This window comes from Haemorhous mexicanus, chromosome 5, assembly GCF_027477595.1.
Source record: "Haemorhous mexicanus isolate bHaeMex1 chromosome 5, bHaeMex1.pri, whole genome shotgun sequence".
Lineage (NCBI taxonomy): Eukaryota > Metazoa > Chordata > Aves > Passeriformes > Fringillidae > Haemorhous > Haemorhous mexicanus.
Genome location: NC_082345.1, coordinates 12,736,488 through 12,808,576, shown reverse-complemented (window position 1 = coordinate 12,808,576; position 72,089 = coordinate 12,736,488). Strand labels below are relative to the sequence as shown.

Genomic DNA, 72,089 nt, shown 5'->3' with positions numbered 1-72,089 from the left:
GCACCTGCATAAACATTAAATCTGTCCCATGAGAATCAGTGCAGAAAATAGGTAAACAATTTAAGAATAGAGAGATTTCATGGACAAGAAAAATACCTTTTACTAACCAATAGAATTGGCAAGAAAGCTACTAACCAATTAGAGTCACACAGGAGGTCAGTAAAACTGTATAAAAAAAGGAGAACATGAAGCACAAAACCAAATTTTTGCTACATTGTTCAGTGTGTCATTTCTGTCCAACTCTGCTACAACAACCTGTTAGATCTGATGGATTTTCAGCACAGGCTGAGACAACTTACAGGACATCTTCTATGCTTCTGGGGTTTTTCAATGTGCTGCTACAAAAGTCTCTGCTGCTGAAATGGAGCCAAATACAACTAAAGAAGCCCTGTGTTTTAATCATCAAACATTTACAAGTTGCACAGGCTCAGGGAGCCTGGAGAAGTCATCACTCTGGCTTTAAAGTGTTAACCAGTGACTGGTGCAAAAACGAGCCATTCAAAACCACAAAAAATTTCTTGGGTCCAGTTTGTGAGTTACATTCCCAGTATCCTCAGACCCCAAAGTCACTATGTCACTAAATGTGAATGATATTTACTGCAAACAGAGACTCCAGGAAAGCATTCTCAGCCTTCCAAAGCAATTTTCCAGCCTCTGATTTCTGGTATAAAATCGTTACATGTTTCTTCTTCTCAGCTATGCAGTAATTTGAATGGAGTGTGGATGCTGCAGGGAATTAATCAGAGGAGGTGGCTGAACTTCACTTCCAAGTCATCAGTCAGGACAGATAGAATCAGTGGCAGGGGTCAGTGGATTAAGACACAGCTGTGAGCCACTAGGACAGGAATCCACCTTCAAAGATTTATATTTACTTTTTAAAGGGCCAGAAAGAGATTTGGAAGATCTCAAAATCTTGGCTTGAAGCCTGATGCCTACAGGCTCATCTGTGCTTGACTACATTGCAAATGATCTCAGGAGCAGAGACCTTTTCATCCCCTGTCTGGAGCAGCCTGGTGGCCTGAAATCGATTTTCTTTGACTTTTAATATTCAGAGAAAATATTAAGGTATTTAAGCACTTTATCATATTGCACTTTATCACAGTATACATGAATACATGCAGACCTACATTATGGAAGAGAATAAGAAAAAATTATATGTACTGGAAAAGCTTCTCTTTTGAGGAATTATACAAAAAAATTCATATAATTATTTAGCTGCAGCCAAAAGAGCTAAATGGAAATTTCAAGAGTACACATGAAATGGTCATTGCCTAAAAGTTATCTAGTTCCCCTGTCAAACCAAAGTCACCAATAGGCCACACTGCCTTTCCCAGGGGTTGTGCCACATAACAAATCAAAGAGGATTAAGTTTGTTGAAAATTTTCACCAGTGGGTTTAAAGTTTCTCTATTGAAATCAGTACAGGCTGGGCAATGACATCAGTGGGACTGTCAGACCAACATTAAGGCTTTGGAAAACCTTGCTGATGAGATGCACTTTAGCTAATTTAACTTCCTCATTTATAAATGCAATAAAAGATTCTATATTTGTACTTTCACTGTAGAGAATTGTTTTTACCACACTAAAAAGAATTTTACAACCTCTCTCTCTGTTGAACCACAAATTTATTTTCCTTACAAAACATGTCAGATAGACACAGACTGCCTTTTCTTTCTGAAGTCTCCCATATCCTGGTTGCTTAGTTTTAGATACATTTTCAAGATTACTAAACTGAATTTCCACGTCCATGGCCTTTAAACTAAAAGAAACACATAACAGCCTTCATCTCTTCTCTAATATACGGGTGTCTTCAGATGTTAACCACCAGTACATTTAATTCCTAGACTAAATGACCCATTTCAAATACTATCTATCTGACTTTTCCTTTTTTCTTTTCTGCTGCAACATAATCTATGAAGAGGTGATAATACTGGCAAAATGTGTGAAATTGTTCCTTTGCAAATAACATATATTTAAACATCAAAAGGATTTGTATTTCTGCTTAGCTAAACTATATTAAATTGCCATACAGTATATCAAAACTATGCTCATGTGCTGATTTCCTGTACATATTAGAAAGAATAACTTTTTCCTCTTTGTGTTTTATTTTTGGGGAGAACAGGGCAAGAATTTCTGTTATTTTCATATTATGGCCCAGAAAAGTCACTGCCAGTGGAGTTTAGTATAATCTTCCTGCCATCTGAGCATTTTTTTTAATCACTATGGGACACTGAAGTTCTCGTATTGCTAGTAAAACCAATGATAACATTTTCAGGGCACTGCACAGTGACTGATTCAGCCTCACATCCAATCTGGCTTGTTCTTCCAGACCAACCTCTTGAAAACAGACATTATGTATACTAGAATTGTGTAATCATAGCTTGATCCAGAACATTTAGTTGGGGCAAAGAAAGAGGGGAAACAAAATCATAAAACAACCTGCATGGTGTTCAGCAGATAGTTTTGATTTAAAAAGGTGGAAAAAATTGCTTTTTATTAACATATCTCATTTTCTAAAGAAAATTCTCATTTTGATGAAGCCTTTGTTACTTTAATTTTTTTTTAAATCACAAACAAACAAAAAACTCAAAAAACTTCCTCTAGGCAAGTAAGTAGTAGGGGAAAAAGGTTTAGAATTACAACTTCCCCTAGGCAGGTAAGTAAAGAAAAAAAGGCTTAGAATTAAAATTGTCACCCTGTTCTTCTAAGCCTTCCGATGTTCACATTCTTGTAACAGACTCTCACTCACTTTTCTCTAAATAATTATTGTTTTACATTCTTTTCTGGAGGAGGAGAAATTTGATGGACCTTTGCTTTGTCCAGAGTCATTGGAGAGGTGGCACTGTCATACAATCCACTGCCACTTTTGAAAATCTATAAATTTTGGAGTCAGAAATTTAATGCCCTTCTTTTTACCTTGGAGATTCCAGTGTCCACACAATTTTATTTTGTGTCCTATACTGACATTAAAATATTTTGTTTAACCAAAGTGATGTATAGCTTAATCCAAGAGAAAGCATTTCAGAGATATTTTCAAGATTTTCCAGGCACTAATGAGGGCAGTCATTAGTTGCAATCTATCAGCGTTGGGGTCAAAGAAATTCTTACAAGCAGAGCCAGGTTTAACACACACCCCAAGAAGGACAGAGCATCAGGAAGAGCTCAGGCAGGACTGCAAAAGCTGCTGGGAAGGGAGGAGGGATGGATTCTGCAGCCCACACTTGGCACAGCACCAGTGCAGAGCTCCCATAGCTCTCAGTGCTGCACTCCAAGGGAGCTGCAGCACTAAAGCAAAACTTGGCTACTGAGGACTGACTCCTCTGCCCTCAAACAGTGCTTTGAGAGCAATAAAATATTCTACAGCAAGCCTAGGTACCACAGCCTTGCCTGGATGTTTTTCCTCTGCTTGGGCTCTGAACAGTCTTTCTTCTTCCAGACAGCCATTTATAGCAAATTTCTTTCCTAGCTTCTCAGCCTCTTGACATTTTTTTGTGGGCTTTTTTTTTAATGGTTCCACTCACAACCATCACATAAATTATTGACAAACTACTTGTGGGAGAGACATGGCATATTTAGAAGGAATGTCACAGCTTTGGGCACCTAAATTAACCTGCTTAAATTAGGGTACTAGGGGCCATCAGAGCACTGGTTGCTTTCTTATGGCTAGAAAGAGCAAGCATTTTCTAGGGGATAATTCAGCACCTCTAGGTGAGGATCCCACCCCCAGTTACAGTGAGAGCCCAGAAAATGAAGCTGGGTGCTGCAAATCTATTTTTTACTCCTTTGGATATCTTAGCAATTTTGGGGGGTAGATGTTTTGGCTTTTTTGGGGGGTTTTTTTGGTTTGGTTTTTTTTTTTGAGTTTTTTTATACCTAACAAAAGAGGAGATTATATTTTTTTTAATTTATACTTGGTGGGGGGGATTTAATCTTGATGTACAATAGATTGACTCTTTATAGAAAAAGGACTATGGCTGCAAGTTTTCCTGATACAGTTTTCTGACACCACTAGAACATGATCAGGTACTGTTTCTGCAGAGCTGAAAGGCATAACTGAGGCAGCCAAACTATAGATTTCTATAACATGTTCCTAAATAATGAAATATATTTGAGTTAAAGGGGCATTACTCTAGGAGTATAGGCCTGTAATAGGTGGAATAAAACTTTGGTTAGAATTTTGGTGAGGAATAAAGTAGCATATGATATCAAATATTGTGTGACTGACACTAAAATAAAGCAGGCAAATACAAGTTACTGAGGTGCTTGGAATCTTTTTCCTCACAATCCTTTTGAAAAAAAAAAAAATATTTTCTCAGATTGATTGCTGAACTTTTATGCCCTTCACTTAGTTATAATTATACTACTTCAAAGCAACAGGGAGGGATTTATAACTGCTTTGGTTTTTGGGGTTTTTTTCTAATTATTACTAAAACATTTAACACCCAATTTTATTATTTTTACAGTTTATATGATTGTCAGGTACGTGATGACATCTGTGTAATATAAACACACAATATGACTTCCATATGCTCCAGTGTAAACCTTGTCCTTTGCCTTACCTGTAAATCCTCCCAGAAAACTCTGAAAGTACATTCTAATTGCTAGGATTAGTGAGAGCAGATTGCCAAAGCAGTCTGAAATTAAAACTGGCACAGATTACAGTGATTTATAGTGTACCTGCAACTTGCACCTGTCAGGAATAAAAATGTGAGACTCCCATCACCAGTCTCTCCTAGGGCATGCAAAGGCAATTCATGGTTAGCTGCAGAGGATGAGGGTGCAGTGCAGCAGAAGAAAACACTTTGGTGTTCCTCTTGTGACCACCCACTCACAGGTACATTGGCTGATGTGATAAATAAACATTGAGCTCGAGTAACCAGATCTTTACAAGGGAAGCAAATGTCTTTTTTAGTTTGGTTTGTTTTTTTGGTTTTTAATTAAATTCTAATGCCCCATTAAAACCGTAAAAGCTTCTAAGGATCCTAGAGCCAATTACAAATTCACTGTCCTAAAATTTTGAGGCAGAACAGGTGAAAGAGCTTAAACAGATTGTGAATTATTCACTTATTTGCTCAAAGAACTCTAATATATACACTTTATTAACTAGACATAACATAATTTCCTTCTTCTGGGCCATACTACCTTTTTTCCCTAGGTGCATGTTTGATGATGGAAGGTTCTCTGAAATTCCAGTCCTCAAGTATGCAAACACTGTGGAGTGGAAGCACCAATATACAGCAAATAATCAAACTACTGGAGCCCTGATGTTGCTGTGGAGTCATTCCAGGGTTCCATGGAAAACAGATCAAGCCACCAGCTGGAGAAGGTATCAGACCCCTTTGAAAATTAAGCCTATGGTGGGGTTTTTTGGTTTGGTTTTTTGTTTGGTTTGTTTTTTATTGTTTTCTCCTAACCAATGAAAGCCCTGGAAGAAAAGTAGAGTTGGTTTTCCTTCCCACTTAAATGTGTGCTCTCATTAAGGCCAGGAGAGATGCTGGGAAGCAGTTGGGGAGTGGGATTTGCTTTCCAGATCCAAGTACATAACTGCTTTCTCATTGCAAGGGAGAACGTTTAATGTCTCAAAATAAGTCACCTTGATAGCACAGGGAAATGCTAGGGGAAATATTTCCAGTGAGACAGAGCCTTTTCTTGTGCTATTTGGCTCAATAGCCAGTAATGCCAGTTTATAGCAGTGGAGAACAGCCCCAGTTTGTGGTGAATATCAGAAAGTTACATTTCTGAACAACCAGTAGTTCACCATTTTGCTACAGTTTGTGCAGATATTCATGCTGGGAAAGTTAGGTGCAAAATATTTTCTCAAACCTCATTTTTCTCTTTTTATCTAAATCATCAATTTGGATTCCTGATAACTAATAAGTTATGACAAATAAGTTAGGGCATCATGATCTTCATGTACAATATGACTGAAAAAGGTACTCATAGTCCCTTGGGTTGTATATTTTAAAATATCAATTTAAATGCAGATTTTTAAGTCTCCAGTTAAGCATCCATGAGGGATCGCTCTCATTTAATTAAAATACCAGTAGTGAAAATATTTTGGATTTAACATATTCTTCCACACTGCGAACACAGTTAATAGGGAGCCCCAGAGAGGATAAAGTTTAATGGATTAACTTTTTTGAGGGAATTTTCAGGTAATGCAGTAATTCTCCAAGCAGGCTTACCTCAACATAGTATAATCACAATATACTTTCAAAGGAGTTAGCACATTACAGCAAATGCCTAAGAAATTTTTCCTTTTGTCATCAAAATTAATATTTACTTGTACAAGAACTCTTGACCAAAGAAGAGTTCCTGCTGGAGGTGAAAAGCCAAAAATTGTAATTTACCACATTGCATCTTGACTGTGTTTCAGGCAGCCCTGAAACGAAAATCTTTGCACTGATTAAGTGGAGATGTATTATTTGGCTGTATAACTATAAAGCTTTAAAGCTCTGCTCCAGAACTGATTGGGAATGATATCCTCTTTCACAGCACAAATCAACTCTATGAAGTTTAGGCAGGCCAGCCAGGTAACTCAACTGGATAAGACAGATCCCTCTGAAACTTAGGATAGCATCTTCCAGTCATGTCTTTGCTGCATTGAATGCATGCCTAAAACCCAAATTATATCAAACAACTCCAATAAGGCAAATGAATGCTTAAGTACTTCCAGTTTTAAATTATAGAAGATCCCCATCCCCCCCAGACAAAAAGTTTAAAAGAAACTGGAGCTAAATATGGCTTCATTTCAGGAAGCTGTATAGCAATTATGAGATCCTAAGAAAAAACTCTTCAGCAAAACTGAAAATTTATCACTGCTGATTCTTGTTTCAGCAACTGCTTTACTCTCTAAAACAACCTTGAAACCAAATGCCTTTCATAGAGAGGGTTGTCTGACCTGATCTGCAATGCACAGAAAGAAGTCAAGCTAATGTGAGTTATATTTATTTTATTTTTAAGCCTAGTGAAGGGAAAATAACAAAAGTCTGTCATAAGTGGGCTGATAAGAAGCAGAGGGGTGTTGCATGACTTGGGCATGTCAGAAGCTATACAGATGAGTTTCAGAACGGGAAGGCTTCCTTCCCTTTCCATCTGGCTGTGACAGTCTCAGCCTTGCTCACTGAAGGACTACTGCCCTTGCAGTGATGGATTCAGATTCCCATGCAGAGCTAATTATTCAATCTGCTCCTGGCTCCAGAGAAATGAATTTAAGGCAAGATAGGAGACAGATAGCTCTTGACAGATATGGACGTGTAACAATGTATCAGGAAATATCACTCAGCATGATGATCCAAGGGAAGGCATGCCAGCAGCCAAACATTCCTCTAGTCTTCCTGAGGCCAGGGGTAGGTCATTGAGGATGGTGAGGGACATAATGAGACACTCTGAGATGCTTACAGAGCTCCTCTTGATGTTTGGCCCCCCAAGTCCTTTTAAACATATTGTTTTTGCTCAGTGCAGTTCCCCAGTTCTTTATTACTTTCCCTGCTGCAGGTGTTGTCATAAAGCTGCTGGTCTGGAAATAACACAAACCCTTCAGCAATGTTACTTCATCACTAACATTACTTCAAACAAAGTTCCAGGGACCTCTGGAGCACAGCAGTGACAGTAACAGGGAGCCTCATCTTAGTCCTTCAGGGAATGAGTCATATATCCAGCCTGGACTGTCTTGAGTGACTCAGCAACAAGAAAAGTCCTCCCTGACTTTCATCATAGAATACCCAGCTTGTCCTTCCTCCATCTCTTGCTCTCCCTAGCTGTGCCCATCTGAGACAACTACCTAATACATTTAACTTCCTGCAGCTGTGATAGAGAATATTTTATTGGTTTATTTCTTTTTAAGTCCACTAAGTTACATCAGTCACTGAGGCTGATGATGACGACCAGAAATGTCACAAATATCACAAGAGTCAGAGCCAAACCCAGCCATCTTGGTTCATATTTTTCTACTTAAATATTTCTGTTTTCCAACCTCATCTGAATCATCTAATGATTTTAACTGAAATCACCAGGTTCAGCAGATTCAGATGATTAGAAAGATACATTTCTTCAAGATACAGCTACTCTTCTTGAAAACAGCAATGAGGGCTTCATTCAAGTTGGAAATGTAAAAACCAAAAGAGTAAGTAGTTGTTTAATTGCACCACAGAGAATTATTTCACAGTGCAGCATGTTGTGTTTAAACTGTAATAATACAAACCTGTAAAAGATTTATTTCCCCCCCCCCCCCCAGTTGCATCATTTCTATCAGATTTTCTTTATCAGTGATTGTGGGTGGGTGTGATGGTTATTATTCTGGAACAAACAAGAGTCATCACCTTATTCCTAGCCCAGAAATTCCTTAGTAACCAGTCAACATCAGTGCTGTGTCTCTGTAGGCACAGACAATCAGAAAGAATAAATCTGACCAAATCATACTCCAAACTCTGTTTGAAAGTCTTTTTTGTATTGCCTGCAGGGTAGAAGACTGAATAGTGGAATGAATTGTCCAGATGAAAGGGAAAAAAATAAAATCATCAACACTGCTTACAAGTCTTTCATCTGAATGCCACTCATCTTGCTAAAAATCTGCAGTGGTAACAAAGACCAGGTAAGCAACCAGCATTAGTTACAGAAAAAGAACAAAAATGCCTCAACTCCTTTTTCCAAACAACTCCTGAATCACAGGAGACTTCTGAGCAATTTTTAAACAGTTTCTTCTCAGCCCTTATGAAATACAGGAGTTTTATTGAGACTGCTTTTACATGCAACATTCTGCTTTCAAACACAAGCATCCAAGCTCTTCTATCGAAGGACTGAAGTCCTGCTGACTGAAATGAACTCTACAAGACTCAAAGGATGAGCTGAAAAGGAGGCCCTTTCTCCTTTTCTTTATGGAGACTTTTTAATATTTTCTATTTTTGCAGTACTCAAGTTCTTCATACAAACTAGGAGATGTGTATGTATCTTTTGCGTGGTTTCTGGAATTTCAAAGTTACTTTGTCACAGGAGCTTGCTGCCAAGGGCAAAGATGAAATGTGTGGCAAACACCATGTTCCCAGCAGCTTTCTGGACTTTCCAGACAATGTGCCAAGCACAGCAGCTCATGTAAACTGATGACTTGTAAGAAGATTTCAAATGCAAAAATCTTCAAGTTTCACAACTCCTCAGAAAGCGGGATTGTAGCACTCCTCTGAAATGCCCTTTTCCAATACTTTTTAAAAGAAAGGCCTTATAAAATCACAAAAGTTGTCTTCATTTTCAGTGCCATTAACCCACCATTCATCGTTTCCTCAGAAAATGCTGAAAGTGCAGCTCCCAATGGTGCCAAAAAGGGGACCACAAATGAATCCAAGAAATATTTACATTTTTAGGAAAACTCCAAGAGTATACATACCTTGGCTATTTTAATCTTCCGCAATTTCTGATCGTCCAGGCTGTAAACACAAGATTTCACTTCCTGTGACATCAGTCACAATAATGAAGTGACCCAGCTGGAATTCAGGAGATCTAGAATTATTTTTTCCCCTGACAGATCCGTGGGCTCTGAGCAACTCATTTAGTTTCACATGCAGGAAGATGTAAGTATCTGAATTTGGCATAGCTGCTTCTGTTAATGCTCCTTTCCACCATAATTTTTAAAAGCACCTTCAATAGCCACCTAACCCAGGAACTGCCTAAACTTTTATGCTTTTTGCCAGAGGTGTCTGAACAGCTTTTTATATCCTACATGTTTTATTGCTCTTCCCTTGCACTTCAGTTGTTTTTGATGTGTTCCAGTGTCCAGGGCCCATACAGTGGTTTAGCCCTCAACACATGCAAACAGCCTCCTTCCCATCTTCCTTGGAATGTGAGGGATTCCTCTGCTGTTCCTAGAGACAAGTGACTAGTCCACATTCTTTGCTCTCAAAGATGAGGTGACCTGAGACTGGCCCTTATCACATTTGAAAATGTTCCAGACAGAACACTTGAGATTTGCTGGCATTTGAAAGTAAGGCAGTGACCCTTACTTACCTGTTAAGAGATTCTCAAGTGGAATAAGAAAGCAGTGCAAAGCAATCCTCTGAAAGCATTGAGGCATTACTCACCTTAATGTTCTAATGGTCAAAAAGGCAAGCATCACAAATTTGAATTGACTCAGATTTAATTTAGGATGAAAAACAAAAATCTTTAAAACTACTTGGAAGGCTAGGGAATTAAGCAGAAACTCAGATTCTGGCTTCAATTTTCCACTATGCTCCTGATTAAACAAAATATTGTTACATCATAAACTAAGATCACTTCAGGAATTCTAGACCATTTTGACTCTCTTCCACACACTTGTCTCATTTTGTTTTCTACAATCTGAAGAAGATTAAGAGTTTCTATGGACACCAAAAGTTTTCCTGCATTGCAACACATGCTATAACTTTGAGTGTCTATTCAGAGAGTGGCCACTGCACACAGAACAGTTGAGACAGGATGAGATCATCCAGTCAAATTCTGCTGCTCCAGCAGGCTCACCTACAGCATGCAGCCTGGAGTCATGTCCAGCCAGGTTTTTAATAGGCTCGCTGATGAAATTCTGAATCCTCTCTGGAAAGTTGGTTCCAGTGTTTGACCATCCTCATGGTAAAAACACATTTTCTTGCATCCAGATTGAATTTTCTGAATTTTAATTTCTGTTTATTGCCTGTTGTCCTTTCAGTGGGTGTTTCAGAGAAGAGTCTGGCTGCCTCTTCATCCCCTGCCATCAGATATTTATAGGCACTGAAAAGATCCTCCTGTGAACCTTATCTCCAGGTTACTGACAGGTTAATGCTTGTTCTGCTGACATAACAGGGAAAAATCTGTTTCTGGTTGTGCTTCATTTTCTGAAGAGTTGGAACACTTTTCTGAATCCCAGGAAAGCTTTTTAAATGTTTGATAAGTTGGCTTAAAGAAAGCAACTGGCCTCAATGGTATTTGTTAGTCTAGGAAACTCTCCAAGACCTTTGCTGGCACTTTGAATCTTGTTCTTGGTCAGCTCTTCCGAGACAAACCTGAAACTGAGCTGGCATACGGAGTCTAATAAACCTCTGTGTGTGTACTCTTATTTATGTCCTCACCGTAAAAGGCTCATAAATTCCTTGGAAAAAAAATACATTTTCCAAGTATTCCATGAAATAAATGAAAAATAAAAGATGTTTCCTATAAATATTTTATGTGTCTTTCAATATGGTTGAGATATCAGAATTGGTAAGAAGTGCTGGAAGAAGGGTATTCTGCCTAATTTTATCAATATATGGTGGAGTGCTACACAACAGATTGCATATAACTAGAAACAAAGTGAAGAAAATACACTGCAGAGTTTTCTGAACTTGTGGCTTCCACACTTAAAATGTTGCCCTGACATACAGTCTCATGAGTCACTAGACCCAGAAAAAATAACAGCCTCTCACTGACTTCATTTAAGATGGGAAATGATTAATTTTGTTGAGAGGTCCAGTACTGAAATAATTTTTAAAAAAATCATCTGCAACTGTTGAAAGAGAGAACAGGAAAACTTGTTCCAAAAGTCAAAAGGGATATCATTACTTTTGCCCATACTGGGTACATTGGCTACTCAGAAGTTGGAAAATACGTTCTTCAACTAGTAAATTGCCTTCCACTCAGTCATAGAATATGATTTCAAAGTAACTGGACTGGAGCCCTGCTTTTATTACCCACGTGTCTGACTCTCACCAGTTCTGTTTGCAGAAGGACTGCAAGAGTCCTGTCTGTAGACATGTGGTGTGCTCTCTGCTAGTGCCCAATGAGTCTGTAACACACAGGTTAACAATACTGAACACTTAGTTAACGCCAAGGTTGTTCCTTATATTCCTCTAAATGAACACTCAGTGAAAGCCAGGGCTAAATCAATTCCTCAGCAAAACTGCAAATGAGTTCCATTACAATTATAACCTCAGCTTCAGTGTAGGTGGAACTCATGAGAGACTTTCACTATGTTCAAGGGTGCAGTCTCCGGGAGCTGACACAGGAAAGGTTAAGTGACTAAAAACTGAGTGAAGGGCAGGGCAGGTAGCAGACAGAAAAGGTTGAATTGAGTGGCACTGTATTTTATTTTTTAACCAGCAGGGAGAACTACAAATGAAACAGCTGTGCTGTGAAGTAAACACAAGCTGGTAAGCAGCAGAGCACTAAATCAATGGGAATGGATCAAAATATTTTGTTTTCATAAAGGAGAAGCTTTTTCTTGTTTTTATCTTAATGTCAAGCCTTTTATGTAGAATATCTACACATTAATTTCCAAACTTTTTGATTGATAAACCCCAAATATTCCAAAACCATCAAAACAAGAAATTGAAATGCTACAAAAATATATAATTTGGGGGGAAAATTTCCAACTGAAATGCCAGCAACGATGACAGCTCTTAAGGATGTTTGAACAACAAAGAGAAAAGAAAATCAGTTCCAGTATACCTACTAGCTACAGAAGATAAACACAAAAAAATCATGCCAATCAACAGTTCTGTCATTTTCATCTAATCATTTAAATTAATTTTCTTTATCATTTAAAGGATAATTATGAACACCAAGGAGTTTAGAACAAGAGCAAAGAAACTCAAAACACCTGAAGTTTTTCTATGCTTTGATAAAAAGTGAAAAAACTATATAGTAGTGCCCTTGAGTTTTTTTACTTAAATTCTTACAACACCCTCACTCCCCTGCTCCTCTTTATGTTTTTTTTCCATTCCATTTCTCTGCATCCTGTGCCCATGCCCAGGTACTACACACTAACTGCTCTGCTGCTGTCTCTGACCACTCTTGTCTTTTCTGCAGTATGTCCAAGAAACTGCCTCCACTCGCTAGTACAGGAGTGACAGACTCACTGCTCCTCTTCACAAGACCTGTGTGAAAATATGTTTATACAAGGCAAATAGGGAGAGCAATGATGCTTCTCCTAGCCCACCAAGAAAATAATTCAGCTATTTTCTATAATTATGGAAAAACATGGATTATTTCAGCCCCTGTTCTCAGCAAGGTTCAGATTTGTGGCAAGGGATGGTATTGTAAGAAAACCCAGCTTTAGGAAAGGATGAGAAACACCCAGAGTTGTGACTTTAATTAAAGCAAAGCTCAATCTGAGCATGTGTTTAAGGGCTTTTGTAGAATTTGGGACTGAAAGATGATGGTAGATGCATTAAATATGTGCTTTAGTAGAAACACTGCATAGAGATAAAATCATCTTTTAATTAAGTGTAGCTAATTAAAGCAAACAGCAGGGTTTATCTCATTCATTGCACTGAGACAAAAACAACCAGAGCACTGTCACACAAGGGCTGCACAACAATATTCAGATCTCAGGTCAGCTGCTCCAACATTTTTCCAGACATATTCATGATTTGATCTCTGTGTGTAACTCATTGGGGTCAGGTTTGCAGGGAAGGGCGAGTGTAACAGGCAAAATCTCTTAGTTTGCAAGGGGAAGGCAGCATTAAACAAAGAGGAGGAAATCAGTTGTGTTACAAAAATCACTTGTGACACATCCTTTTCCTGTGGGAAAACAAAAAGTAATAGATGTAGTACTGGTCAACTCTTTCACCTACTAAACCACACAACATTACATCACTTCCTCAGAGAATCAGACATTTAATCTATTAATTAGACTATTAACCTGACCTTACCAAAAAAAATTTTGTAGACATGTAGAAGGAAACAAGAAATGTACTGGCAGAAAGCAAGCACAAGGCTCCAAAACTAAATACTGAGGGGCTCAATCCCTCTGCAACACTGCAGTTGTGTCAGATGTGCATGATAAACACTCTTCAACTCACTGAGCTGTTGCACACCTACATCCATGGAGAAATGTAAAGTCCCAAGTTAACAGAATGGCTGTATCATGAAAACACCCCAAGGAAATGAATAATTCTGTTTATATCAGAGAAAGGGAGGGAAGAACTCAAAGTATCTCATCAGGCAACCAACTAGAAAAAATGAAAACTGAATTAGTATTAGGTCCAGTCACTGAATAAGCAATTTTTTTCTTCTTTAGGGTTCCCCATGCAAACAAATCTTACTGCAAGGACAAATATTGATAAAGTCTTGCTTCTACTGGATTTATGCCTCTTTGGTGATTGACTTTTTAACTGAATTACAGCAACATTTCCTTTTATCTCCATTTATAACTGGATTATGAGGCTGAGGTAACTTGTTTTCCCTTCTCTTCCTGCTCCAACTGTCCTCCAGCAAAGCAGGAAAAAAACCCCTCAATTTCTCTGTCTACTTAAACATCTCAACTATTAAGCTAAAGTAATCTATTTCCCCTACAGTATCTCCCACTACCCACATACATATGAGCAAACACAGCCAGAAGAATAGAAATTTATCCAGGACAATGTTACAAGTATTTATGAGTAAATGTTTCTCATCCTCTACAGCCCATTCTTCAGCAAATCTAGCAGAACAAATTGCTTTTGAAACCTCTGTTTCTGGAAAACTTTTAGGAGGTGATATTACATTCTGGTCAAGTAATTCCCCAAGCTTTGTTTCCACCAAAATTAGCATAAAAATACGTGATGTAATAATGCAAGTGCACAAAGAAAAAAGAAAAAACTTAAAACAGGTTTTCTTTAGCTTTTGAATCTTAGAAGCTTTTCCAGCCTTAACATCTAGTTAAAGTAATTATGAATATTTAGAATACATATAATCATATATTTTTCTAACAAAATATAATCAGACTTCTAAGTATATATACTTAGATATGTATACAAGGAAATGTAGTTTATATATTACACACATTCAGTTATGCACCACTGGATGATAATATTTGGCTTTATTATTATTTGTGCATCTGGAATAATTGCTATTCAAGCCAATTAATTTCCAGCTATGATCTATAACACTTCTCCAGGAAAAACTGCAGTGAAAAAAAAAAAAATCAACTTAATCTTTGCTGCTGTCACCTGCTCTAACAGAAGTACTCTTAATTGCAAATTGGGGATTCCACTATTAAGATTTCAATAATTGTCATTTCACACTGGAAGTACGTAATAGACCTTCTTTGTAAAAGCATCTTAAGTGACAATTGTTCATCTTTACATACAGCAAAGATATCTGCATGATGTGAAGCAGTGCTTTACTGCAGTCAAAAAGCCTTCTGCAGACAGCTTTTTCTCTTTAGCCTTGAGAAGAAATCACAAGTAGGTAACTATAAGGATGAGTATTCATTATTAAAGTGGTTTAGGTGCAAGCTGCACTGCTCAGACATTTACAAAGATAAAACCATCTTTGCTCTGGAGAATATGCAATTATCAGTCTTAAATGAAATTGATGAAAAGGCCCTGATGGATAATGGACCAGGATGCATGAGCAGGAAAGGGCAGATCGAGGCTTGAAGTCTCATGCATCTATCAGAATACACAGCATCTATTTAATATTGCGAAAGAAAAACTGGAAACAGCAGGATTTTTAACTGCTTTCTAACCTGGACAATCTCCTTTTCTGCTTAGCTGTCTGATGATTTTTTTCCTCCCATATTGAAATAGTCAGATAAAATACAGTTTCCAAACATCTGAAACAAAAGCCAAGCAAGCAAAAGGATAAAAATCACTAAATTGCATGAAGATATCTAAATTTAGACAGTTTTTGCTGCTTTGCCTAACAGAACAGATAGAGTCCCATGCACCACAGGGGTCCTGTTCAAGACCATTTTTCAGGGCTTCAGTGTAAGTAACATACACAGGTTTCACTTTCCTCCAGGTAGTTTCTCAACAGTGCTGTGAGTGAATGTCTTTAGCTCAAAAATTCAGTTCTACGTCCGTGAAGTGATTTTATTCCTTTCAGGGGTCAGAGATAGGAAAGCAGAGAAAGACAAAAAAAAAAAAAAAAAAAGAAAAAAAAAAAAATCAATAAATTGGGTCAAATTTCTGCAGGCTACCTATGGAATCCAATTCAGAATTTATCCTGATTACTTGTAGTGATTTCTAATATTACCATAAAAAGGTGAACTCCAAATTTTACATTTTATTTTAAACTTAGTACAGCATAAAGAAATATCCTATAAATCAGAGAAGTGGTTATTGTCATAAATGACAACTTTTATTATCTTATAGTGGATCAGTGAGTATTAATTTTCTTTCTTAATTTGAAGCCAATATCTTGTTCTATTTTTGATGAGGTGCATCAAATGAACATAAAATAAGGTTATGTAGTTGAAGTGATAAGACTAATAAATTTTAAGAGCCATTTCCTTCAGCACAATGTAGTTTTGACTGCACTGTGAATTCTGGGGAAAAAAAACCAAATCTGTAAAGCAGACCAGCTCTGAACAGGATGAATATGCAGTGTCTCAAAATCTCTTCCATCCATTTTATACTTCTAAGTGAGAAATGCTGACAAATGTCATCAGTAGAATTTCTTACAGCTTTAATCCAGAAGAAACATCTTTCATTTCAGGCTCCCGTTAAACTCATCTTTTCATGATGGGGTTCATTTAAAGGAAATCATATGCTTGTTTTGTTCAAATGCATTGTTTAAGAAAGACTATAATTTCAGAGGAAAATGGAAATACCTTTATTCATTCATAGATCTTAGATTAAGAGTCTGGAGACCATATCCAGAGAGGCATTCAGGCACCAAAATAGGAAATAGAATAGAATAGGTTGAGCATCTGTAATATTTCACTGGTCTAGGCCTCTAAAGTCTAGTATCAGCCCCAAAATGAAATTCCCCAGACCTACTACCCCAAACCATTGTTGAATCAATCTTGGGGATATTTGTTATGCATTTTAAGATAACATGCAGGTAAACCAAAGCTGATAAGGCTGAATGTTAAACTCATTAATTTTTACATTTTTTTACTCTTTGCTTCTAAGTATATTTAACAAGGCAGACACATCCATCATTAATTACTATGTTTAAACCTTTTCCCTGAATGCTATAGACTCAAAATGAGTTTTTGGTTGCACTTTTTTGTTACATTTTCATTAGAAATTGCTGCTGCGTGCACAGTTATTTATACACATCTGTCTTTCCTGCAAAAAGAAACACTACTCAAGAACATCTTTTCCTTGAGAAAGAAGAAAAATAAAACAAAAATTCTGCAGATTAATATACAGCAGCAGTTCTGATGCTGAAGCTAAAGGGTCACTGTTCAGTTGATTAGGCCACAAAACTGATTTATCTTTAAAGATGCTTCATATTATAGCTCTTCACTGCCAGACTCCCAAATGTGGTTGTATTGAAAATCAGTCTTCATTGACAAATGTTTTTGACAAAGCAATAACAAATGAGGCAGGGAATGGCTCCAAGGGGTGTGCTTATTGCTGCCTTCTTAGAACACCCAAAGGCACTCTTAAGACCTGCTTCATTGTCTTTGCTGACAGCAAATGTCAGCAGCCCAGCTCCCTGTTGCAGCCTGGAAAGCATCTTCCAGAGCACTCAGGACCCATATTTAAAGCCATGATTGTTAGTTTAGTGCAGCTTGTGGAAACATAAAATCCTGCCAAGCATTTCTGCTCAGGCAATAACAAGGCTCACATTTGCATGTGAAGTTCCAAGAGGTTCCTATGACCTCTTTTTAAATATACAGGAAACAATTTATGAGGACCAATAAGAGCAGAAAAAAAAAAATTCAAGGGCATGAATGACAACTATATATCTCATCCCCATTTACTTTCTCTACAAATTAGGCATTTAAATGACATCTGAGGCTCTGAAAAGTTCCACCTGCTAATTTTAAAGTGCAGGATGGTAGAACGCTGTAAAAAATTAGAAAGCATGTCATTCTGAACAAAAGACATCTTTGGACTATGAATCTGCTGCAGGCTCAAAGACAAATGTCACTGGAAATGTATTCATTAAGTTTGTGCATATATTTAATTCCTTTGTGGTGGAAAAGCTGTGGTTTCTGCTGATTGTTAAAAAATTACGAAATTTATCCCTTAAAGCCATAGAGAAAAAACATTAAATACTAACTTCACGTACATTAAGGCATAAAGGGGCATAATTTCAGCTGCTAGCTGAGACATCTGGATCTTTTAAAAGAGTTTCTACAATAGGCTGTTGCATTTTAGGACACAGCAAAGATTTTCTCCATGATCACAGGCTTGCTTACCTCATCTCTTTTTCCCCATAAAGCAGGGCTGACTTAGGCTAACCATGGCAGAGCCATCTGGGAGGGTTAGCATGCTATGCCCAAATGTGCTCTCTTTGCATCATCTGATGTTCTTTGCTAAATCACAGGACAGCATGATCAATTTTACCCACCTGCTGTAAGAACTGAAATATTTGTACTCATGGAAACCTTGATGGAAGCTAAAATGGCAGCTGTGATCCTGCTCATCCTGACACTTAAGAACCTGCACTTTGCTTGCTCTATAAATTAAAGCAATTGTAAAGTTGAAATTTTATACATAATTATATTGAAAGCAAAAACTAAGCTCCAGAGAATAACAGAGCTGAGAGCAAAGTCTGGAACATGACTTTTTACTCAAAGGTGCTGTGCTTGTTTTTCAGGATACAACATGTTAGAAGAATTAATGCAACATTACAAAGACATGAGCTGATCTTCTTTGGCTCCATGGAAGGAAGTGAGGATAAGTGTAGTTGCTTTGGTGTTGAATTTTCTAGCAGCTGTGTTAAGTCAAACTGCTGAGTCCATGTGTTTTCAGCCCTGCAGAAAAACTTGGTCCTGAACAGGAATGGCAGGAGTGGCTTCCCACCTGGTCTGGCACTTCTGCAGGCAGAAAGGTTTTGTACACAAGCTGGGAACAGGATTCTTTTTGCTGGAATGCTGTCTCCTGATTTGAGAGATTTGTGAGTGATGAAATGGTCAATAGCACAGAACTCAAAACTTCACAAATTAGAGTGACAGAAAAACGTTTTGGAGGAGCACAAGAATGCTTTGCTACAAATGCAAGGCATTGAATATAGGGGAAAGAATAACCTGAACCATGGTTGCAGGATATCAAAATCTGAACTGACACAGAGATCACTGAAAAGATCCCAGAGACAGTTGAGACCATCAATTCATTATGAAACAGCTGTCAGCAAATCAATAAAAAAAAAGTTTGGCATCACTTGGAAAAGTACTGAGAACTATACAAAGGACATTGTTTTGTTACTGTTAGAACTTTTGTTTGCCCACATGTTGAGTCCTGTGATAGGTTCTGATCCCTGCAACTCAAGAAGGATGTAGCAGAGTTAGAGAAGGTATAGAGGAGGGTAGCTAAGATGATCATGGTGATGGAGAAGCTGCTTAATGAGAAAATGCTAAAAAGGAACAAAGTCTTCAACAGGATGATGGAAAGTGAGATAAAGATTATCTACTGCTTTGATTATTTTGTAAAAGTGAATGAAGAACTGTCAGAAGTCAGGACATCCCTCTGGGAGTCCAGAGTTGCCTGGACCTCTGCCAGGGGGCTCAGAGACCCTGGCACACAGCCCAGAACACCCATGGAGCAAATTACCAGCTTTGTATGAAGATCTGAAAGCCACAGCAGTTTAAGCAGTGTAATAATAAAATTATCACTGGGTGAAAAAGTAGATTTTGGGATTTTTAGAATGTGGTTTTGGGGATAAGATGGAGGGACTTAGGCTAGACATGCCCAAGTCTGGACATGCCCTTCTTTTTCTTCTCTACCTTCATCCTCAGTGGTGATGTTGTCACTTCTAGATTGGTTTAGAGTACAAGCTCACTGTCTAACATAGGTGATAGGTGTTGGAAAGTAATTGTAAACATGTTATACGTAGTTTTTAGTATAAAGAGATAACACTGCCCCGGGGGCAGGCAGAGTGCCTGAAACTGTCCTGCTGGACAGACCTCGGCAGGGAAGGAGAAAACTTTTATAGATGAGATACAATAAACAATTCTGAGACTGAGAACTGAAGAGCTTCAATCCATCCTCTGAACGCACGGGCCAAAGCAGAGACTTTTCACGCATCTCGGGGTCGCAGTGCTCTGTGCCCGTCCAAGAAAACTGTTATTCACTGTACCACAATACAGGAGCTAGAGGTTACCCATCAAAACTATTCAGAAATCAATTTAAAAGACCTCTAAGGCTGGTGACTCCAACACTTCCCTGCACAGCCTTTTCCATTGCTTGATAAGCTACAGTGAGGGAACTGAAAAGGACTCCTTATATGCAGTCATAGCAGCAATATTGCAGGTTATCATGGCAATATAGTTCACTGCAGTAACTAATGTGTGAACAATCACTGTGCCTTGCAGGAACTGACTGATTAAAAACTGATTCAGGGTTTTTGGAATGCATGCAGAAAAGCTACACAACCTATCAAGAGGAAACAGGAGACTCCACTGAGAATGTGGCAGACAAGCTGTTTGTTTCAAGCATCCCAGCTACAGCAGATTGCAATCAACTTCCTAACTAAATCAGCAGGCTGTAGATCAAAAGAACTGTAATGTGTTTTAAAGCACTTCAGAAGAAGGAATGGAAGGTCAATTACCAGAACTGATGCCAAACTGACAGGCAGTCTCTGGAGGGAACTAAGGATAATCAGCCTTCTTAGACCCAGGAAACAATAAGGCTTGGGAAAAAGGGCACACACATTTTGGGTTTACTGATTTTGTGATACTTTCAAGAAAAATGTATTTTATTCTAAGAAAATATTAGATGGCTTTTAGAAGAGAGCTTGACCACTGTATGAGTTACTGTTCTTTCCCCACAATGAGTCGTAGGATTCTTCCTTGCTGAGGAACTCTCAAGACATCCTGGAGAGTAAAAGATAGATCACATTTGAGGGTAGGAGATGAAATAGATCCCATGCAGAAACAGATGATGGTGAGAAGCTAAAAGCAATAGAATGAGGAAGGCTGCACTCTTCCTGAATTGAAGGTGGCTAAGGGTGTTTCTCAGCTGGTACAGCTGACAGACAGGCTTTGAATATAAGGTGCGCTGCTAATTAATTAACTTTACCCACAACTCTGACAGTTAAAATGACCAGTTTGTGTCAGAAATAGTTCCCACCCATGAGGACTGCAGAGAAGGCAGGTATGGCAGCTGGTAAGAAAACAGGATAGACACTCATCTTGCACATGGAGAATGCAAACATGGGATGATAAAAAACATGTCTGAAATAGCAAAGGTGTCTCAGACATAACTGAAGACTGATCCCTAGATTTCTGAATCCTTATGTGAACCCTCAAGCCCAGGACCTCTTTCCCACTTGCTGTCATATCAGGCAGGCACAAGCCCAGCTGGAAAAGTTAATACACTGCATTAGAATGACTCCATATAATCAATCAATCAGCTGCAAGGGAGCATCTGGCAAAATAATCCTCTTGCTTTCCTTTCCTTCTGCTCCTCTCCTTGTTTCTCTAGCTGGTGATTTCTTCCTTTGCATGGAATATCTTTTTACAGAAGTTTTCAATATCTCTCCATGCCTCGCTCAGCCATGACGCACACACAGCTCTTTTCTATTACCACAAGAACTAAACAAAAGAGTGGAAGAAAAATATCCACCAATATTCATTGATAGTTTTAATGAAATTCACTTTAGTAAAGTTTGTGCCTGTTCTTGTTTTCGTGTTACAGGAGGATTTTAGCCAGATAGATTGCTGACATGGAGGGGAGGATGTGTGTGTGTGTATGTGGAAAGCAGGGGAAAAGAGTGAGACTGAAAGAAAAGATAGCTGATTTTTCTGGGCATCCTATCCATCTACCTGGTAGGTTATATTTAATTTTCCTGCTTTGAAGATTTCTCTCAACAACTGTGCCAGTCATCTCTTTGGCAGATTCCCCATAGTTTCCCTTAGGTTTTATGTTTTCTTCATCTACATACAACATTCACATTTGGTCTATTTAGAGTAAAAAGGCAGGTGATGGAGAAGAATTTTTGGGAGAAAATCCCAAAGTTCTAGCCCCACTGAGCATCCCCATCACATTTAGAATGAGACAATGGAAGCAAAAGAGCATCTTGAAGAGTCACAGAACACTAACTGTCAACTTGAAATGATTAATTACAGCAGTCTGTATTTAAAGCACTTCTGTTAATCAGAAAATTGAAAGACAAAATATTTTTAAAATGCACTCATCAAAAAAAGAATACTGGGAAGCTACAGTTTGCTCATAGATATTTCATGATCTAAAAAAACCTCATGAGATAAATTGCTTGCTGTGAACTAAGCACTTGGGTCTCAAATTGCTACATGTTCAAGCAAATACAATGAAAACCTTGTCACTGGATTTCCTCTTTGGGAGCTGCATCAAACTCATTGTTTTTAGCAAAACAGGCTTTGTGTGACAGTAGCATAACAGTAACAAAAGCATTTTCTTGCCTTTTCCTCTGGATTTTAAATTCATTTCCTCCATATTCATATTATAACTACCTTTCACATACAGACCTTGATTCAGCAGATTTCAACTTCCTTGCCTGTAGTTAAGCAAGGCTGAAGAAAGACCTTAAAACCAGGAGAAAGAATGTATGGTAAAGGGCACGCTTCTCTTCCCTGCTGAATTGGCACATTAACATGTTTCACAGCTGATCTGAACTTTACATTCCAAAGGCAAATATTTTTATCAGTTAACCTAAGCACAGCTGAGGTCTGACAAAGGCCCTGTTGTTGCTGCCCTTTAAGCTGCAGCAGCTTAAGAGCCCACCAGAGCACAGTCCTTTCTCCTCACAGAAAAACCACTGGGCACTGCAGAAAGAAATAGTTAAGTAAGGAGCTTTCAAACAAATATCATAGACAAGCAAAACAAAAGACTATAGAAAATAACCTTGCTACTGCAAAGTAATTGCAGAGAATCAGTTACCAAAAAGAAAAAAGAAATTACAATACATTCACTCAAAAAAACTTATGTCTACAATTTGAATCTTCTTTCCCATTCTTTCCTACTTGAGCCATCCAGAAACAAATAGCTTATTGTTTTCAGTTTAAGAAGCCTGGCTTCTCCTCCTGCCTGTTATATATGAATACACCTACACAAGGCAGTATTTTTCCCCTCTCAGTTCTCTCTATCATGATCAACAACGAATTTATATTTTGTTGCCATATCCTTGCCAATCTCCTTCAGCATTTTTGAAAAGGGGATTATTTCAGTTGCAGAGTGCTCATAATAGTACTTATATTTTTGTTTTGTCCTGCTTCAGTCAGTGTCTTGAGATGGATGACTCAAAAATAAAGGAGGTACCATAAAAGTACAGCTGATGCACTATAAATCTGCACACCTAGCTGTGATTAATAGAGATAGGTGTTTCAGCCAGTGATTGTACGAGGGATGTTGGTGAAGAGGAAGAAAAAGAGGTCCAAGAAACCATATGAAGAATAAATTGTCCTGACAAAAGTAGCAATGTGTATATATAAAAATGTTAACTATGTGCATAAGATAAATGGTGGGTCAACAGCAGAGAAAGTAATTTGCCACAGTGAAAAACTGTCCTTTCCTACCAGGGAGCAAAACAACAGTGTCTTTGGCTGAAAGTACAGAAAGTACCTGAAAGCATTACTTTTTGGACTGTTTCCTCAGATAAGTACCTTATTTACTTTTCCCAATCCTCTACCTCCTGACAGGAAGGCTGAAGGAATAAAAGCACTTAGGGAGTGCTCTCCTGAACTGTCAGGTGCAAGTCTCTGGATGTATGACAAAGTACAAAGGGTCATAATCTGCATATGGAATTTTCACAGGCTCTTTCATCCCAAGGTACAGGAAAGACTCTCATTGGTACATGAACTTTTGGGTTGGGTCATACAGATATTTTCAGAAGCCCTGAGATATCATGCAATAAGCAAAGCAGCAAGCATGTAAGTTTATCTTCTGTTTGAGAAATTCAGCCCCAGATAAAGCTAATGTCATGGATCATGTTAAGTTTAAGAAAGAAGTGACTTCAGGGGTTTTCTAAAGGTCTTCAGACCTTTAGAAATGAGTGACCTCACATGCCAATAAAAAGAGCGCTGGACCTTTTTAATGATTGATTGTCTGCAGAGAGGAAAGTGAAATTGTGCCTGCCTTTCACATGTCCTCTCACATATATCCATACAATGAAAAAAATAAAGTTATAACTACCCCAGAGCATGCAGATATCCCTTCAGAAAGCTGCAAACAGCACTTCAGCAAAGCATGTAATGGTAACTTAAAGAAGCTACCATGAAACTAGACAACCTTTCAAACCCATTTATCACAGTAGTTACATTTCTCATTTCAAGGCAAGTGACAGATAATAAATATAGATCAAAGGAAGCCTGTCCATACATAAAAAGTTGTATTAAATGAAAAATTGATTCACAAAATAGCATTATATATTTTATACCCTCTTCAAAGCTCCTATTTAAAAACTGAGCTTTGTTTTCTACATTGAACCTTAACAGCTATCATATCACATAGTTATAAACCTGTGAGAAAAAAAAAAAATCACAGATTAAAGATCTGTAGTGACTAGAGATGATTCCAACCACAGTCCAGAAGCAGGATGTGAATCCTTTCAGATTCCAGGGACATGTAAAAGCAGACTTCAGTTGGGAAACACAAACAAATGCTTTAGTTAAGAAAACTCATGCTAGAAATCAGATTCAGCAAATGCCTTCAGCCATCCTGCTGAGCACACAGACATTTTGGATTTATTTTTCTGAGGTGCAAGAGCACAATGCATCTTCCCATCAGACAAGAGGCATTCCTGGTGCTTCAGATCATGTAGCTGGGAAAAGCCCCAGCCCTGGTCTTTGCATGCAGATTGTGCCACTTGGCAGGACAATGTTTTACTGATGGGTCACCAGCTCCTTGGCAGCAACATAGGGTCCCTGTTTCTTCTCCATTTTGTGATCTCAGCCCATGACCCCACAGGTGATCTCTTTCACAGCTGCCCTCAGTAAGTTTATCAGGAGAAAAGGTCAGAGACAAGCTCTGTCAAACAGAGACAAAAGCCCTTTGTGCAGGGAGCAGTGAAGGAGAAGTCAGATGGATGAAGCTCACACAGTGGCCAAGACCTGACAGATGTATGGATGAAGTCACCACTGCTGCTTTTGGGACAAAATAAACAGTGGTGCTGATGACCTTCACACACAGCCTGCTTGTCAACCCTTTGCAATGCACCAGAAGTGACAGTGACAACACAGGGTGTTATTTTAACCTTCTCCAGCTGGTTCTAGCCAACCTGGCTCACTCATGCACAATGGTTTTCTTTCTGAACCTGACAGCAAATATGGATTTTCTAGAAAGACGAAGTCCAAAATTTGGCCATCATTGCAGATTTTATAACGTACCTTGTCATTTCCGGCTATTTGATCCCTTCCATTCCTGTAGAAAGAACTGAAAAGTTACCTTAGAGTTGCAGAAGCTGAAGGAGGGATTTTGCATCTCCTAATATCTTTGGGATGTTAGACTGTAAAATTTAAACACAGTTTGTTTGAAAACTATCAGTATTTTAAAAGAATTTTTTAAATGGCAAGTGTCACTTTTTCACGATCATTCACTCCTTGGACATATAACAGAGAAAATGTTAAATGCTCCATCCATTCCAAAGTTTATGCCTGAAGTTTTGTTAGAGCTTGCAATGCATGGAGTGAAAACCTAGCTTCTGATATGGAAAAAAATATTAAAACTCTATAGAACACTGCATGAAAATTCTATAGCTTGTCAGAAGTGCTTTATACAAAAACAGCATTTCTACAGATTCTCCTGCATCTGAAAGGCTTAGTCAAAAAAACATGGTTTAGACATAGAAAAATACCAATAAAGCAAAGCCAGGAAACACGAGAAAATGCGCATGTATCAGTGAGAAAAATCACAATTTGCTTCCTGTAATGCCATGAGAAAACCAGGGAAAGAAATAACAGTCGTTTGGGGTTAGTTACTGAGTCCCTGGGCTCGCAACACACTGCACAAAACAATGTTAATTTGTCTTTGGTCTCTGCTGAGGTTTCCAGGTTTGGAAAGAAGCTGTGGCAATGAGAGTTTAAGCATATCTCTTCCTCTCTTTTAATACCTAATCTACAACTGCCTTCTTTCAGTTTAAAGCCAGTACATGCCCTTGTAAAAAGGGCCTCTCCAGCTCTCTCTTTGGCTCCCTTCAGGCACTGGAAGGTGCACTAAGGTCTCCCTAGAGCCTTCTCTTCTCTAGGCTGAACAACCCCACCTCTCTCAGTCTGTCTTCACAGCAGAGGCGCACCAGCTCTCTGAGCAGCGCCATGCCCTCCTTTCATTGGAGCCTGTAGGCAGATCCCATGTGGTGTCTGCCCTGGTATCACCTGCCTGCCGCTTGCCTTTAACTACTGCAGCAAGAAGTACTCATGAGAGCATCCTGTAGGAACAGAGGGGTTTTTTCTTATATACTAGCTTGAATGAACAAAAGGAAAAATTTCTCTCTCCCCTGTTTTGTGTAATGCTGTAGGAAAATCTACCCAGGCTCCATGAGATGATCCACAAACACAGCATGACAAAACTCTGAAAAGAAATGAGATGTACTGGCCTTCTATATTCTTATTATTTTGTCCTATTAAAGAAGTTCTCTAAAGATATTTGTTTTTCCTGTTGAGGTTCAGAGAGGATCCTGCACCAGCCCTCTCTTCTCTCACCTCTCCACCCCCATGCAGAACAGCTTCCAGATGAACACAGTCTGGTATCATCTCATTTAAAAGGGCACAAAATCATTATGCCACTCCCCAAAAATATCTCCAAGCACTTCTCAGTGATAACTCCTCCAAAATTAACACTCTAACATTGCATTAAGGATGGGAGCTTGAGCTAACTGCCACCTCCATCCACTCTGACAGGAAGGCAATGCAGAATGTGTCTTTTTGCAGGAGGCACAGGCAGTTTACTGACAGGATAACAGAACAAAGCTTCCACCTGCATCCCATTACAGGTGCTGCACTGACATCTATAAATTAACGCTTTCTGCTTCCTCCAATTGGAATTGCTCCTTTAAGGACAGTAGTAACATATATATGACTGCCAAATAAAGGGCACTGTATCAATTTAGATACATAATGAATCATGGACAGGGAATACTATGCTTTGTATGATGTTCACTAGTAAAATAAGCAATCATTTCAAAACATCAGTTAGATTAAATCCGGTTCTTAGCTTCTTAGAAACTGAACCTCAGTACCACCAAACCAAACAGTTGTGATCACTGCTAGCTAGCAAGGCTAAAGCTGAGTTTACCCTTTTCCTGTATATATTTCTTTCTTTCTACAGCAGCTGCAAATGGTGATTTTAATTAAGGCTGACTGTTCATTTTCCCAATTCTTCTTAATTTTGCTAAATTTTAGGCACTGGTTAATAATCATAAAGAGGACAATAATAAGTCTGGTACACCCTAATTTAGACGTGCTTGACCTTGCACTTTTAATCTACTCTCAATAATGATCTTGAGCAGGTAAAGCCAATTTATGATGGTCAAAACTCTGCACAGCTACTTCAATTACACAACTGCCAGATTCAGAAAGTTTTGACAGAATATGCTTAATATTACTAGCCCAAGGCTATAAAAGTCACTAATATCAGTTTTATGCCTCCAACGTCATGATTCATCCAATAATCTTTTTTATTAAATAGCGTTTTAATTCAGATTCTATTCCCGTGATGCTGACTTCAAGCATTAGTTACCCTTTTGATGTCAGATGGTTATGTAGTAATACTCCCCTAGCTGCAAGCAAATAGAACAGTTACCCATTGATGGTAGTGTGGAATATTACAGAGAACATTCAGCTCAGCTCCAGACCTGCAGTTTACTAAGGTAATGCTTCAAATATAATGGCTGGTTCATCAACCATGCAAGGTTCAATAACAGAAAATTAAATTTAAAATTTAATATATTAAAGAACTAGTTAGGTACAACAGGCTCCAGAGAAAAGGGAAAAATATGTTTACTGTTTCTCAGAGTACATTCCTACATTTTCTCCTATTTTTTCTCCCTACTTGCATAGGAAAACTTATTCCCTCTCAGATGTTCATACTATTATGCACTGGGATTTTACACCATTGCCCAGTCTGGTGGATCTATCAACCAGAAACCCCTTTCAAATGCAGGAAGGCTTATCTTATCAATTTTAGTATCTGCAATACAGACAGCAAACATTAATACCAGGCTAAAAGAAATCAGTAATGTCAACATTTCTAAGATGAACTGCTTATGTTAGAATCTTAACCAAGAGAAATTGGTGTAGGCACCAACATTAACCATTTTAAAGCCACATTCATTCTTTTGGGAGAAAAAACTATACATAAGGATCATTTTTAGAATTGGGTATATACTGAAAAACAAAACTGGTTTTTTATTAGCAAGGCAAATGTAGCCAGCAAGTTTCTGGATGGAAAAGTGCAGCAGTATCTGGGAATTTGCAGAGCTGAGCTGCTGAGATACAAGTGACTGGAAGAGCAGTGCTAATACCTGCCCATGCCTTTCTCAGGTGACTTGGTTATGAACATGTCTGTTCTGGTGAATATGAATTATTTATGCTTCATTCATAGTTTGTTAAGTAAGCAGACAGTTATGAAAGGTTTAAATTCCCAGAAAAGGAACATGACTAATCCTCACAGGAAAACCAGGTTTGAGGACGTCAGACTGATTGTGCACCCACTGAAATAAGATTAAAGCAAGCAGAAATCTGCATGAAGATTCAACCTGCAGAAATGTATTCTAACACTACTCTGCATAATCTACACATACATGCATGCAAACAGACTTGCAAAGGGATAAGACCTATAATTACAATGATGGCTTCATTTGATTTTACGAGCAAAGAGATAACCTTTGAGTATCCAGGTGTGTGACAAATCTGGACATAACACACTGAGAGTACTCACACCTTTACATAGCTCCAGGTCATTCCTGCTTTATAACATTAAGTCAGGATAGCTTCTATTTCATTTCCAACCTCTTTATCTCTGCTAGATAAAGTCAATCTAAACCCATGAAAAACTTATCCATAGATCTTAAAGCACTTGATAAAGATGGACAGGTATTATTTTAACTCAACAGATGTAGACGATAAGACTAAACTCATGCAGGGGGTTTCAAGTCTTTAATCACACACAACTAACTATGCAACAATCCTGAGAAAGAATCATAAAATCATCTTGGTTGGAAAATACCTCTTAAACCATTCTAGTCCAACCATTAACCCAATGCTGTAAAGCCCTTAAATTACTTAACCATGTTCTTAAGTGCCACATTTACATGTCTTTTACATACCTCCAGGGATGGTGATTCCACCACTTCCCTGGACAGCCTGTTCCAATGCTCATCAACCCTTTCAGTAAGGAAATTTTTCCTAATATCCACCCTAAACCCTGCTGCACAACTCGAGCCTATTTCCTCTTCTCTTATTGGTTGTTTCCTTGGGAGAAGAGACCAAACCTCACCTGGCCACAACCTTCTTTCAGGGAGTTGTAAGAGCAATAAGGTCTCCTTTTTTCCACTCCCAGCTGCCTCAGCTGCTCCTCATAGGATTTGTGCTCCAGACCTTTCCTCAGCTCCACTGCCCTTCCTTTGGACATACTCCAGCACCTCCATGTCTTTCTTGTAGGGAAGGGTCCAAAACTGTACACAGCACTCGAGGTGTGGCCTCACCAGTGCCCAGCACAGAGGGACAATCAGCTCCCTGGTCTTGCTAGTCACATCTCAGCTGATACATGCCGGGATGCCGTTGGCATGCTCCTGAAATCCCATTTAGCGTCTCTTCGTGTTGCACTCTCTGCACACAGGAGATTCACTTCGGAAAGAAACCACTAGAGGTCAGGCGGGATATAATCATGGCCACAATGAGAAGGGAGATTGCTCAGAGCACCATTAGCAAGAGAAATGAGGGACCAAAGCAACACAGTAAAAAAAATATTGGCTACTTTTCATGTCAGGAAGCAAAACTGATATATACTTACAATGATATATTCAAGACAGATCACATGCACTGGTATGAAATGATCAGAGAGGAAATAGTTTTATTAGATAGAAAAAAGGTGTGCAGGTAAATACAGGCATTCTATATAAACTGAAGTTGTTCACAGTTAACACAGCTGCTGAACAAACTCAGAAAGTGTACAAATCTACCCAAAGTTTACTTATTTACTGTATCTTCAGCTGCCACCTGAAACAGGTTTTCCACATTGCTTTTGTTATACAAAGGCATCTGGACAGGACAATCTATAGAAAAACACTGCAACACTCTTTTTATGTCCTCTGAATGAGAGCTGCAGTCCCAGTCTCAGAACACATGTAAAATATCATACTGAAATGAGCACGACCGTTCGGCAGCTGCTTCCCTGAATCTCCCAGTCAGTTCTCACTGTTCTGGGATCTCCTCAGTGACATCTATTCCTTCAGTGGACACGGATGAGTCAAACTCATAGGCTCACAGGTGACCACTCCCTGTCACAAAACCAGAGGCCTAATTAGGCACCACTCAGTGGGAAAGCTGACCTGCAGCTGCCACAGCCTCCTTTAGCCTCTTAGGTTTTTCTGGACACAGGAAAAGTACTACTTCAGTCAAAAATATCCCTCCCCTCTGATATGGATACTCATATTCCCCTGCATCCTCTACAGGGCTGTAAGCTCAAAGACTAGGTGGCATTTTGTACTTCAGAGAATTTCCTCAAGCATGTTTCTTTTTCCCCTGTGCCACTTCACTACCTGGTGCACTCATCCTGCCTGATTTGCAGCTATGGGGTCTAACAGCACTTCTATATTTCCTGGAAGCTTATTTCCCAGGAAGCATCCAAAATAATTCCACCAACATTGACATTAAGGTAGGTTTAGTTAACAAAAAGAAGGCCACAATAGCCATGGTTTGTTTACCCACTTGCAAATAGCCATATTTATTTTATCAGCTACCATACCCTCAGGGAACAGAAGAAATTATTGAAAACTCAGTAATATTTACTAGGCTTCACATCTAACTGTATCTCCTACATTCCTAATTCAGTATAGATCTGTAAATCTATATTTAGTGATACCTGTGTCTGATAGTTCTGTCAAAAACAGCACATCCAGGAGAAATATCATGTAATTCAAGTTAGCCAAAATCTGTATAGGCACTTGCCATCTACTAGACTCAGATAAGTGTCTGAAGTGAGTCCTTAATGGTATTAGGCAAAAACAAAAAATTTACACGTACTTGACACAATATGATGGGAAATAAAGAGAAGACATGCAAACATATGTTACTCATTAAGAGAGAACCTGCTAATCCTTTAATACTGATTTCTGACAGCTCATGTCATCTCTAACAGATATTAAAAAGTAAGTCCTAAATCTTCTCTTTAGCTGTTTCAATGTCAGAACCAAACGTACACAAAGCAGAAAAAGCTGAGAACTCTTCTGTTCTGATTTATGTCTGAATAGACACACAAAAATTAATGTCTAATTGCTGCCTGTAACAATCTAAAGTTGTTTCTCAATCTGTGGCTAATAGTGACTTGATTATTTGCCTCTTACCACTATGAACAGGGTCTACAGAGGCAAATTGAAAAGTGCTGCTCTAGTCTGCTATGGATCCTGTGTCCCCATACATTATATATACATGGCTTTGCTGTTTTAGTACTTCTAAACCATAAGCATAGCCAAAAATCCAGGTATACTTCAGTTTCCTTAGATTCCAAAAAAAAAAAAAAAAAAAAAGCACCCCTCAAAAAACCCACAAACAAACCAAAATACACCAACCAAACAAATCAGAGGGCCAACTGTTCAGTTTCCATGAAGAGGAACAAGGAAACACAGGCATAGGAAAAGTCTCTTTTTCTCTTATTTGTACTTTAACTCCACTGCTATGTCCTGAATTTCACCTCGCACACCAGCTGGAAATTAGACAGTAACACCTGGTGGATGGATAGAGAAAAAAATGTCACATGTCTGTGAACAGGCTTTGTTATTAGCATGTACATAATGGAATCTGCAATTGCCCTTCATATGGGAACTGTGAGAAAACACTCTAAAGCCTCAATCAGGTGCCATTAGTGATTCTGCAAGATAAGAAAGACCGTTCCAGAAAGAGGGAACAGATATGGGATAAGGCATACACAGCATGGGTTTCTTTATCCAGAGAAGCTATATTAACACACTGCTCCAATACTCCATCCTCTGTGGCAGAGACAGAGCAGGCACCACAAGAATAGTGACAAAGCCCCTGAGCATATTGGCTGGATGGAGCAAAGCATGGATAAAAAGTGGCTCTCCCAATTCATGGGATATAAGAACAAAGCTTTAAGATTATCTACAGCTATTCCAGGCATAGGACCCTCCCTCCCCTTTTCCAGGTTGAGACTTTATTAATTCATTAATCTGCTAAGGAAATAAACAGAAATATCCTATTAGCACAAGGTGAAATAACCATGAGAATCAGGAAGGGCTATAGTAGCCAGTCTTTTCCATTACTGGGGGTACTGCAGGCACTTTGGGAGGCATGGGACACATGAGCACAGAGCAGAGGCACCTGAGCTGGTTCCACTGCTCCAGCAGGCATCTCCTAGGACAAGAAAGAGCAATGCAGGTGTTTCTGTGCAAAGGGCACACGGTGATGGAGAGCTGCAGTCTGTTAACAGTGGTGATGGCTGTACCCTGGCACTGTGCCTGCCACTACAAACATCAGCAGCTGTGCTTCTGGAGTGTGACACACACATAACAGGAGCAGCCTCACAGTTGAGCAATACTTAGCTGTTCTCTTGAGATACTCCTGCAGTAATCACACTAAAATGTTGGAATAATGAATGTTACAGGTTTGCTGGGGCCTTCAGTAACTGCACTATTAAGGTGAAAGATAAAATTGTAAGCCATTTCAATTTAGGATGGCATTTAGTCCTTCCACTGCCTGCTAGGACTGTGGAGAATGCAGCAAAAACATTCCCTGGGAAGATAGAAGAGGCAGCATTGCAACACAACATTGCTCCAGACAGTACTGTACCAAAGATGCACTCTATACTAAGAGCAAAATGTTTCATAATCCATACAATCAATGCAGCAAGATGAAGATACACCCACTCAAGGAAGCAACTCCCTTCTGCAAGGAGGCACAAACTCTTACATAGGTTATTGCAAGAGCATTATCACAGTCCTGCCTCTATTAATATAAAGGGATGCCCTTTGTATTAAATAGGAAATGGACAAGACAAATATGGAAAGAGAGGAAAGACGGAAAAAAAGATTAAAAAAACCCAAATGCTGCTTCAAAGTAAGGAAAACACTGATTAAAAATGGACACTAAGTCATGATGGTTAGCTGAAAAACACTGGCTTTCAAGCACAGTTTTTTCAGCTTATATAACCTGTCAGATTTTCACAGGAAAAACACAACTGGAGACACAACTGAAATACAAATCACATAAGACTATGGTTAGTTACTGTGAAACAAGAACATTGTCATTAATGTAGGAAACTAAACTTTTTCAGAGCTGTACCACAAAAAAGAATTTGTAGCATGGCTATGGTCTTTCTTGCATCTGTTTCCAAACATATTTAATTTTTAAAACAAGTCTCAAAAAACAGGATAGGTTCCAATTTGTGAAGAAATCTACGCATCAAAGCATCTTTTTTTTTCAAATGCTTCTACAAAGGCAAGAAATAACTGTAACTTATTCCTTAGTCTTGCCTATTCTGCATCTCAGCATATGATTGTCAGAAAAAACTACATCAATATTTGCTATATTTTTCACTGATACAACATTCTTCACCTGAGATTCTCAAGGCTCTCCATGACTGTAGAAAAGTATTGGATTATGGATGGGAAAATGAAGGCATAAAAAATAACGGCTGGGACAATGGAGTCTCCCTGTGGCACTGTGAGTGTGACTGTTATTGCTTATTGTTTGTTAACCACCACTAGTGAATAAGGCAAAACCCAAGAAAATAAGGAATTTACTGTCCTTGCCTTTATAGTTACAAGGAGATACTTGGCTTATCAAACACATTGGAATATTCAAAATATTCCTCCAAGTATTAGATTATACAAATTAGCCCAAATACACATAACTAAATGAAAGGGGTTTTGTAGTTTTGGGGATTTTTAAAAATTTTTTGATTGATTGGAGGGTTTACAGATTATTGGTTTGGTTTTTTTATCTTCTGATGCTTATAGGACAACCAGTATAGCTGTGACAAGCCTACACAAATCCAGGACCACACTGGCCTGAAAACACAGATCCCAGGGTGGAACCCTGAGTGGTACCTCAGAGGTGCCAACTTAAATATGATAGATACTGAGTGGACTATGAGCATTAATTTTCCATCACTGTTTTCAAATGCTCAAATATTAAAACACCCCTGTGTATAATCTGTATGATTAATTTGGACAGTTTGAAATTGGAAACTGTAGGTTTGATTAAAGCAGATTTATTCTGTATCTTGTAATCATAACTTTTGTGTTTTCTAGAGCAATGATAGCTTACAGTACACATGCAGCCTATACACACAGTAGAGTTTCAGACAGTCCTTAGTACACTTAAAATATGAAACTCTTTCAAAAACAGCAAGATTTGGAAGTCAGCAGTCAATGTCTCTTCCACTTGCAAAATCTTTCCACCATGAAAAAAGGGTCTCAGAAAATTCCTATTAAGGGTAAGGAAACCGTAAAACACGAAGTGCGTAGATCATGAGTGGAAAATTGCATATCTAGCAAGCAAGAGATCCTGAGGCAGCTTCTTTGAAACTTTTAGACACTTTCTTGGTTTTTCTCCTACTACTGGTATTACCTAACCTCTCTAGTCCTTCTTTCACACAATGTATAAATTAGATATATTTATGTTCACTTTCCAAATGCAACTTTCCCACAAACACCTTTTCTGAATTAGAAATTACACCTATGCATGTATTTTTAGCCTTTTTCCTCTCAATGGCCACCATTTCCACAAAAGACAGAACTTTGCTATCCAATTCTTCCATAAAGAGCTAGAAATTTCCAGTTTTCTAAGTGCTAGTAAAATTCTAGAATATCACTTATGGGGTTACTCTAGGCAGCTGAGAAAATGCAATAAATGATTTATTTTCATTTGGCTAAAAAAAAAAATCACATTGGTATCACTTTCAGAAGTCAGTTGTTTGTTGCTTTAACAATGAGTACTGTGAGGGAAACAGTGTTGTTACACTTCCTCTTTGTTAGTATCAGCCCCTAATGCACTCAGCTCTCTTGCTTACTAGCAGAAGATTTCACCTTTGTCAGCACTGCAAAGCCCAAGCTGTTGTGGAAAAAATCCCAAACTGCAACCTATTCAGCCTCTGGCCCCATCAGCAAAGCTTCAGGCTAAGTTCTCCTGATTGTGATGCTCAGCTGCTCAGGCTGTCCTGAACAGCCCCCTACTTTGGAACAGAGATATGTTGACACTCAGAGCCAACATGGCAGGGTTAGATACCCTGATGCTTAACCCTTCATTTCAAAGGTTTGCTTAAAGGCAATTCCAGCCTCCAAAGGAAAATCAAGGACTGACCCTTTTTAGTCAGCCCTTGTGATGCTGCAGATGGAGTACTGCTTCCAGGTTTGCACTTCCCAGGGTAAAAAAGACAGAGGCATGTTGGATTGAGTCCATTGGAAGATGAAAAAGGTGATAAGCTGACCTAAATAATTAACATGTGACAAAAAGCTCAAAGGAATTGGCTTGTTTAGCCCTGAGGTGACAAGGTTAAGGTAGGGGGATCTTACTACTGTCTTCCCCTACCTCATAAGAATTCAGAAGGAAGACAGAGACAAACACTCTTGAAGAGACAGAGATAGGACAAGAAGTAACAAATAAAAAGTTACAGCAGTGAAATTAGGACTAGAAAGGACTTTTAGTTTTGTGAAAGCAGTCAAACACCAAAATAACCTACCAGAAAAACTTGTGGCTTCATCACACTTAAGATATTCAGAACTTGGCTGGTTGCCCTGAGGCATCTATATTAGCCCTGCTTTGAGCAGGGATTAGATCAGGTGTAACATCCAGGGGTTCATTCCCACCTAAATTATTTTGTGTGTCTAGAATTTAATGACTTTGATTTAAAGAAATAACAGAGATTATAAAAAGATAATTTCTTGAACTTCTATTTTCTATGGCCTGCTCTTGAAAAGATAGATAAGGCTATAGAAATAAAAGGTAACTTGTTTTGTGTGAAGGCACAAAGATTTTTGCTTGCTTTAATCATGGGGAATAGAATAATGCAACAGTGACTCACATGCATGCTCTTGTAAATAAAAAGTGCAGTATGTCACAGCTGAGATGGCCAAAATACACAGAGCATTACACACACCAGGCAATTTCAGAAGTCTTTAAGGACTTACCCAAACAGAGCAACACCATACCGCATCAGAAGGCTTCAGACATCTGCCCTTCTTGCTCTTTAGCCCAACCTTTTGTACCCCTCACACTCATGCATTGCACCTGTGTGCCCTCTGGTCCCTTTGATGATTGGTCAGGGCACCTGGGCACTCGATGGCTCTTTACCCTCAATGCTGTTCACCTGTCCTGCACAGCTGCAGCCCATTGGGGATGAGGCTCTGCTGCAGCCCCACCCCCCAATTCTCACAAACCATGAACCTACAGCAGCACTTAGATGTGAAATAAACAATGAAAACTATAATAATGAAAGAAAGGAAACCAAAAAGGAGATTTGGACTCTGTGTTAATAAATAAGTCCAGCCTAGTTATGTATTATGGGTCAAACTTCCAAACCATCTTCTGATTTGGCTGAGAGTATTTGTCAACATTGAACCCTCCCTTGGTTTAGTTTTCAGAGCCCGCCTCTTGTTTAGTAATTCCTAATTGTGTTTACTATACAGTGTCCAAGGAAAAGGCATTTCCACTCTGTGGGAAGACACATTTCCATAGAATGACACGTTTCCTCACCACCAAAGGTTGGCCCCAAGTGACTTTCTGAGGCCCAGCCTCACTGGGATTCATGAACAAGCAACAAAGAATGGGTGGTGTATTTCTGACTTTGTCTGCTTCCCCTCCTGCTTCAAGTCCAACAATGAATACAGTCAATAATTGTTGTGTTTCCCTGTCTACAAGTTTCCCTTGACCTTGAGAAAGAAAAAAATATCCCTTCTTTCCTTTTCCTTTCCACTCCTTCCTCCTTCAGTATAAATACAAGCTAATAAACAGAAAGAAAATCAATTGTTCAATTTTCACTTGTCACTCTAGTGTCAGTTCCATAACTTTATCTAGGCTGCTATCTGTCACCTTTATTATTGTCTCCTCAACAGACTGAGTTCTATATGAGGGTATTTTATATTACTGCTTGGCTGTTGTTGCTGAACTAACAGCTATTGTGTATGAATTGTTCAGGATAACACAAAGGGAATATAGCAAGTATGAGATCAAACTCGTGATTTTAAATCAAACCTGCAATGGGACCAATATGTATTCAAGTCTCCTCCTTGGATTTTTATGTTGTTTGTTCTCTGGGTTTTGTTGGCTTGGTTTGGTTTTTTAGGTGGATAGCTGAATTAATTAGATTATCTTTTATTCTAGACTGTTTGTATGCTGTATTTACGATTTATACAAGCAGATACATTATAGAATATCAACAGTGTATAATGGACTGCAACAATGAATTCCAAATTATTTATTAAAACAGACACTTTAGCAGTAAGGTAGGACTTCAAAACAGAGCTTAACCAGTAAGCAGAAAGTTGCATTTTATCTCAAATGGAGTAATTAGGCCAGAAAAGGTACAGTTCATTAATCCAGCAGTTTCCCTACACTTTAACTCATTATCATAGAATGATGGATTCACAGAAGCGTAGAATGGTTTGTGTTGGAAGGACCTTAAAGATATATCTAGCTCCAAGCCCTGTGCCATGAACAGGGACAATTTAAATTAGACCACATTGCTTCAAGCCCTGTCCAGTTTGGTCCTGACATTTCCAGGGATGGGGCATCTGTTAATTTCCTTGGTGTTATAGTTGGATAATGAGATGATTTGCTCTCGCAATTAAAAGATAACTATTGTGTGAATATTAAGAAAAGCTTTAGTGATGTATAGTTATGTTATTGTAGTTTAAATGCCCTCTGTTCTCCCCATGGTTCCCTTTTCCCCCCTCTATTGTTGCCATCAGACAGCCAGGGCTGTCTAGGACAGGTAGAAAGGAGGCTGCACATGTGTCCCGTACCTGGGGCAGCTGGGAATGGAAAAGCTCAAGGGGTGCAGCATGACAACACCTGACCTCCAATCCAATTACAAGCAAGCAGTCTCCACTGATAAATGGCAAAGAAGAGCTGACTGACAGACTTTGGGAGGGGCCAGGGCTGGCTGATGCAACCCCCAGGGGTATAAAAGACTGAGCATCCAGCTTGAAGATGAATGGGCTGTGTCGACTCCATGAGGGCAGTTCCCAGTGCTGCAGCTTTTTCCTTATGTAGTCCTTTGTTGTATTTTTGTTAAGGTTTAATAAACTTTTTTAAATTTTCAAAGTGAGCAGCTGTCTGTCACACTGGGGCAACTGTCCCAGTGCTTCACAACCCTCACAGTAAGGAAATTCCTCCTAACCTGTGTGTCTTCATCTTGCCTCCAATCACCTGGAGGAGTTCAAGGAAAGCCTGGATGTGGCACTCAGTGCCATGGTCTGGCAGGCATGGTGGTTCTGGGTCACAGGTCAGACTGGATGATCCCAGAGGTCTCTTCCAACCAAACTGCTCTGTGATTCAGACCGGCTACAGGCACTGCAGAGCAGCTCCAGCTGCAAGGGTGTTTGGGATGCTGTTTGCCAGGGGGATTAGGGAGTGCGGCTGCCTGTTGGCAGAGAAGCCTGAGTCACACAGCAGGCTGCATCTTCCCTACGCAAAACATGTGGCTTCGTTAAACAGATGCAACCGCCGAGTGCCAACATATTAATTAACCACCACATCCTTCCTTCCATGTCTCCCCGCTGCTGCTTTGGAAGCATTATGATAATTATCCGCAGCTCAGAGCCTCGGGGTTTGAAGAACAGCTATTCAGACACGTGGTTCCCGCAGCGGGAACAGACTGTGAGGGCGGATCCCGCGTCCCGGCTGTGCCCGGCCGAGCTCAGCACGGCTCGGGCCGGGCCTAGGCTGCGTCTCCATGGCAACCGCGGGGCCCGGGTGGGGCGCAGGGCGCATGCGCAGTCCACCCTGCTCGCCCTCCTCTTTCCCCCCGCGGTATCCCGGGGAACGCGGGGACGCCGGCGGCGCGCGCATGCGCCCTGCGCCCCGTGTGCCGCCGTCCCGCGTGGGCGTCTCGGCGGAGCGGGGGCCGGGCACGGGAACCGGAAGCGGAAGCGCGGCCGCGCGCAAGTGAAGCCGCTCCTCGCCCCGGCGGGACCGCCCGCGCTGCCTCGTGCCCGGCCCGGCCCGGCCCCGCCCCGCGCTGCCCGCGCGCCTTTCCCGCGCTGCCCCGAGCCCGGCCCCGCCCCGCCCGGCAGCCGGGGAGGGGCTCCCGCCGCCCGCGCCGCCGCCCGCGCTCCCGGCAGCTGCCGCCGGCCCCTCGCAGCCTCGCCCGCCCGCGTTCCCCCGCCCGGCGGCCGCGATGTCCGACAAGGAGTTCATGTGGGCCCTCAAAAACGGAGACTTGGATGAGGTGAAGGACTACGTGGCCAAGGTAGGAGGGGGCGACGGCGCGGGCGGAGGAGGGAGTGAAGGAGGGATGGATGGATGGATGTGCGCGCAGCCCCTGGGATGGGGCCGGGGCAGCGGGAGCCGCGGCCTGGGCGGGTACGGGCGCTCCGTGGCCGTGGGCTGAGTTCCGTGTGGAGCTGAGGTCCCCCTCCCCCTCCTCGGGGCCTCTCGGTTTCTCTGCTTCCTCCTTCTCTCCTGCCCCCGGCCGCTCCTCGCGCATGCCGGTGGAGTCATTCCGTGTCACTCCGTGAAACTTAATGGATTGGCAGGCACGATCCCCGTCCCTGATCTTGTGTGGATTTGTGGCCTCGGTTTGGTCATCCTTCCCCTCTGTGCCTCAGGGCTCATCCTTAATAGGGTGATGCTAAGCTACCGGGTGTGCTGAGGCTTAATTCATTAACCTTCTGGGAAGTGTGTTTATAGCTAGTCAGGGCGAGTGCTCCGGAACAGCAGACACCTGTGTGATGGCTGAACAGTCCTCAGGTACATGGCAGCATTGGATAGCTGCATTCTGTCCTCATTTGCCTTCTCTTGTCACTGAGGTTTGTGGGAGAAGTACATAAAGGCAACATCCTGCTTCAGCGAATCCTTACTGTTCAGGGAGATTGTCTGGGAACTGTTACATCAGAGCAGAGGTGTACATCTAATTTACCTGTAATTATTTTGATCACCCAACAAGTTAATGATTGTCTTTGGGAGCTTGACACATGCTGACACAACTTGCTGTGATGATTTAGGCTTCTTCTACTCCAGTTGTCAATTTTCAAACTCGTAGTGCTCCTGGCAAAAAAGTGTGCAAGTATTTCCAGCTGCTTTAGTACAAAGTCCAACAGCTTAGCCTGAATAGTCTTCTCTGACAGTTCCGGCTAAGCTTCTGGACTTTGCATCAAAGTGGCTGTGCACTCACATGCTCTGCCTATAGAGTTCCAGAGGAAATAACTGGGAACAAAGTAATTATCCCACTTCAGCTGTTTGCTAAGGGTTGTGTACCTGTGTCTATGTGATAAAGTTGGGTAGTACATTGGTATGTCTAGTATCTTCTCAGATTTGGGGACTTGCAGAGCATGTCAGCAGCATATTTGGATTTTTCCTACTGCTTTTAAACGGTTTCCATATCTAGAAAATTCACTGCATGCTAGTGCATCTTTTGCTGAGGCAAACTTTAACGCTTTGGCAGTGTCTTGGTTCAGTTTCTATCTACAAGTTCACTGCAGTGCTAATGAGAGAGGTTTTTCTCTATTCCCACTCTTCCTGAGTGTCACTGCAACTCGTGTACCAAATGGATTTATGTGATCACTCTTCATCTGCTTCAGTGCCGAGTCAAATACTTGGTTCCATCTGCTACTCAAAGAGGCTTGAGCCAGCCTGGATGCTGCTGTAGTAAAGAGGCTGAAGTCTGTCATCTAACTGCACTAATGAGGCAGACATCCTTAAAAGAGAGATACTCACTGGAGTTAGATGATTAGTGTAAAAGGAGCCTGCAATCCTTGAGTACTCTTACATTGTAGAACTGCTTCTGATGTAGAAGTTGAAGTAACTCTGGGTGTTTTCTGTTGGTTTGTGATCTAATCTTATTCATACTTTTCTCACACTTCCAAGTATGTGTTGTGTCTTCAGTTGTTAAACAACCTACAAGAAGTCAAATGTTTTCAGTCCTTTTTGTTTCCTTGACAGACTAGTGGGCTAGTAAGCTCAAGTTTTGGCTGATCCTTATCCTTCCTAGTGGTTTGTAAATTTTTTTCTGTCTGATTTTTTGTAAGTTTTACAGAGGTGCAGGTAGGTTGGTTTGGGTAAGGTAAATGAAATAGAGGGAGTTCCTTCAGGGGAGGAAAGAGTAAAAGGATGAGTTTAGGCTTTACTGTATAACAGGAAATGCATGTTGAGGAGGGCAAGAGAACTCTGTAAATCATCTGAATGTAGGAGAAGCCTCAGCTGGAACTTCACATTCTGAGTTCTGAGATTAATGAAATATGTGAAGGCAAATCATGCTTTGGTGGTTAGAGTTCTCAGGAAAGTATCTGTTCTGTGCTCTATGTTCTTTCTGACTTTCTTCCTTATCAGTTACATGGCTTCTGCTCCCTGCTGCTTTCCTGCTCTAAGTATGATTTAATGTTCAGGAATTTTACTTACATAAACTTTCAGTGGCATAAATTTCCTCTCCCAGTAATGGGAGATGCAGTCATATATCTTAAAGTCTGCATCTTTATGAAATTCTTCCTTGTCTGTCTTCCTGAAACTTTTGTTTCCCGGCTTCTCTTTTGTTTTGTTTCTTGTTCTAGTCTTGTTTTCTCATTATTTGTATGGAAACAATACAGCCTTTAACTGTGATCTTGCAGTTTTGCCACCAATTACCACATGAAGGGTTTGAACTCTGATTTTCATATCTGAATGGCAGGGCTTGAAATGCAAACTAGGTCACCCTGGGTGCTCTAAAAATAATATAAATAAAATATAAATGGATGTTATCAGTGGGACTGTAGGAATTGAACTCCCTTAATCACACTGGACTTTTCTTCACTTGTGTGTAATAAGCTGTGGAGGTTCTGTCTGTGGAGTCATAATTTTTTTTTTCTTTTTTTCTTTTTTTTTTCTTTCTTTTTTTTTCAAATCTGAGGTTTGGCTAGTAAGTACCAAGAAGAATCTGAATGTTTCTGCCACTTCAGCAGTTCCTGGACAAAGAAAGGATACAGAAACAGAAGCAAGGGTCTCAATTTGCATTACGTATTTTTCTACATAGGTATTTTGCATTCTCCTGAAGGTACTTTCTTCAGGAAAAAAACTTTTCACAGAAAGAGTAGTTCTGAGGGGTGCCAATGAAACAGACAATGCCAAGTGATACTGCTTTGTTGCTTAGCAAAAGAGATCTCAGTGTTGCCAGTCTGCATTTGAATGATACTGATGGCTTTTATTTGATTAAAATATGAAAGATTTTTTTTATAGTTTGAATAGCCATGTAAGACTTATTTCTGGTTTTGTAAGAGACATGATATTAGTGTCTACATTTCTCAACTTACAACAGTGTTAACTTTTTCTTTATGGTAAATGTAAATTTCTCCTGGAATAGTGTATCTAGTGTGTTATGACAGCAAGTACAGTGTCAGCTATTTTTATGATGACTAGATTACAAAGTAGTTTTTACTGTTTTCTTCCTTTAATGTCTTCCTTTTTAGTATAGCCAGCATATGTTAGCTTCAGAGATGCCTGCAGGAATCTAAGGGATTGAAGGAATTCTGCACTCTGCCCACGTACATCCACTCAAATTTTTAAAATTCCTCAAGAAAGCAGAAACTTCCATGGGAACAACTGAATCAAATGTGCAGTTTAATGGGTGATGAGGACCCACGCAGCTGAAAGAAATTTACCTCCCTCAAGGTAGGGAGTGGGTTAAAAAGTACTAGTTAGAAAAAGAGCAAGTTGTATTAAGCCTACAGAATTTCTTAACATGAATGGTGTTTGCTCTTTTTCCTTTTCTTTAGCCTTCTTCCCCAATGGAAGTAGATAAACTGTGCATTTGCTTAGAAAGGACTCCTCTATCAGCATGTGCACATAGCATTTCCAATCAGTAGATTTCTGAGGTGAAGTACAATTTCTTTTATTCAAGAGACATAAAGTTTTTCGCAAGATAAACTTAGCTTTGTAGGAGAGGCTTCAATAAATGTTTGTTCTGAAGTAATTTCATTTCCCATAGCTAAACTGAGAATTCCCCACTTCCATGAGCTGATTTAATCCCTTATATCGTTTCCTAAACCTACCACTGCTTGCATTTAAGTTTGGTAAATCAACTAACCTAATACCATAAGAAGATAGGACAGGCAACAAAGCTGGAAGCACCAGATTTTTACTGCTCGGAGGACTGGGAGGTTGAAGTTATGGTAGGCTGTGAAATGGATGTTTCTAGAAAGTGGCCTCATAGGCATTTCTGGTGTGGAGTCTTATTTTTTTAAATAACAAAACAAACAAAACCAGATTCCTGGAGGACCTCCAATAACTCATCTAGACAACAGCGACCACCTGTGTGTTCCTGACAGAACTGTGATGCTGCAGTCTGCAGTTCTTTGGAATATGATGAAGTTTGAATACGTCTTGAGAAATGCATAAAACTTGACTACTGCTAAACTAACTATGGAGGCTAAAGTTAAAAAAATTGTCTAGAAGTACCTTTTTGAACAAGAAGCAGCAGTCAGGGGTATAGTTAAATGTTGTGAAAAAGAGAGGAGACTTAAATATATCTGCAAGAAGAGAGATTAACATGGAGTAATAAGTAGCTTTTAATTCTTGGGGATAACTTCTGTTCTCTTCAGTGTCCATTCCAATGACTATTACACCGTCAGTTACAAACTAAATGGAAGTGTGTGCTTAAATGGTTGCTGTATATGAGTGGATTACTTGATTTACAGATAAAGTATATAATGGATACATTGAATTTCCCCTTATCTCATCATGATGAATGCTGAAGTGCACATTATTATTATTATGGCTACATTGATACCTGAATTGCCTCTGGTCAGGTAACAGGTTTCCTGCTCTTGAGTGACAGCCTGGAAGCCTGTCTGGATTACAGTGCAGGGCAGCACTACCTTACTAGATTGTCCAGGTGCATATCAGAGCTAGCCCTGATCTGGAAGCTGCTGGGCTGAGTTTATTCCCTCTGGGGCCTCTTGGATAGCTCTGTAACTCCCCAGTGTTTTGCCAGCACTTTTACTATGAGGATTTGTCTTTATCTGCAGATTCTAGGAGTTGTGTTATTTTCCGCTTGATTACTGTTGAGTCTGCTGAAGTGTGATTGCTAAAGATAATTTTGTTTTACTGTGTAGTTCTAATTAAACTTGGTGTTCAATTTACATTTTGCAAATTTTAACATGATGACCTAAATCCTTCTTTTATGGGACACGATAATTGTTTGCTACTGTAACCTGCCATTATCATGTTCCATTTTCATGGTGGAGTTACCCTTAACCAAAATCCCAGGAATGTACTAGAAAAACTTTCAGAAAAACACAGCACAGCTGCTACTGCTTAGTAGTGTGCACAATAAAATGAATGTTGTTGAAAACCACCTCTTCAGGATGGCTAATTAATTACCCCAGTCTGATCCAAGAGAGTCTGAGGACATGTGGCAAAGAATTATTCAAAGATATTAATAGTTTGTGCATCAGTTCTTAAGTAGTTTATAGGAGCAGCATGGAGTAACAAACTTGCCTGCAAACCTGACATTGTGATGGAATATGTGACTCACTGACTGAATGAACATCCCAGGATTCTCAAATCTCTCCCTTTTTTTTTTTTTTTTGTGAAAGTACAGATAGAGCTGATTCTTCAGCCATTTCAATTTGCAATGTAAATAGAGCTTATTCCAGCTGTGATCATTTGAATGATCATGAATCTGGAACTGCTAAATGTAATATTTTCTTTGGGATGTTGATGTCAGGCTGGTAATTTTATTCATTAAGTTCGTGTCTGTGCTCTGAAAATCTTGGTGGCTTTAACATACTGCCTAAGTGATTAATAATTGACCTTTCTATGCTTAAAACCCAAGTTAAGTACTTACTTGATTCTGTCTGGGCTGTTCTCACTGTGCTGATTTGTCCTGTGCCTAATGGGTGTTTGCTACAAAAGGTAGAGTTACTAAGATGAGAGAATAAAACATTGAATTTATTCTTTTTACTTTTTGCTGATGTACTAATGTATTCCATTCCCTAAATTGAAAGCAAATTTTATCTCTGAAATATATCCTGTTTTGTCCAAGTTTGTGGTATACAGCATATGCATTCCTAAGTATGACAGTCAAAGTTGGGAATATGTTATGAATAACAAGCAGAGAATTTGGTGGTGTGAGGAAAATATTTAATTTTACTACTGCTCTTCTTCTTTCTGCCCTCTTTTATTCTAACCACAGTTTTCCCTCTTGTATCAGTTTTATCTTTAATAAATCCTTTTTTTTCAAGTCTAGGTCAGTTAGCTAATTTTTACTTCAGCAGAAGGCTTACAGGAGATGAGCTATGCTTTCTAGAACTCCAAGAGAACAGTTCCTCAGTGGTATGGATCTGTATCCATTTGGAATAATATGTGGAAAGCTGAGTTAGATGTGAAGATCATGCAGTGAATGTTGACTTGGGTACCGTGGGATTAGTGACTCATGCAGGCCACATAAGTAAAAAATACTGAATGAGTGGAGCTTGTAGCAGTGTCAAAATGCATAAATAAGGATTCCTTTGGGTAGTTCTCTATAGACCAAACAACTTCTGTGTGGTTTTTCTGAAGGACCACAGGCTCAGCTGGTAATATATCAGGATTTGAAGATCAAATATTCTACTTAAGTTCAAGGAGAACATTGTGGACTGAGGGTTCTCGTGTCCAAGAATTTTTATGTCTGATTAAAGGTCAGAAGAGAAAATTTAGGAAAGATGCAGAAAACCGGGGAATGTTTATGATTGTATTGCTGAAGTCATGGGGATACAGTTTTATTGAAGCATCAGTTGAATTTAACATGTTTTTTATGGTTTCATGTTAATGCTTGTTTGAACCTCTGAATATGGGTCCACACAAAGCTACTTCTTTCTACCTAATTTTCCCGCTTCTCAAGTTGAAGGTTTGTGTTAAATTATTCCTAATTTTTAATTCCCTCCATAGTAAAATGAATGTTGAATTTCCCAGTACAATTCTGTGGAAAGAAGTTGTCATTTCCATAGACAGATCTATTGCTAGGACAAAAGCATGAGCTGGAATTAATAAGTGCCAATAACTGACCAGTTGGTTATACAACAGTTGTTTTTCTTACAAGTTGCAGTTTCAGCAGTTTTGAACAATTAGATGTTCTTCTGCTTTAACTCATTATGAGGAGAGGTAGGTACAAATCAGTACAGCTCGTATTAAAGTGAATTTTAAACTTTTATTGGATGCTGGGTAGGAGATGGACTTCTTTTTATAGTAAACTGGTGTTAAAGCCTATGTTGATCGTGACCAGTGAAGGCAGATTCTACAGTGGGAAGGCAGATTCTACAGTGGCCACAGATGGGGAAGGAAACAATACTTTCATTTAAATGGTTAAGGAACTGCTATCTGTAGTGTTGCTATTTTGACTTGGAATGCAATCAGTACTAATAAGTCCTATTGAACAAGCTACGGTGTTTGTCTTAATTCTCTGTTTGATTGGAATGTACTTGGTGTGTTTTGTGTGGGGTTTTTTGTTTGGGGTTGTGGTTTTTTCCTCTTTTTAATAAAGACTAGGGTAGCAAATAATTTGTTTTCCCAAAAGCGACTGAAATTCTGATGAGGGAGAGTAGGAAGGGAAAGAAAAATATGGGCTTGAAAACTCATAATGCACATGAATATGGCTTTGAAGTAGCTTGAGGGAGTTGGGATTTGGTGCTTTTAGCACTTTGCCCATTTTTACATTCTTTATTAGTATTTCTTATGCAGTGTAATTCTGTAGCTCAGTTCAGATACATTGTTTCTTGCCAAGGGCATTGCATTTCTTCAAATAAAGAATTTTTGTGTCTTTCTTGCTGCACCAAGTAGAATATGGTCTGCAGTTTTGTCTTTGCTTACAGACGTTTCTGCCTTCCTCAGTGGTTACAGGCCAGAAGGGAAATGGTGAAATCATTTTACTTAGCCTTCAGCTATGCTTTGGAAATCAAAGAGAGTAATTGCATGCTGTGGCTAATGAGCTGAGCAGACCAAAGCATCACTAGATAGGTGTTCTGGAGATTGCTCTGTCACACTTCCAGCCAAAGTTCAGAGAATGTTCTGAGTCAGTTTATAGAACAAAATTGTGTGCTCAGAGTTTCTGATGAGCTAAGATCAAGTCTTGATAATTATTGTTGGATGACTCATTCTTTCGTGTCCCAAACTCTGGTCATTTATGAACTTGCTTTTTAACACACTTGTGACCTATAAATTAGTGATTAGCTTCAAGCAGGAAAGATGAGCTGTTAGGCCATTTGAGACAATAGATAGAGAGCTGTCCATAGAACAGTTACCATCAGCATCTCTCATTTAAACTGATTTGTTAATGACACAATGAAAGCAAATACCATAGGCAATAAATGTTTAAAAAGTATTTTTCTGTTTGTTCAAAAATACTTCCATTGCTTGATTCAGGTAATGCAATTAAAAGTAGAAGATTTCGAGTCAAATAAGAAAGAGGCCAGGAGAGTTCCTGTGAGGTGAGGTCTGCATTTCTCTTTGTGCCCTGTATAAAGAAAAACCAAACAAATTCACAAAAAAACCCACAGAATCCTTTGTACTCAAGTGAGGCATTTGTGAGGAACTTTATTTCTTGGATTGCTGACTTCTCAGTAACTTCAGTAATGTTGTTAACTGCTTCTTGGATAAAGTCATGGCTATTTAGCAAAGTTTAAAAAACTTGAATTTGGCTTGTGATAAAAACAGTAATTGTCTGTTATTTAAATTTATCTTGGGCATAATGACAGTAAATATAATTACTTTCAAAATAGGGTCCTCTAATTAGCGTATAACATGAGATGCAGTTTAGTTCCATTTCTGTGACAAGTTAATAGACTGTATTTACTAAAGCATTTTCAACAGTAATTCCTGGAGAAAATAGCTTAACTTTTGTAGGTGGATTATTTCAAACTTAAAAGTGCAATACCAATATTTATAAGTTTTAAGGAAAGTATTACAGTGAAGCTGAATATTCCAAGTGTGTATAATTGGTTTAGAGCCATTCAGTAGTTGTTAATGCATATATTTTTAAGTTTATACTGCTTAGAAAGCAGTGTTTATTTTATGGATGTAAAAATAGCTTTTCTGATCGAGTTTTTTGCTTCCATGTTTTGTTTTTGCATGACTCCAATCACCAACTGCTTCATCATGTCAACAAAACTCTGCATTAAGGCACAAAACTTCTAGAACTCATTAATGCTGCTTTTGACATTTCATATCTTTTTATGCATTGCTGAATGAAGAAAATGTAAATTCACTGTGCACAGGAAAATAACACCTGTTAATCATATAGGAAAACCTATTTAGAAGCTAAGCTTCATTGCTTTGGATTTGATAGAACACTTGATTTTGCCTTGGACATATCTTTTGTTCAGTTTCTGGAGAGGTAATTCCTGCTTATGGTGCTAAGCCTCAGTTAAAGCACTTAAATTCAGGGAATTTTTAACCATAGCAATAATCTTTGTGAGATACACTCATCTTCCTGTTTATTCTCTCATCTCTTCCGGATACAATACAACCTGAGCTTTGAGAATTCACATTTATTATTGTTGCAGGAGTTTTTACTTATTGTGTCTTTAGATTATACAGAGAATTCAAAATATCAAGCTGGCATCTATTGAAACTGAAACCCAGTAGCTGGCGCCGTGTGTTTGCCTCAAAGGAAAACATCCACTTCCTGTTCATTCCTTGGACAACATGTACTGAGCAGTTTAATGCAGAACTTGCTGTGGGGCTCTTCCAGAAACTGAAAGTGTTTTAATTGGCAGTTAACAATTCAATGCAGAATGTGTGGCAATGGCTGGGATCCTTTGCTCAGCTGCTTAACTTTTGGAGTCGTTTCTGACATATTAAGCTTGAGAAAAAAAAAATTCCTTTTTTCAGGAGCAGGTGTTCTTTTGTAGATTTTTCTATTTTCATTGTGTCATCTGTTGTCAGTTTGCTGATGGTCAATTACTGCGACAGAATTAATGCTCTGATTCCTGGTTTATGTATGGTTGATGGCTCCTGTTTAACAATCATCTGGCACCCATGTGAGCTGAAATATCTTCTGCTTAGCATACTCTTAGAATAGGTATCATGCAAATCACATCATCCAAAAGACACTGGTAAAACAGGAAGTCTGGCAATAAAAAATCCAACTTCTGCAAAAAAAAAATCCAACCCCTTTAGGCCAGCTCATTGTTGCCTTCATTGTTGCCTGTGAAAATGGACACTGCACTGTGTGCAGTAGATGCAGTGCTTAACACAACTCTTCAGAGTGAACATTAGGTTTATGTCAACTTAAGGTATAAAGTCATTAGATTGATCTGCAGTTCTTTAGAATTAATGGTTAAAGGTTTATTGATGTTTGTGCCTTCCACATCAGGGCTGACAGGTGAGTCCTGATGTTGTAACTAAAGTATTTTAACTTTAATTCTGAATTCTAACAGTCTTTCTAAGCAGAGAGAGTTCGGGAAGTGTCCAATCATTGGCTGTTTCAGTTTGTCATCCAGAATATTTCATGCCCTAACATTCATCAGTTAAAGGGGTAATCTGAACAGAGAGCAATGATACCTTTGTCTGCAGCAGCTTATTCTGTCAGAACTATTTGCTGCCATTACTCTGAGCTGTTCCCTAACTAAGAAACAAACTTATAAATGGAAATTTTGGACCAAACTTACAAATGGAAATTCATGGGAGGTAAGCGAAGCTGCACAACTGGGCCCTTCATTCCTGTTTCATCCCTTGCTAGTGCAAGTAGTGAGTGGGTTACATTATTTCTCACTCAAATCTTACACAGGTTAAGCAGTTTTGGGGGGGAGAAAAACTGTTTTCAGTAACAGCGTTTGGCACATCTTTGAAGCTGGGATTGTAGCATGAGCTTCTAGAAGCTGTAGCTAGGAAACAGTTGGTTCATTACTGTTCTACAGAACAACTCATGTATCAGGTTTGTTTGTCTCCCAAAATGCTGATACAACTGAAGCACAGATGGCTCAGTAGTTCAGTTTATTTAGCAGTTGTTTCTGGAATTGTATTCATTTAACTGAGACAAAGGACTTCAGATTGCATTTGATTATGGTGGATAAGCTAGATACTTGTTTGCCACCAACAAAAGCTGAAGAGTATGCTTGTTAAGCACCTTTTTGTTGGCTTAAGCCAGAATAAGTGTAGCAGTGCTTTATAAGCTTTTCAGAGTACTTTAGATACGATACGAAGACAGGCAAATTAATCATTAGGTTCATAATTCATTTTCTTAACTTTTATAGACCAAGTATTGGTGTTATTATTAGCAATTAAGGCTTCTCCTAAAGTAGAGAACTGCAAAGTAGATATCCATTTTTTACATGGACATCTACATCTGTCTGCTCTGGTTGTACAACTTCCTACAGAATACCAGCTGGAGACACATATTATCCTCAGAACAGAAACCCCTTTTTGATAAACTGATGAGGGTCTTTTAGGGGGAATCTTGTGCTGAATTCTTTGAGTAGCCTTTTTTTCATATTTTTAAAAACATAAGCTCAGTTGGATATTGCAGGATAAACTAATGGCAAATACTAGAAATGAATCCAGACAAATAATGAAAATTTGATACTCATGTCATCAGCCTCTTCCACAGGGATTTAACTTTCTGTATTCAAGTTCCCTTCTCAACATCTGTTAACTTGGATTTGGTTTTTGATCACTATCTCTACAGGATTTCTTGTGGATGTTTTTGCTATTTTGGTTTGTTTCAGTAAGATGTGATAGGGGGGAGGTGTAAAATCAGCTTGTCCCATATATTTCCCAAAGCATACAGGGTAGAAAGAAGACATCTGGGAGAAAATTCCTTTTTGCTTCAAGCTATAAAATTTAGAGGACGGGGAATAAAACACCCAGAGGAGTTGAAAAGATTTTATTAAATATGTCTGAGGGTAAACACAGAAGTAATCAGTAGGAAGGCTTAGCTAATGCAGTCACACTCAGCTGTTAAACAAAAACCAGCAAACTTCTGGGTTTTCTGAAATTCTCCAAGTTCAAAGTGGTTATCCCACACAACAAATCTAGGTCATTTGCTTCAGTTCAGTTGTCTGTAGACAACTGTAGTTCACTCAGGCTGCAGTTGGAAAACTCCTGGAATGGTTGGAATATGCTGAACCACTGAGCAGCAATAGCAGTTGTCTCTGTGCAGGCTGAGTGAGGCTGGGTTACACTGATTTTTTTGGGGTGGACTGAAAGTAAGTAATTTTTCAAAATATAGGGGATTCACATGAAAATTTGGATCTGGCACAAAATTTTTGCAGTTGCCATTGGAAACTGCCTACTTTCAGTTGCAGTGAGTTGATTTCCTCGGCTCTGGCAGGATCCTGTTGCAAGTTTTTAACTGAAGAAATCAGCTTCAAAATCATAAACAATTCACAGCTTACAACATTAATCTTTTTACTTCCCTTTCTGCTCTTTGGCTTAACCCAGACTTCGAGTTACTAGTTATTTCACCAGCTTCCACTCTTGTTCTTGGTTGGAATATTTAGTGACTATTAGTGAAACGTGGTCATTTTTCTTGTGAAACAGAAGATAAAGGCAAGAAAACTTGAGACTCGATAAACTTGCTGGGCAGAAATGATAAAATACTGTTGCTTCTTCTTAGGCCTCCTGCATTGTTTTAGAAGTTTTTTCAATAAAACGGGTTGAGTGGAAATATGAAATTTATCTTTTCCATCTGCTCTTCCCAGTTCTTAGGTCTGCAACCCTTGAGGCATCGTATGTCAAGAGTTTTTTCCATTTATAGCAAAAAAAATGTACAGAAGTTTAAATGTTACATTGCACTGATACTTGTTTTGAGCTGGTCATTTGAGTTGTTCTTGCTCTTAGTTAAAACAGATGGGAATGTGAAATCAGCACACTGGACTAGTGTTATGATGAAATACATAAAGGCTTACATAAATTATTTCCTTGTTTAAAGTACTGGACTGGTGTTTCAGTTACCTTCAGATTTGTATTAAGGCAGATGATGTGAGGGTCTGTCTGCTGTATCAATGTAAAGCTGTTTCAGTTCCTGTCATAGATGCAAAAATTTAACCCCTCTACCCAGCAAAATCTGCTTCAGGCTGGTGCTCATTTCAGTTACCATAAGAAAGTATTTAAAGGAAATTTTATAACCAGCTTGGAAGAAGAAATTAATTATTTTCTCTGCTAGTCAAAATGTGTTTAGAGTAATGTTAATTTTACACTTGAAAACAATAAATAATTTTTTTAGATACACCATAAAATGGATTCAGTAATTAATACCTAAAGTCTTTTCCTATTGGCAATCTCCAGGGACCTGTGAAAGTGCTAGCATGGATTTTGGTTGGCTAAATCAGTTTGTCTTGGCAAGAATGAAAACTATTTCATCCAAGTCAGTGCTGCTTTTTAGACTCTGAGGCTGTTCTGGACTGATGGAATGTTCTGGGATCACTGAAGGGAAGGCCTAAAGGGCAGACCAGGTGACTGTTTTTGTGTGGCAAGCTGGCATTCTACAATGCTGTCAGATTTCTTCAACATATTTTATAAAAATGCATCTCTTGGGTGTGTAGGTGTATTTCATTCCAGTTTGCAGTTAAGGTTGGCAGTGTGTGAATTGGTGCTTTAGGTGAGAACAAGGTTTACAGAATGGAATCTATACAGAATCATTCCAGAGGCAGACTGAGGAGCAGGAAAGCACTCTTGTTCAGGTTAAATGGGAAATCTAGTACTTCTGCACATAAGCCCAAGGATTGTTTCAATAAAATTCCAATAGTAAGAAAATTGGGGTAATAGCAGTCGAGTCTTCATTGGTAAAACTCAGTCTACTGTGTTGACTTTTTGTGTTTGAACTCATAATCAATTTTGCTTCTTCTCAAATCTTCAAAGTTAATTGAAAAACAGAGTATTTGAGGTTCCAGTTCTGTGCTTGAACAACTGATTTGTGGAAGAATTGAGAGGAGGAAAGATATATAAATTCTGTTTCTATGATGAAAGGTCAGATTTTTTTGTGTTATTTCATAGAATCATAGAATGGTTGGGTTGGGAAGAACTTAAAACATCATCTAGCTCCAACCTCCCTGACATGGACACAGACACCTTCCACTATCCCAGGTTGCTCAGAGCTCCCTGGCCCTGAAAACTTCCAGAGATGGGGCATCCATAGCCTCTCTGAGCCACCTGTTCCAGTGCCTCACCACCCTCTCAGTAAAGAATTTCTTCCTAATATCTTATCTAAATGTTTCCCAGAGCTGAACACAGCATTCCAGGTGAGTGAAGAGGGGTAGAATTGCCCTGCTGGCCCCATGGCTTTGGGGTCCATGGTACATTTGGCTCTCAAGGATGTGTCAAAACTTCTCATCCACCAACACCCCCAAGTCTTTCTCACCAGGGCAGCTCTTGATCCATTCTCTGCCCAGACTGTACCTGTGCTTAGCTGTCCTTGTGCTGTTTGACTCCAAATAGGATGGCACTGCAGCCTCTCTAAAGTGAAGAAGCTCAAGATCCTGCAGGGGCCTTTCTTTAGAATTTGGAGCTCTCTTACATGAAAGCAGGAGAAATGCTGAGTGTTTTTCAATACTGCAGCTTGCATCCCGTGTCACATACTTTGAGGAATTTATAACAAATACTCTGGGTTACTGAGAAGGGGAAACAAAATGGTCCACTGGAAGGAATCTAGAAACATTGTACAAACATGCAGATATGGAGGAGGTATGACAGCTGGAGTGCAGTTGAAGTTAGTTAGGAGTCTGGAAGGCATAGGAAGATCTGTACCAACTGCTTTATGGAGCAAAGGACCTATTGAAAAAAAATATAAAAGATTGTTTACTTCTTGTTTTATTGGTAGGTGAAGGATGTACAAATTGATGCTATGAGAATTGTAGTAGCTTGGTTTTTTGGGGTTCTGTTGTTCGTTTTTGGGTTTTTTCCTTTTGGGAAGATTTTATAATTATCTTTCTGTACAAAGGGCAGGATATAGAGAAGTTTGCTTAGTTGTGCACAGTGAAAGAGACAACAGTTCCAGTTAAAATGCAAGAAATTTTGATTAGGTGTAAGAGGAAAAATACTCCCTGTGAGGATGATCAAACCATGGAAGGGGCTTATGCCTGGAGAACTTTTGGAATCCTCAGTCCTTGAAGGTCTATGGAACACAGCTGAGCAGCCTCATTTGATTGGACCTACTTAAGAGTGAATGTTAGACTGCATAACCTCCAAAGTTCTCTTTCAGCATTAAATAGTCTGTAATGGCATGAGTCACTAGACTGACAAGCTTGTAGAATTAAACTCTCCTTATATTTTTAGATTATTAGTCAGATTTCAGGAAGTGTGGTATTTAAGTTTTCCCTCATTACCACCAGTGTTTATGACCCATGGATTAGCTGTATAAAAAACATCATGTTGTTTTTGCTGTTTGAGTATGGACTCAAACAGCAGAAGTTTGTGCTTAGCTTACAATATTTCTGAGCTCACAGTTATTTTAGAAATTGTAGAATGACTGACCTGTGTGTAGAAAATGGGTGTTTTTTTCAGTTGTTTCTACTGTATTGTTCTTAAGGATTCTCAAGCTGTCAAGGCGTTTACATTTTCCTTGCTAGAGAGGTAACTTTTGGTTAGATGAGCCCCAGAGCTGCCATGTGGCAGCAGTAAACACTTGAAAACTCTGTGAACATACAACTGAAACAAACACAGGTTAAACAGTAAAGTGCTTTGGTTTCTGTATTTAAAATAAAACCATTTTGAGAATTTAAGTAGAATTGCAAAAATAACAATGTATTTTCATTTTCAGAGTACTTACCTGGTGTTTGTGGATTTTTGAGGGGTGAGGGAGTGGCCTTGTGGCTTTTTTTAAAAGTCTTTCCAGTGATGAATGAATCTGGAGAAAGTTATAGTGGAGAATGTTTGAAGTTGTGAGCAGACTTAAACTCTGAGAAAATGAAATAGAGTGTTTGGGGAAGATTAAGTCATAATCAGTTCATCCATGCCCCTCCCCACTGTGGAAGTGCAAGATTGTTTTCTAAACTGAGTATATGGCTAATAATTTTTTCGAGAGGTTTGATTTATCCAAGCTTGCTCTTCCTTCAGAAGACTAAGGCATATATTGTTCTTAAGTGATTTCAGAGCTCAGTTTATATATGTTCCACTACAAAACATAGAACTTAACATTTCAGGCACTTAGTTTGATTTAAAAACTAAAATTTAGTTATGTTGGAGGGAAAGATTTCCTTCAGTGGATACCAGAATAATATCTGTTATAGCAAGGCATGTCTTGAGATTATATCCAACATCATTAATTTACTTCTGCCATCTCATTCAATCTCTTTGAATTTTTAAAAGCAAATAATGCAACCAACATAAACAAAGCCTGTGGAGAAAACAGTAAATATGAGGTTTTTGGAAGTAGTATTTTCAACATGCAGCAAAATAGTCAAAATATCTCATGCATAGGGCTTAAACTTTTCTTCGTAGAAGGAGGATTTTTTACTCTTCCTCTTTCCCACTGAGACAGCAAAGTTGTTGCTATATTTAAAATATCAGAGTTATCTAATACACTGTAAGGGTGGCCATCCCTTGTGTGCAAAGAGATGGAAGTAATGCAACAGACTGTACAGTGAGTTATTTTCTTTCCTGCTATAATGAAGACAGGAATTACACAGTAGCTCCAGCAAGAGGCTTCCCTGCCCTCTAAGGATATCTGACTGCATGGAATCTGCTTTCCTTCATTAAAACTGAAATGAAAGGAATGCATGAAAAGGGGAGATACAGTTATTTTTGCATGATAAGTACAGATGGGGATATGGAGTTGTTTCTAAATCTGAAAGAGCATTTTAATGCCATAAGTATTACAGGCACTGCTCTACTAATACAGTTAACCTATGCAATAGGATTTAATGAGGCCACAATTGTCAGTTTCTATTCCTGTGATAGCACTGCAGTGTAAATCCCAGCTACTAATTGCTGGTGTGTTCAGATGCCAAGTCATGGAACAGATGAAGGAAATGATCAAATAAATTCTCACACTGATTAGTTCCCTCGCTGGATTCATCATTCAGTCACTAATTCTGGCGCAGGGGTGACAAGGGTCAAACTTTGGCTGGAAGTAGCAAAGCTGTTGCAGCCACAGAGGAGAAAAGTTGGTGCTGAAGTGAAGGGTGAGCTGTGACATTTGTCACCTGGCAGTAATGTTCTAGAACAACACTTCTGACAAACCACAGTGCTCACGTGAACACCTGGTTCAGGTTTGGTTTCAGTTCCTGTGCCGCTGCAAAATAAGCCTGTGCTTGAAGCACCTGGAGTGTGCTGGAGGATGTTAGAATGGTAATTAGGTTTAACCTAGATTATGTTAATGGTGAAGTTTAACCTAGATTAGGTTAAACTTGAGTTTAGCTCATTTGGCTTCAAGTGTTGATGCTTCTACAACTGGCAGGAGCTGGGAAAAGAGGGAGACCAAGGAAGGCATTGAATACAGCCTTGTGTAATAAAGGCTGCAGGAAGGCAGGGGCAGTTGAAGGATGGAGTCAGTTAGGTGTGGTTAAGTAATCTCCCTGGAAAATAACGAGCTTCAGAACATGTACTTTATGACTAAACTTGTTCATTTTCATGGAGTTGATGTCATAACGTGCATTAGGGACAAAGTCAGCAAACTCTGGTTCATTCTTTTAACAAGGGCTGCAAAAGAAAAAGTAATTAAATTTGGCACAACTTATTCGGGGCAGCTGTTAAGGTGCAGATCCTTCCAGATTACTCTGGGACATCCACCAGGTGTACAGAAGGGCAGAGGGCAGCTTGGCTGTCAGGATCTCCTGTCTGAGCTCAGGAAGAAAGAGGGGAGCATAAAAATGGGATTTGGGGGTGGGCACCCAAGAAGAACATAGGCACTTCCCCAGGGTATGCAGGGATGGAACTAAAAAAGCCAAAGCCTTGACTAGAGCTAAACTGGAAAAGGATGTGGGATATAACAAGGAATTTTGTGTAGGTATATTGGCAAGAGAAGGTAAAGCAAGGAAAATGTGTGAGAGAGAGAGTAATGGATTAAATTGCTCCCTTACAGAAAGTAGGTGATAGTTGCTTTCACAGGGTGCTATAATGAATCCTACTCTTAGTTACTAAAAAGTAAAGTTCTAAAAGTATTTGGAAATGAGTTTCCAGTTTTTATTTTCTTGTCCTGCAGTGAAAAATTGAAAGCTGCATTTCAACTGACATTGATACCTTAAGATCTCCTAATTTAAAGTTCTTCTGTTAGCCATTTTATGTGACTTTTTGAAATAGGGTATAAAAGTCCTCTTTTATGTCATCTTGGTTAGTAATTGGAGATTCACAGAGGCTTTTCTTTACTCATAATCAGATTTTAATAGAGGGGATTAAGGCAGATACCTGGGAACTGCTGTTTCTAATGTTTCATGGGTGTAACGGGTTTTTAATGCTATTGCATAGCTGGTGCCCTGGGTCTTTGATCTGAAAAGAAAAATATGACTAATGTGGTTTATGCCAGACTTAGCCTTAAATGGCTGACTGAGTAAATTCAGTGTATTCTAGAAGGTTGTTATAGAGGTGATCATGTCTTTTCTTTTGCATGGGCAAATTACTTTCTGAAACTGTGCACAAATATTTGCACCATTGTTAGTGAATGTGTGGGTCTACTCTAGAAAGTGTAAATAAATAATCTCAGGAGAAGCCTGACCTTTGACTGAAGCTGCATTTTATTTTGAGGGGGATATGATTCCTTGATCCTGGCTTAATTTTCTCTCCTCCAAATACACAGGTTAACCTCCTTGCTGCTCTGTTAGACTAGAAAATGGCAGAAGTCCCATAAAACTTCCTTGAAGAATCATTCTGTCACTTTTGGTCTAGTGCAGAGAAGATTTTGCTCCTGTGGGTGTAAAGGAAAAATTAAGGTCCATTTTGTTAGTTCATGTGGATTCTGACCTTGTGCCACTGCAGGGGATTAGTGAGTGAGTTTTAGTGTAAACCTTCAGCAGTTTAGTTTTAGCCCACCAATATATTGGTTACTTTGCTGTCTCAGAGTTCTGTATTGAGCATCATCACCTCATAAGATTGCTGATACCCAAGTTCATAACATTCTTTATGGCATGTTTGGCCAGTATTATTCAAAACCACAGTAAATTTGGAAAACTTGATGCAGAGATAATGTTTTATTTTGAATCTTTACTTGTGTGCTGTTTCCTGCCCCAACTTATGACAGGGCTTGAGAGACCACTTCATCTCATTGTGTTGGTATAATTAGCCACACCTTCACCAGAGCTGTCTCTTTTTTGAGGCAGGGGCTCAAGTCTTTATCTTATGCCTAAAGATTTAGTTCCAACCCCCCTGCATGGGCAGGGGCACCTTCCACTAGACCAGGCTGCTTAAAGCCCCATCCCACCTGGCCCTGAGCAGGTGGATTGGAACTTGATATTTAAGTCAGCTTCATTAAGTACTCCTGTACTGTGTAATGTGCATCTTATAAAATATACCCCCAAAATGGAAATTAAAGATGAACTAAAGATGAAATAAATGCTATTTTACATTTTATTAATAGTACAATTATAGTTTCTTTTCACACCCCAGTGGATTGTCTTGCACCTTTCTCTGGGTTGTCACACCTCACTTTGGAAACCACTGCTTGTCCTACAGAGAGATGCCCTAGGCAATATAAATAGGAGATCTAAAGACCTGAGAGAAATTACCTGTGAAGAGTCCTGTAAGTTTCTTAATGTCTATGTGTTGGTAACTGCATTTGAAACAAGTAGTTTTGCTCGAATTTGATCCCTGTATATTAAATGCATTGGTTTATCTTCCCTTCCTACTTCTGTATTTCTTGGACTGGGAGTAGGAAAGGCCAGGAAAAGCTTTGATATTCAGCGGTCTGTTTTACAGTGACTTTTCAAACCTATGAAACAACTGGATGTTTGACTTGGTTTATTGCAGAATATAGGAGTACTTGTTTTGGGTTTTTTTAATTTTTGTAATTTACGTGATGTTTGTGTTCTGTTAATTCAGACTAAAATGTTCTGATGTTTAACTTTAAATGTTAATGATGCATGTTCTTGGTGCCAATATTTGATACCATGTAATCTGTGTTTGGGACATCTTTAGTTACAAACCTTTTGCTAGGTACTCCCCTATAAATAAGTTTTCATCATCTTTACAGGAATCTTAAAAAACTATGAGTTTGGGTGTTTTGGTATTTTTTTTTCCTCCGAAAGTTCATCATCCAGCAGGAATTTATTCCACAGCCAGTTTAGGAGAGAACAGTGGACCTTTGTTTTATTCTTTAAAAACAAAAGAAAAATCACTATAGTATAAGCCAGTAAGCCACATAATATTTATAAGCTTAAGGAAGTGAGAGCTTTGTTGGACTGTCCTAATCTTGAGAAGTGATGACTCTAACTTTCCTTTGGACTGTGAACTTTATGGCTTGACTGTGTGCTGTCCCAGGACTTAGCTTGCCTGCCTTTCTCCATGCTCCACACTGTGTCTTGGCATGTGTAAGGCTTTACAAGCATTGTTGGAGGTTGTTTTGGTTTGGGTTGGTAATATGTGGCTTTCATGTGGTTGGCTTCTCAAACCTGTGCACCCAATCCCTAATGTATCAGCAAACATGATGGGTTATGTAAATGCCAGTTGTTTTAAAATTATGGGTGGAGTCCATGTGCAAATAAAAGTATGGGTAGAGTTTAATGTTCAACATAAGTATACTCTTCTTCTTTATGTGCTTTCCCAGACTATTTATGTGCTATTAGCCTACTTTGATCTGGGTGGGTTTTTTTTAATTGGAACTTAATTGTCAATGAAATTCAGCAAATGAGAAGCTACATCACAATGCTATCTGCTACAAGGGTATATGATGAATAATTGAATATTCTATTGAGAAGAGAGGAGAATAACGAGGTCATCTTGTTATTTGACTAGCAGTGTAAAACTCTGATTATATAGAACATCAAAAGCAGAGTAAGATTTCCTTCTGGAAATCTTCTCTTCCATTCTTAGAAGGGAAGTAATGTCTGGAAGATGTATGTCAATCCCTCTATTCTGTGCACTTTCTAAAACTTTGGGACAGGAGTGAAGGAACTGCAGGGACTCTGTAGAGAAGTATGAATTGGTGCTGCAGCTGAAATTCTTCTGATTGTTTTTCTGTGGAGATACAGGGCTTGAGGTATGATGCAAAATTTAGCCACTTCCTAAAATGCTAAGATAGCTTGCACATTAGAACAAGAAGCCACTTACCACACAGCTTGTCTCTAGTTGGTTTCCAGTAACTTCTTGTCACTAATGAAGGGCAGTAAATCAGTTTATCCTTAGTTGCACAACCCAAGGTGAGGAAACAAAGCTGATTAGGTACTCAGTAAATTAAATTTTGTTTACGCCTTAAGAGATGTCTCAATCCACTCATATGAGAGGCATTAGAGTACAACTTCCTGTGGCCTGATTTGCTTGACTCTTCAGACTCGTTTGTATCATGTAGAATTGGCAAGTGCTATTTATAAAACAGGGTGGACAGTTTCATAATTGGGTTTTAAATTATGGATGGCCTGGACTCACTTGCTGGTAGTTATGCTGACTTACTTCTATGCAGCTGGTTTGTCATTATGCAAAGCTTCAGTATTCATAGAAGCAGATAAAGGAACTTAGCCAGATAACTGTGATCCTGGTTGTGGGGCAAGAGAAGCAAAATGAGCCAAGGGGAGCATTTTGTACAAGCTCTAATGATTTTTTTTTTATTGGTTTGGTTTGGGGTTTTTTAAATCATGAGCACTTGTACCTTGTGTACAAGGACACCTGAGATGCAGTACAGAACAAGGGATCAAGATTGTCTTACAGTCATAAATGCAGATGCGAGGGAATAGAAATTGAACTACTTAATTTTCATTTTTCTTGGGCAGTGAGTGAAATATTTGGGTGGAACATTCTTCATCATGTTTAAAGGTGTTGGATTTCTTTCAAGCTCTTCGTCGTGCGTTAGCTCTAAAATTTTGCTGATGAGATTATGTTTATTTTAAAGGGTGAAGATGTCAACCGGACACTCGAAGGTGGGAGGAAGCCTCTTCACTATGCAGCAGACTGTGGCCAGCTTGAGATTCTGGAATTTTTGCTCTTGAAAGGAGCTGACATTAATGTATGTATTATTGTATTTGCAAACAGGTCTTAAAGTCTTCCCACACACACCAAAGAGATTGGTGTAAGTGCTTAAATGGTCACTGAAAGATATAAATCAAACTAAACAATTTGATGCATTTAATAATACTCGAGAGGTGGGATTCTAGAGGTTAGAAGTTTACAATGATGCTTATTAAATGTTTTAATTCTCTTTGGATACACTGGAAAAAGTGTGTCTGTTCTTTGGAGACATTTTTTCTTGTTTAAGGTATTTTGCTGTAGCTTGACATGCTTGGTTTCTTGTTTTGAAAAGACTTGACTAAGCTATATCAGCCCTCCAGAAGTTAAGTTCCTAAATACTTTAACCATACATCCCAAATGTTGACAAGCCTTAGAATGCTTGTCCAAAAGTTAACATGTAAGACATCTTAGCTTTAGTTTATAAGAAAAATGCTAGGATTTTGCTCCTGGATGTCTGGAAAGATTATCTCTTCCTTGGGAATTTTTCTAGCTGGGGAAGAGTTAAAAATAGCTTTTCAGTTGCTCCATTTCTTATTCTTTCCAGGACTGTAGTTTAGAGAGAAGACAGCCAAAAGAATATTTCTGCCAAAACTTTTTTCTGAAGTGATGCTAGCTGTGAAATGGGAGAATTAGGAGTAGTGGTTTTAAATTGGGCAAAATTTGTCAGCTGAAACTGCACAATTGGCCTAAAATTAAGGACAAGTTTTGGGATACCTTGAAGTCTTGTGGAAGATATATCTTGCTATTACCTCTTTTTTAAATTATAACTTTTCTGTATTAAAAAAGAGGTGAAAAATTCTGTGGAATGCATTTCTGGCTAATATTCCTAAATTTTTACTTCCTTACTGTTTTTTATTTCCTTACTGATTAAAGAAAATCAAAAAGTTCTGTGAAACATTATAATGCTGTGTGAAATGGTCCTTCAAGTAATTGTATCTCAATTTGCAGGCTCCAGACAAACACAATATCACACCACTCCTATCAGCAGTCTATGAGGGCCACGTTTCCTGTGTGAAATTGCTTCTGTCAAAGGTGAGATAGGAATGTTTTGAACAAGTTATCCATTAGCAAAGCATATTACTGTTTTTTTTTTTTTTTTTTTGCAATAAGATTATAATGCTCCAGATGATATGTTCAGAACATCAAACAAATGCCATTTGTGTAGCTAAAACAGAGAGGGTACTCTGATCATGGTGAAAGATAGCTGAAAGACAAAGTTGAAGGACTTCTCTTGTGTAGCAAAAGTAACAGTGACCATAAGAGTATTGTGGGCTCCAGCAAGAGAGCAGAGCTGCAAATCAGTAAGAAAAAAAAAAAAATGCATTCCTTCAGTGGATTTGGCTTTGGCAGCTGTTTAAGTGCTTCATGTGATGCAATCTCTGCTGTGAAGTTGCTCAGAGGTGTGGTTTCCCTCGACTTTTGCCAGATGACTGAGAACCCATCTGGATTGGCAGAGGGAGGGGAAATAAAAAGTAGGAGGCCAAGCTTTCTCTGTCCTACAGCTTGTAAATTTTGTCCTGAGGAGAATAAGCTTAATCTGTCTCTGTTTGCACTTTGATTTAAATTACAAAAGTGATCAATTTTACAGAGCCAGTAGTTAATTCAAGCAATCTTTTTTCTTCATTCACATGCACTCCTTCTTGATTACACTTATGTCATTTGGCCAAAGGAATTCTTGCCATGTAATACTTTCATGTGCCACTGCCAGGGTAAAGTTTTCCTTAACTGCCTTAATGCTGCATGAATTTCACTTAACATTGATCTTGTCTGATATTACTTATGCTTTTTTGTAAACAAATGCAGTGATTCTTAATTTACAATTCAAATGGTGTGTCTGACTTGCTTAAATTTATTGTGACGATTGATCCTTCATTTAGGATCATCAAAAAATAAGGTATCCTTTATCCTGTGTTGATTTATTTCCATTTCAGGTTTGGAGGGTTTTCTGACCTAGATTAGTTCAAATAATAAATTACTTTCAGATTTCTTAATGCAGAGTAAAATGTTGATTTTTTTTTTTTTTTTCCATTTACATGGGCTAGCTGATGAAATATTTATAAACTAGAAGTTGCCTTATCAGCTCTGTTTGAGGCAGGGCTTATATGTAGAGGTTGTTCTGTCTCTTAACACAGTTATTTTATGAACCTTATTTAAACATTAGTTTAAACTAATCATGCCTTGTTTGTACCATAGTTCTATGGTAGCAGATACCTGGGACTCAGGAGTCAACCCTTACTGAAAGATCTAAAAATTCCTGACAGTTTAATGTTCTTCCCAGTTACTAAGCCAACATTCTCCATTGTTTTTTGTGGTGGATGGACTGTGGAGGTGTTTGAAACATTTAGTTGAGACTCTCAAGCTATTGAAGGGAGGAGAAGGAAGAGTATTTCAAGAAATGTTTCAGACATTGATCCATGTTTTTCTTTAATAATCTGGTGTTTGATTTGTAATGTGAAAAGTTGTGGTTTTTTTAGAGTCAGAGAAGCCAATATGTTAAAATAGACAACAGTTTTGAAAGCTTAGAAAATGCGGGTTGTTGCATAGGATGCAATGAACTTCATCCATTTGTTCAACTTCCAAAATAGTCCTGCTTTTGTTTTACAAGAAATATCCTGTTAAGTTGGGCAGTGTAGCCCCTTTTTTCTTCTCTGACAGTAGCAAAAGGAAGAGCTGTGAGTATGACCACATCTGCTCACTCATTTCCCTCATTCATGGTTGCTGTACTGGGGATTTCGGAGGTGCATACATCTGTCCCCTTTTCAGAAGTGTTGGCAGATCTGTTGGCCATGACTTCATCCATGTACTTTTTGAACAAGAAGACATCTGCCTCTGTTGTGTCATCTGGCAACTCTTTTTAGCAGTTTGCTGCTTGCTGTGTAAGCCAATCTTCTCCCAGCTTCGTTAAGTGCCCCCAGTTCTGGTTTCACAGTTTGGTGGGAGCTCAGCTCTCATCATGGGTTCTGTGCTTGTTGCTTTGGGTTTTTTCCAGAACTGCAGCTGGAGCCAAGTAGCTCATGTGTGGCTCTCAAAGCCTGTTTAACATTTGTGCTTTGCCTGGTGACTTCAGTGGGCAAGCATTCTTGTTTGTTATTACCCTGCCCGGGAGGGAGGGTTTATATTTATTTGTGTATGTGTATTTTCAGAGTAGAACATAACACAAATATTAGGAACTTTTTACTTTGGGGAAGTAGAGAATACTATGAAATCATTGTACTTCTATTAGTTTTTTAATAAAGTTGCTTCCAGGCAGTGTTGTACTTCTACAAATTAAAGTCCTCCTGACCTGACCTTTATTGTTTCCTTCTCTTTTTATTGAATGTGGGCAGGAGTCTTTCTGTCTAGCTGATGGCAAATTTTCTAAATTTATTAGCATTGAGTTTTATAAACGGTGTCCTCCTTAGGTAGTCATGACCCTCTTATCCTACATTCAATAAAGCTGTTTTAGAAACCCAGGTCTTGAATGTCAATAATTTTTCTGAACTATTTTTCTGAGGGGGAGAGAGCAGTCCTATGTTAAGATCAAAACCTCTCTTTATACTTCAAAGTTACCTCAGTTAACTGTTATCTTTGGTATCCTAAGTGCTGGTACATTGGTTGAGAGTTTTATGAATTAAAGTTCCTTAAATTCTGTCAGGTCAATTACTGCATAGTTCCATTTTTCTTCAAATCAGGATTTTCCATCAATGAACAGCTTTGAAGCCTTCTTGATTTCCACATAGATTCTAATCTGAGTGCTATCTAAGCAGTAGAAATAATCAACACCTTCAAAAGAAGCTATTTGTACTCTTATTTGCCTTTCTTTTCCCTGGACAACTAAGATTATAAATGTTGAATACCTGCTAAATCTCTTGGGGGTTTTCTTAGGGGAAAAATAAATGTTTTACAAGCCATGTTCCCGTGGTTTTAGCCCAAGTGTGTGTTTGCAGTAACCACATTGTCATTTGTTGGGAACAAGCTAATTCAGTTCATGTTCATATGCCAGAGAACTGCAACATCCTTGTACTGATGGGCCAAGGATGTTACACAGTGATAGGAGAGAGGAAATACTAAAAGTTGCTCCTGTCACTGGAGCAAACTCAATGCATCTCTTGCACTGATAGTCTCTAGGGACCACAAGGAAGAAGAGCAGCTCCAAGAGGATCAGTTTGGCCAGTGGACCACAGGACTGGCAGTGCTGCCATAAAAACCACTGCAGAACCATCTTTTCCAAATGACAGGTTGAGTACATGCAAGTAAATAGTGCACAAGTTTCAACAAGGGAAATAGGCTGCATTGTGAAAAGTGGCATTGGTAGCAAATCACAGTGGTATCAGATCCAGTTTATTAGACTGTTAGAAAAGTTTAGGGAAGTGAGAGTTGTCTTGGGAACAGACATGGCATTATGTTTGGAAGTTCAGTGGGGATTTGTGTGTTTTATTAGTGAAGAAGCTATGGAAATTCTAGGTACATTATGTCCTTAAACTATTCAGTGTCCTTAATAGTAACTAACAATCTTCCTTGTAATTGAGAAGGAATTTGTACCTACTCTGTGGAGAGCTTATGCATAAACTGAAGACAACCCTCTGCTGTACACACTTTTGACAAAATGTGTTTGTACCCAACGTGTTTTTCCTGTCATTTTCAAGTGAGATTTGCATATCATCTTGCAGAGTTGTTCTGAAATCAGTCCTGTGATCTCTAATAACTTTTGTCCCCTTATTTAGCTACCCTATTTACAGTTCAGTCTGTGTTTTCCCTTTCATGAATGCGATTACACAGTGCTCAAAGCAAACATGACTAGTTAATCACTCTGTTTCCCTTCTTTTGTTCTCCTCCCATAAATCTGGCATGGTGCTTGTGCTTACTTGCAGCAGTTTATTCTAATTCTTTGATTTATCCAGTTGGTGCATTATCCTCCAATTTATCCAGTTGGTGCGTTATCCTTCATTTTCCTGTTGCCTCCCTGTTCTGTTTGGTTGCCTTTTAGGTGTAGACATAAGTCTTTCTAAACAAACCTGAGCAGTTTTGGACTTGGAATGATTTTGTGGTGTTGTTTTTCTGATGTATCAATAGGGACATTTTTTTCAGAATAGAAGAGAAGCACAATCCTTGATTAATGTGGCCATTTTATGCTATAAAACTAATATAGTATGATTTGTTAGTAAATCAGCTCTTCCAGGTATTACCTGTGTAATTTAGAATGTGGTATTTTCTTGCACCATAGATTTTGTAGAAGTGTGTAACACTGAATTTTTGCTTTTGTAAGATAGTAGTTGCTGGAAACAAAAAATACATTTAAGATTGATAATTTGTTGGACTTGCAACTATATGTGTAACAAAAATTGTGGCTTTTTTCCTTATTTTTAAATGACAAAGTTGGAAGCTCAGATTAGCTGCATGCTGATAAGTTCTGTACATCAATCTTGTCTGGTTGGTTTCTGAATGAAAACAGGGCACTGCAGTGAAAAGCTGTAGGTAATCAATGTAATTATTCAAGTTATATATCTTTTGACACACTTTGTACTGATTTAGCCTGGCTTTATGAACTGACAGTCCTTCTCATTGTGTTTCCAGGGTGCTGATAAGACTGTGAAAGGCCCAGATGGACTAACTGCCTTTGAAGCCACTGACAACCAGGCAATCAAGACTCTTCTTCAGTGACGGATGGACTGATATCTTAAATGTCTCTCCTGTGGCCTCACACTGCTGCCTGTCTGTCACTCTTTGCATCTTCCAGCTTCTTCAGCTAAATACTTTGGGGGGAGGGAAATTCTTTATGAGTCAGACTAGTTAGGGGCTTGTATCAAAGATAATTTGGTTGGAGAGGGTTGAAAAGTAGTATGAACAGTGTCCCTCTAGGACTTCTTTCCAGTGCACAATCTCTTCCCATTTCTAGTGAAAATGGAAGAAGGAAGACAGACCATGCTGAATATTTGGCTTGTAAGCCTCCTAGATTAGTACTAAGATTTTTCTAGATGGATGGAAGTACTTCCTTTAGATGGAAGTACTGTGCTATGTACCTGAAACTAATTGTGAAGGAGACAATAGTCCCATGCTCTTAGTGTCTGCCATAATCTGAAGTGTAGTAATGTAGGTGGCTGGGTTGCTCTTCCCTCTTCTCTCTCAGTGGGTAGCTTTGTTCTTCTGCCTAAAGCTTCTGTTGCAGTTTTGAGGACTTTTGATACTAGTTATTGGAGCTGTTCTTTATATTGACTAATTGGATGTCACACTAATGTTTTCTGACTCTTGAGCAAACCAAGAAAGACCAGTAGAGGCATGGTGGTGTTACACTCCATAATATCTGCCAAGGTACTTTTGGATGCTTGAATTTGAAATCTTTCTATCCCATGTTTGTTTCAGTCCAGAACAGACATTTTAAGTAACTGCTTTTGAGAGAGAGGTCAAAATTTCACTGTAGTTTTTTTCCACAAGGAATGTAAGATGAAATTTCTTTACTCATCACATCAGCATAAAATTCCTAGACACGTGTGAAAGGTCCAGGCTTGGTACACAAGGATAATCAAGTCAAATGTGGAAAATGAACAGTAGTTATTTAAACATTCAGGTCAGGTGAATATTGTTGCTAAGCCTTTCTGGTAAACATAGAACCTTTCTAAGTACAGATGTAGAAGCAGGAAGATGTATAAGCAGAAGTCTTAACTTGCTCTAACTACTACAGATTTTTTTTTAATTGTGCATATCTTCAAATCAGTGTTTCATTGTCAAATGGATGAAGGTCTTAAATTCCATTAAGGCATGAGGCTTGTTCTGCAAGTTCCCAGTGTGACTATACTACATTAACCATGGACTTTTAGATAAGATTTACTATACTAGTATGACAGTCTTGAACATTCATGGGAAGGTATTTAATGATGTTGTAGGCACTCCTGTCACGTCTTGTGGTCCTCAGGAATATCTGAGCTGCTGGCTTTCATCCTGAAAATTTTCATTAGACTCCTGGTTCACTTAAAACTGAGTAACAGGTTCTATACCACAAACTGTACATCTTCCTCTCTTTTGAAATACAGATTTCAAACTTTCTGGTAAGAAAAAGAATACAAAAAAAACAAATGTATATAACATGTCATGCTGAATTCTTAAACAAAAGTAGCTGATATTACTTTGATATTACTGTTGAAATTGAGAGGATATATAGGAGTAGACTGGTGACTACCACTCATATTTAATGGAGATTTAGTTTTACTTGAATAATGTTGCATATTAGGATTGAATGTCTCAGATATGAAAAGCATTGCATTGAGGGTATAAAATGAGAGCAGGAACTGATTTACATCTACACATAGCAAAAGAAAAGCAATGGAGAAAACAATCAACTCTGGCCATAAACTGTACAGTGCAATTACTCTATTTCTTGGAGATGGGTGGCAAGGAAGAACAGAAGGGTTGGAAATCAGTGATAAATCAATTGATGAACTGCTGATAAAAGAACAAGAATATTTGGTGAACAGTGCTTTTAATAACTATTTATAAGAGGACTCTTTAATCTTATCTCTGATCAGTGCTGGATTGTCACATCAATTGTAATAGTGTGAACACAGACTACAGGTTTAACTCTTTATTCAGCTATGAAAGTAACAATCTTTGGCATCAATTTGCCTCCATATTATGCTATTAAATACTTAGCTATTCAAATACTAGTCTAGAAAACTGCAATCTGTTTTTACGTGGAGAACTTGATTAATCAAGTTTTTTGTGTTGATTACTGTCAAGTTGTCTGGCCATAGTGGTTTTGTATTTTTGTTGGGTTTTATTTTTTTCTTCTGTGTTCTTTCCTGCCCTTCCCTTTAACTCTCATTTAAGTGAGCAAAGAAACATCATCTTTGTACTAACTCTTCTGGAGATTCACTGAGGCAATTTTGCCTCCCTTTTTCTACAATTATGGGGACACCTTATTTTTTCTTACTTCACCCTGGGGGGGGGGGGGAAATAAGCAAACAGGCTTCAGTGAGTCAAGTGTTAATTTGGCTGTAATATATACCCAAGCTGCCTTTTGAGATAGCTAAAAAGATGGCATTTAATGTTTGGCTTATAAAGAAGAAATACTTTTCTGCTTTTTGCACTACATAACAGGTGTTTAATCATTTTGCCCAGGATTAAAAAAAAAAAAAGTAAAAATAAAAGCTTATACATTTGTAATTCTCTCAAGCCTGGGCTTGTTCATTTGTTTTTTCTTGTTAGCTATTTTGTGGAAAAAATAATGGGTGGCTTCCTCTATCTTTGAGTAGGTCCTAACTAGATAAAAATACCAAATTGTAAATTATTTTTCATTCTATAAACAGAATTTAAATACTTTGTCAGATTGGGATTGCATATACTTGGAAATCCACTCTGTTCTTAAACCTTTTCCTTTGAAATTTTTGCTGAATAAGTTATAAACTGAAGTATATTTTCAATTTTGTACCCTCTGCTCCCTTTTTCTTACAGGGAGCAAATGAAAAAAGGAGTACAATTGTTAAATGGAACTGAACATAACATAGATTATTTGTAGAAGAGGCTGGCAAGAATAGAGTGTCCTAGGTCAAGCAATTGCAGTGTTGCATGCAAAATTTCAAAACGAACTTGTCTTAATTATATTTTGTAAATGGATAAACAATCATCTTTCTACGCAGTGACAGAAGAAAAATTAGTGCTCTGTGCATTTTGATATTTGACTTTCTCTTTTCACCATTGTTAACTGTTTTGACGCAGTTGGGTTCATCATTATCATGGTTCATGGACTTCAGAATGCTAAATGATACTGTATTTTTAAGTTTGTGTTGCAAGAATGAATGGAATAAAACTTGAATTGTGCGATATGAGAATTTGGAGTTTCATTTCTCTTTCTGTTCCTGTGGTTTATTAACCTCAGGCTTCAACTTTTTATTTGCCTGGAAGGCATCTAAGTTCCAGCTCACATGTATGGTGATTAAACTGTTTAGCTGCTGCTTATAAGAAACATGGAATGGAAGCTGCTTTGAAAACTAAATATATGTTGTTTGTGGTTGTTTTGGGGGGGTTTTAAAGTACATCCACCCCTTTGATAATTTTGATAATGCAGTCTGCTTTTCCTGCTTAAATAGTTAAGGTTGAAGATCTTCTATTCATGTTAAATTCTAAGAGACGATCTGTAGAGAGAGGAATGTTCCTGTGAAGACTGAAGCAAATTGCTTTCTCCTTCATCAAAGAAATTGAAAACAGTTATTAACAGAAATCGCAGCTGAAGTATGAATAAAATTGTATAGAAATGTTTATTCATTATTCTTGTGACATCTTAACACTGACTTTGTCAGAACTTCCTTTTTTAACTTTGCTTGTCAGTAGAGATTTGAATCTAATTGCTTGAAGTGTTTGATAGGATTTATTTTAAAATAGACACTTATAAAGAAAAGTACAGGAAGATGTGTCAGAGTAGAAGAACTATAAATATCAAAGAAATATTTCAAAATAAATTAAATTTCCCTGGTTTTCTCTGCTAAACTTTGAAAAGTTTACAGAACTTCTCTTGCTGTATGCACAACCTTTCAGTCAAATATTGGAGAGAACAAGTGTTCATTATGAATGCCAAAGCAGTTCAAATGGTGTAATGGCCAGTGGCAAGTGATGTGTGTGGGCTTCAGTTCTTGTGTTCATATTCCTGATTCTTTGTTCTGTGAGTGTTTTTGGTGTGACTTTGGAGCTTTTGTTAATGGTCAGTTTTTCTACAGGAGGAGATATTCTCTGTTCAAAATGCAAATTTCTTTCACTCACATTCCTCAGGGACTGGCATACCAAACTCATCTGTGCAGGTAAAGAGTCTCTAATATTTATCTATCTATGGCTGATCTTTTGAAAGAGAATGGTTTCCCATCTGAAAGGATGTTGGCCCAAGAAAAGAATTTTTTCATTTGCATCACTTGATTGTTTCTGTCCGTTTGGAGAACACTATAGTCTCAGAGCTCTCCTCAAAATATTTATGTTTTACTCGTGATCTGACATCTGGAAACAGCTTTCAACTCTAAGCTATGCCATAAACTTTCTAGATGAGCGTTTGAAAAGCACTTGGTTTCATGCAGTGCCTTCAGAGTCTTCAAACCCATGCAGTTTTTGTCTGCTTGGGAAGTAAATGAACATTTTTTTCCTAGGCTTCCCTCTTCCCACCTTAGCAGTCAATACAGCGTTTTCTAATTTTAAACTTGGAAGTGTTGCATTTAAATACCATTGCTTGCTATTGTGACTTAATGTTGTTTTGCAGAGCCTTCTTTTAAATAGAAATCCTGGAGTCTCCTTTGTCTTCACTCTTCAGGTGGTGTTTGGAGAGCACCTGAGTGCACCTCTCCATTCTCCCACGTCCCAAATGTCTCTGGGCAGCACTGCAGGCTGCCACAGAACACAGGATTCTTTTGTGCTTTTTGGTCACTTGTTTACTACACAATTTTGTAACGTTTCAAAATTAAGAATAGGGGCTTTCATGCACTGAGGTTCATCTCGTGGCCATTCAAGCTAAGAGGCAGGACAGTGTGCCAAAACCACAACAGACTGCATATCTCAATCCATTTATCAAAATTAATTAAAGGAAAATTTATTTCAGTTGTCTCAAGCTGAACATAAATTTGAAGGGTCTAAAACTCAGTCTCAAAAATAGTTTCTTGGCCAGTGAGCTCAATTTTGGTGCATATATTAAATATTTCACCTCTGAAACATTTCTTTGTGTGTTTCATATTATTTTTCCTCTAAATGAAAGTAATTCCTCATTACATTTGAAAGAACATTCAGTTTGTTCAACTAAAACTTTTGTCTCAAAGTAAAATAAATAAGATCTAGTTTGGATTGTTTTAACTCTTTTGTCTGAAAAGAATTTGGAGGTGGAAAGTCTTGAAAAGTATGTAACTTCATGGAAGTTAAATTATGCATCCTCTTTCCTTTATTTCAAAAGG

At 38.7% G+C, this 72,089-nt stretch overlaps 1 protein-coding gene across 1 annotated transcript; it reads left to right on the top strand.

The window, feature by feature from the left end:
• Window positions 1-39,258: 39,258 nt before the first annotated feature.
• Window positions 39,259-69,998, top strand: MTPN (myotrophin). Its single transcript, XM_059845928.1, has 4 exons — window positions 39,259-39,418; window positions 61,082-61,195; window positions 62,146-62,229; window positions 66,751-69,998. The coding sequence occupies exons 1-4, from the start codon at window positions 39,347-39,349 to the stop codon at window positions 66,835-66,837; spliced, it is 357 nt and encodes a 118-aa protein (XP_059701911.1). The 5' UTR covers window positions 39,259-39,346; the 3' UTR covers window positions 66,838-69,998.
• Window positions 69,999-72,089: the final 2,091 nt, after the last annotated feature.

Bases quoted from the DNA above. Each gene is read 5' to 3' on its own strand.
- MTPN (XM_059845928.1), top strand. From the start codon at position 39,347: ATGTCCGACAAGGAGTTCATGTGGGCCCTCAAAAACGGAGACTTGGAT. The intron at 39,419-61,081 runs GTAGGAGGGGGC...TTTATTTTAAAG, and splicing joins TGAAGGACTACGTGGCCAAG to GGTGAAGATGTCAACCGGAC. The intron at 61,196-62,145 runs GTATGTATTATT...CTCAATTTGCAG, and splicing joins TGAAAGGAGCTGACATTAAT to GCTCCAGACAAACACAATAT.